General features: G+C 38.5%; 1 protein-coding gene across 1 annotated transcript; it reads right to left on the bottom strand.

Annotated features, from left to right (window-relative positions):
- Positions 1-22,000: 22,000 nt before the first annotated feature.
- LOC149842046 (protein S-acyltransferase 24-like) lies at positions 22,001-47,315 on the bottom strand. Its single transcript, XM_089998859.1, has 13 exons — positions 46,678-47,315; positions 46,411-46,551; positions 41,173-41,285; positions 39,821-39,900; positions 39,513-39,676; positions 36,162-36,300; positions 35,976-36,075; positions 34,700-34,760; positions 25,374-25,451; positions 25,183-25,281; positions 24,971-25,049; positions 24,714-24,862; positions 22,001-22,734 (listed from the first exon to the last, which is right to left on the bottom strand). Exons 1-13 carry the CDS (start codon positions 46,915-46,917, stop codon positions 22,303-22,305), a joined length of 1,875 nt encoding a protein of 624 aa, XP_089854985.1. The 5' UTR covers positions 46,918-47,315; the 3' UTR covers positions 22,001-22,302.
- Between the last annotated feature and the right edge of the window lie 10,979 nt (positions 47,316-58,294).

Below are 58,294 nucleotides of genomic sequence, written 5' to 3'. Positions count from 1 at the left end.
TGTGAGTAATGTGGTTTGATTGTAACCCACCAAAGTTTATTCGGGTTTTCAAATGACATGTATAACCCTTTCACTGTTTTTTTTTTAATCTCTGAATTTTTTGATATAAATTTGGGGTGTTACATTCTCGGCAGGCGGAGGCCGACGGGGCATAGTCCCGCTATCGGGAGTGACCAGTAGTGGACCTCAACCCTCTCCCTCTTTTTTGGCACCTGCCTTCATGGCGACTCCACCTCCACCCCACTCTCAGCCACACCTGTCACCACTCAGAGGACTAGCCTTCGCCTATCTGGCTCTTACTTGCCGGCAAACGAGAACTGGTGGGGACTAGTCGCCCCATATGATGGACTCGACGGTGGGCTGCAGCTCACCGATCAGCCCTCCATAGAGGCCATTGTCCGATGGGTTACTGTCGGATGGGGTAGGCTGGTGGGGGCGACCACCAATGGACGACCCTAGGCCACCGCCTCCATGCGTCACTCGTGTGCATACAGGAACACCTCACGTGGGTTCCTTGGTGTGATTAGGGCATCATAGAGGGGCAGTCAATCGGTTCACGAAAGGAACCAACTTTTTGACTGGTTCTAACACAGATCCCAGTTCTGGGTGTTTGGACCTCGGATCCTAGCCAGTTTCCACCGGTTCTGGGTCCTGTGGATCCCATCCAAGGGGCCCCACCTCTGAATTGGGTCCAATTTGTTGCTTTTGATCCAAATTATTCAAACAATCCATTAAGAAAGACCCATTTAAGCCCTATTACCTTATTAAATCCTCCTTGGTTCATTCAACCCAAACTACCTATAAAACTAACTCACATTCAAAGCCTAACCTTTCCATTTGACCCAAGACCCATCCAAAACTATTTTGATCCATGTCCCATATGAAGATTTGTTTGCTTCGCTGCTACACCAACCACTCGTTGATCAGATTATCATTTATCACTTGCTTGGTTATTCTTTGGATCTGATCTCATCGGTGTTTGTGCATCTGCATCCCTCAAAAGTTACAACAGTTTGTTGTTTCCTTCAGGTGGAGCAAAACTGCAAGAAACGAAAGTGGATTAAGGCTTGAGGGCAAGTCTTCTCCAACCTGGGAAGAATGATGCAGGAGTGTTGTCGAAGACTCAGATTCATAAATATCCATTTGGATCTAATTCATATTTTGGATTTTTATCAATTGGTTCATTTGTAATGAATACTAGATTATATATTGGATGAAATATGCAAGTTTCATCATATTAGAATAAGTTTTATCTTTTAGAGGGTTATAAGTTTAGGTAGTCTATTAGGATTAGAATTCTTTTCCTATAAATATAGGGAAGATCTATGATTAGAGAGAGTTAAATTGAGATTGAATTTAGTATTTTTAGTTATTTTGATTTATTTCCTATTTCAAGTTAATTCCTTGTATTTTTTCATTATTCCCAATAGTTTCCTTGAATTTCTAGATTTATTTTCCATTTTTTGAGATGATTTATAGCGTGGGTAGTTCTCGTAAATCAAGCTCTCTCGGTTTACATCAGAAGTTGAAGCCCTAGCATTGAATCACATTGGTGGATGGGGGTTGTCATTGCTTTATAACAATTGAGGCAGATAAGGCTGGGTGGTGGTGTCCTCAACCCAGAGTTTTACCTTACAGGGAGGCAAACCCATTAAGTGACCTGATTCTCGGTGAGGGTTCCTTCGTCATCAGAAAAAAATTATGGAGTCATGAAACCATAACCTTGTAGGGCTGCACATGTGGCCAGTCAATAGGCTGATGAGACGATTTTTCTTTGTGTTATGGGTTCAAAACGTGCATGCTTCCACGCTACTTGGATGCACACTTGGCTAGGTGGTTGGATCATAGTGTTGTAATCTCCCATATTGCAAGTTTGAAATGCAGTATGTGAAAGAAAGACTAAAGTGTTTGATAACTCTCATAACTCACTATTCACGGTGATGAGATGAGAGACTGAATAATACATAATGAACAATCAGTTACCAGACTCGTATAGTCGTCTCACATACAAACTAACCAAAAAATAGTTTTATAACTCAAATGAGATCACGATGACTCAAACAATACAACTCAAATGGGATCACGATAACCATTATCCACGCATGCATGATAACTACTATCCACACGTGATTGCACTATCCAAATGTTGATCATGTGCCTTTCCGTTTCATTTGGATGTGTTGAGGCAGTTAAAAACCACACATATTGAGGTTCCTTTTTTATTTCATTTGCCTTATCTGGTTGGGTTGGATATGATCCTCCTTTCTTTCTGGATATGGTTTGAGTTTCTTAACACTCCCCTGCAAGCTCAACGTGGGGGTCCCACACGTTGAACTTGGCATGGATAGCTGTGAATTTTGCAAGAGGAAGAAGCTTTGTGAGCCATCAACTACCTAATCTCCAAACGAAATAAAGTGAACAATATCACTGAGCAACAACTTAAGCTAATCGATGCTGGATCCAACCACTATTTTTCTGTTTATGGGATGATCATGAGACAAGATTTCGGCAAGGAACACCGCAAAGCCGCTTGTGGATTTTTGATCATCTAGACAGCCAGCCCAGTCTGCATCAGAATAATGACCAAGTTGCGTAAATGCAGACTCTTTAAACACGAGTACATGATGAAGGGTGTGCTTGAGATAATACAAGATGTGTTTGATAGCAAACCAGTGGGTCATGGTTGGCTGATGCATATATTGGCATACCTTACTGACTGCAAATGCAACATCATGACAAGTAAGAGTGAGGTATTATAGGCCGCCGACTATGCTTCGTTAAAGTGTAGCATTAGGAAAGAGAGGAGAGTCAGTTTTGTTGAGCTTCAATGTGAAACTCATGGGAGTGGTCATGGGCTTGGCTTTAGCCATGGCTGCCTTCCATAAAAGATTGAAAAATACATACATTGATAGAGATGAAGTACCTCAATGCCAAGAAAGTAATTAAGTCACCCTAGATCTTTGATGGAAAAGGCCTTGCCGAGTTGGGCAATAAGTTCCTGGATAGCTAAAGATGAGTTGCCGGTAATGGCGATGTCATCAACATAGACCAATAAATATAAAATAAGTCCATCATATTGAAAAATGAACAACGATGCATCAAACTAAGATGTTGAGAATCCATGAGTGACAAGGTAAGAGCTGAGCCGGTGATACTAGGCCCGAAGAGCTTGTTTGAGTCCATAGATTGTGCGATCCAATTAGCACACATAGTGAGGAAAGGTCACATCTTTAAAACTCGAAGGTTGGCTCATGTAAACATCTTCTGAAAGAAATTCATTTAGGAAGGAATTGTTAAAGTCCAATTGATGGATGAACCATTGAAAAGCGACAGTAAGAGTAAGAACCATGTGAATTATAGTGGGCTTGATGATAGGGTTGAATGTTTCAAAAAAATCAACACCCTCCTCTTGATCAAAGCCTTTTGAGACAAGCTGAGCCTTGTAGTGGGCAAGTGAGCCATCGACATGCCGTTTAATTCGGTAGACCCATTTAGATCCAACAACATTATAGTGAGACTATGGTAAAACGAGATACCAAATCTGATTTTGAATGAGAGCTTGATATTCAGCTGCCATTATCGAACGCCATTGGAAATGTTGGTTGGCCTATTTGAACGAGTTAGGTTCAAATTCAAGTAACATAGTGTTGAAGCAGGTGAGTGAAACGAAGGACCTGGGTTTGAGAGAGTCGGTTATGGATTGAATAACCATAGGATGCATATGGTCAGTCGGACATATGATAGGTGGGGCAAAAGTAGGGTCAGAGGATAAGGCAAGTGCGGTGAGAGTATTTGGGTTCATGTCGAATGGTTGGGACGCTTGATGTCCAATATGAATTTATGAAAAAAGAATTGGTTACCTTGGACTCTCACTACATTTCACACTAATTTGGAGGAAAATTACATGTCTAACGTCCACTTCAACTCATCTAAAACCATAGAATCACGTTGCACCGCATGAACCAAGTCAATGATGTGAGGATTTCCTTTAAACAAATTAGCGTCAGTAAAGATCTTTGTTGGCACACAGGCACTTAACTTTTTTACTGATGCTAAAAGTGTGCCAAGTGAAATTTCTTGTAATATATTAGTAATCACAACTTCAAACATATTTACAACCTTCACCTGTTGGAGAGTCATGATTTGAGCCTTGGCCCTTGGAAAAGAACATTTATATATTATCTAGCAAAGCAAAAGGGCCAACCCATGGATCACACCAAAAATCAATACACCCACCATCTCCTACACACTAGTTTACTACTTTTTGTAAAACCTGCATACTTTCTTTAATAACCGTAAACTGGCCTTAAAAAAAATCTTAGAATTTTTTTTAAAATAAATAAATTATTTTAAAATATTACAAAAAGATATCTCAAGGATCTAGTTACAAATTTCATATCCACAAACTAACATACATTTCAAACATAGAATTATTCAAACCATAAATTTAAATTTAATTTAATTTAATTTAATTTAATGATGCTCCAGTTAGAAGGATGGAGAAATGGGAAAATATATTAGTTAAAAGAGGTCGGGGTAGGCCTAGGAAGACATGGATGGAGATGATAGGAAAGGATATGAATGCTTTGAACCTCACCGAGGACATGGCATTGGATAGAAATGATTGGAGGAGAAGGATTCATGTGGAAGACCCAGAATGATTTTCTTTTTTGGTTCATATTGCCGACCCCAATTGTTTTGGGATGAAGGCATAGTTGTTGTTGTTTGTTGTAATCCTCATTTCATGTTCAACAAGTTCCCCAAAAATAATAACTCTTAGAATGGTCAGAATCCAGTATACCAAATCATAACCCCTCACTCCCTCCAGCAAGCCAGTTCTACCATCACTGAGCCTCAGTACCTAAAAAAAGTTTTAAAAAACAAGTAAGAACTAAAGTTCTCGTACAAGACCCTCTCAAAATCCAATAGTAAGGAAGATAGCATAAATAAAATCAGACATAAATTTAAGAGGGCTTCAACATTCAATTCATACTTAAAACAGACTTGCAATATAACCTGTCTAATTTAAGGCAACAAAAAACCAGATGCTTCATAATATTTAGGGATGCATGAATCAATGTAATTTTTATGAATGACTTTTCAATTTAATTATTCAGTATTGCTTTTGAATGCATGTCTCTACTTAATACAACATATTTAAGTTTTATCTCGTACAAAACCCGTGAATACTAAAAATGGGTCAAAATCTTGAAGTCCAAGGCAGTTTTCAATCGATATCTTATCATACAATTGTATTTTATTAAATGAATCACACTCATGTCCCTCGACTGACATAAAAAATCATCACCCTAAATCAGAACATTAAAAATCATCACCTAATGTCAAGACGATAAGGGCATCATCACCCTTCGACAACACTTTTCTTGGTATACCATTAACTGCAGCTGAGTCAAATAACAACACCCTCAGAAAAAGTTGTAACACCCTAATTTTTATAATAAAAAAATTTAGAGATTTTTTTTTCTTTTTTTTAAATCCCTTTAGACAATTTTTTTTAAAACACAACAAAAACTCTTTTTAAATTTGGTTCAAACCTTGGGCGTGTTACAGTTACCAACAAACACTTGAAAGACTAGAGTAATATATTCAACCCATCAATTAAATTATAATAAATCAAATATTAGTCTTTCAAATATCAGAGTTTACATGACTAAAGAAAGAAAAATAAAGTCAATAAAATAATTTAGTCCATCCAATAGCCACCCGAGCCTCTTATTATTGTCCTCTAGTTTATTTGTTACCTGAAATATTAAAATGTAAGGGCATTAGCCTAAGTCCCAGTAGAAAAATACCCTACACATAGACATGAAACAAATACAAGTACATAAAACATATATCTTTCCTAATGAAAATAGATCATAGCATATAAACTCAGTACAGTTAAAGATCATAAAAATAATATTTTAATCATACAAGATTGCATAATAATTTAATCTTATCATCAAGTAACGTACCTACATCATATCATTAATAATCAAAACAATAATAAAAAAATTTCATATATGCCAACATATATAGGAGCTAGAAATTATACATGACATGCATAAAAATTTATGTCAATATTCAATGAATCATTTAGCCACTGGTGAACCTAATCTAATGCATTATTTTTTTCTTTCCTAAAGGGTACACACTCAGGACATAATCTTGACTCAGCAATCAGATGGGAGTTTATTATGCTATGTATTTTAATTAATTCATCGATTCAAAGAGTCAGACCAAACATCCACTAAAGCAGTCTTTAACCGAAAGATAAACTTAGCAGTGGTGCAGGGAATCGATTCCTACTCTGCAGAGTCTGACCATCTACCTAGGATAAATTGGCATCCCCAGCCCCCTACACCGAAGACTGGAGGATTAAGAAGTGTCACTGCCCTCAATACGTGTCAGTCAATGAATGTACTTCATATCATCTCCAAAGTAAGTCACTAAAACAAATGAGTTATTAGGTATTATTTACAATACGTTCAACTACATATTAGGTGCACTCTGCACCAGGCTCAAACCATGGTTTCACAAGGCAAGAACCAATAGCCCCTACAATCACTAAGGTATACTAATATAGCTCATTTGAACCCAACTCAAGGTGCATGCTCTCTAATAAGGAGCCACCAACAGTCCAATTAAAGTGTGTATATGAGCATGTTTAACAAAGTCAAACCAGGTACTCACAAGTACCATATTAGTTCTACCAAACCTGACTCGCATCCGAGCCCCTTGTATGCATATCTCATATGACTTACAACATAACACGTGCCAGATACCATACTCTATGATGCATGAGACTCATTTCAATTTAGCCTGAACTATAAATTTTATAGAATAACACATGCATGATTATGTACACCACTTGGCCTAATTATCATGCTTAATTCTCATATTTAACACACAGTCTCATATGCCATCACACACAAATAATCCACATGCATACATACAATATATTCATGGCAAATCCCACATCAACACATACATGATTAACATCTCAAATCATAATTAAGCACATGATTTTAGAAAAATAAATTCACAAGTCAAGATATTATCTAAAATCAAGAACTGTATAATATCAGAATTTAAAGGTTGTTTACGGGTCTAACAGACCATTAAAACAAATAGATATAACTCTATAAAAATTCACAGTCATATAAGAGGACATGAACTTTCAATTCCAAGTAGTAGATCTCAGAAAAATGATTTCATTTGCCTGTGGAAATTCACGGACCCGAGACTGTTTTTCTGTTTTTGACATAATCTATCAGACTCTTGATTTCCAAAGAAGTCATCACTAGATCCAATACAAGAAGGATTTCATCCTCCCAAAATTTTGGTGAAAGGTATGTTTGTTAGCTTTCAGAATCATCTGAGTTTGTCAAAAAACTCCAGCATATGAAGTTTCTAGATTTTCTGGACTGAACCGTGTCTGAGACAATTCCAGATCCATTTTTTTTTGCAAAATCTTGAATTTTTTATTATTTGTGTGTCTACAAGATTTATAAAAAAATGAAACATATTTTACTTTTATTTTTTTCAGATCTATTTGTATGATGTGCATAACATATCAAAAAACTAATCATTAACTCAAAACCATTAATTTATTAGATTTTCTGCAAAACTAACTATCAAGTATTGCTCTACACGTAGGACTAAATTTCTGTCTTGGGTTGCAACAACCATAACCCTCACTTTTGTACTACCAATAAGGCCCAATATTTTTTTGAGACGCCTCTTAGATGTTTGAAAGGTCTTCATAGAAGGGTTTGACCATTGGTAATCTAATTTAAGAGGTATATTTATTTTACCATGATGGATCGATCAAGAAAAATAAAGACAACATGAAAAATATAATATAAATCATGAGAAAAACAAGAAAACTCAAGCATAAACATGAAATATCAATTTTTAATTATACATCAACACATGGACAATATCTAACCACCATCTACAGTTATAAAGAGATGTCATATGATTATGATAAATGCTTTAGAATCTAAACTATCAAAATAAATCATGATTTTTGCACAAAATAACTAGTTTAAGATGATAGCATACGAAAACACCACAAAACACATGAAATAAATTTACAGGAACATGATTCATACTGTAAACACATGCAAGAAAGAAAATATATATTCATTCATGCTGGAAACAAAGATTTAACCATCTAAAATTATGTAGGAATACAAAACTATGTGTTTCGGGTTACCCGATTTCCCGGTTTAGCCGTTCGAGCATAGATTTACCAAAAATGATTTTGTAAATCCATTTTAAAGCATGATATTGAATTAAAAATACTTTTAAAATCTTTTTAAAACCTACTTCAAATCCGATCCACCATGGATTAGCCCATAAAATCAGCAAGAGGCACGGTTTATGCGTTTGCATTTGATCTATGCTACGCGTACAATGAATCCTACCTGAAACGTATTTTTGAAACCACCAACACCTCTGTCTCCTGTCCTAGAACCTTGGAGCAACTTAAATGGCTATTGAAAAAATTATAAGGAAGAAGAAGATGAGAATAGGAAAGAAGAGATAAGAATGACTCCTCTTTTTTTTTCTTGTTATAATAGAAACTCCACCAATGGGAGGGGGAATTCCCTCCTTGGAGCCCAATCTTATCAAAACTAACCTAATCTTATCTCTAAAAGTCCTATTTCAGAATTTTACTAACTAACCATTTAATTAAATAATTAATTAACTTAATTAATCACTAATGTATCTTAATTACTAACTAATTAACCTAATTAGTTAAGATAGTCTACTACGAGGGGCGTCCCTCCCTCTCTAGATTCTTCTAGAGTTTTAAAAACCCTTCTAATGAGGTCTCTAAAGTCTGGAGTGGATCTCATTTGGGTCTGGATCCAAAATAGCCAAGATCCAAAAACTTGATTCAGGTCTAAAACCCGATCCATATCCAAAAGTTTGGTCCAGATCCAATCTCCATTTGGGTTGGATCTAGACACTAAAAAAAGAAATACAAATCCAAAAATCTATTTAAAGATCCAAAATAACACTAGATCCAAACTCAGGTTTGGATTTGAACCTAGTAGATCCAAGATCTATATAGCCCTGAGTCACCCCTAAACTCCTGTGGGCCACACTGACCGTGCCTGGCACATTCACTGGACTAGGCATGACCCCTCTGAGCCTCTGCTGAAACCTGGTTTGAGTCCAAAACACGGATTAGCCAACTTAGACTCTCACATTTCACATGAATTAAAAATCGATTTTAACTTGAATTTGAAAGTTAAAACTAAAACAAAATTGCAGGTATTACAAAAGTAGTGTAAGTTCCCTACAACTGTGGCTAGGAACATGAACCACTCATCAGGTTCTTAGAGAAAGTAATGCACACGACGTTCAATATCCTCACAGTCTCCCATGACCGCCATCAAAGAATCTTACCCTTTTCAGAGGCCACCAAGAAAGAACAATTATTATACTTCTTAATCTCTTATACAATTCTTAATTAATTAAAGGTTCTTAACACGAGAACAATTGTGCAAATCAATATACATTATCTAATTGGGTCATTGACATTTCAAGAACACAAGCATCTGACCTCCAAAGGTCCACTAATGGTTAATTCATAACTACTACACAATTCAATACAATTCAATGACATTACAAAATTTAAGTGACCATCAATCACACATAAATAAAAAAATATCAATTTATATTCATGGTACTTTCACCTAAGACATAACAGCGATACATATTCATGGCAAGCATTGCATGTACATCGTAACCAAAATCAAATTTATAATGCTAGCTGAAAATCCAATTAATAACTTGACTAACAACCAAACTTTTATAACTGACCAGAATCAGCTTTGTTCTTCGATTAAATTTAGATTTAACTAAGTAACCAAAACAAATCAAATTTAACAATTTCAAATGAAACTCAGATTTAGCCGAACTAAAGAAAATTCAGATTTTTAATCAAATAAAAAAAACTAATTTTGAACACCTAATTTGCAGCTTAGGTTATTAAATTTGAGCAAAAATATGTTACATATGAATACCAGCTTGCAAACTTGTTCACTAAAGCTCTTTCTTCACCTCGTTTCATCTTTCTTCTTAACAAACTTTCAATTTTTACACTATAAGTTTGAGGAGAGGTGTTAAAGTGTGTGTGTATATATATATATATATATATATTCTTCTATTATAATAAGTGATGCCCAACATTAGTATTTTGGTTATTTCACCTCTTGTAACTAGGTCGGTCTAATAGGGTCAGTTTACTTAGAATTATTTTTTTAGTTTCTTTAAAATGTAATTAGTTTAACATTGAGGGGCACTATGGAAAACAACCATAGAGTCCCAACGACTATAAATATAATGGTTGAGAGCCTCCAATGACTCTATGGGAGCTCCCAAGGCCCCTTGCCTCTTGGCTTAAAATAAAGATTTTATTTCTTCACTAATTCCAGATTTCAATGCACACTAACAGGTTCAGATTCATATGTTAAACTTCAAGTCAAATCATGTTTACATGAAACTTAAGTTCTTTTTTCTTCGTATTGCAGATTTAATTTGTTTTGACAAACTTAGATTTAGTTAAAATCCATGACTCAAGTTTTATAACTTAAGTTTCAACTCATAATAAAAATTCAAGTTTATTCAATTCTAACAAAATTCCAGATTTAGTGAGTGTTTAAATCTTCTCATATTAACAAATTCAAAGACCAATTTAAATACAATATAAACATGCTTTAAAACAAGGTGCTAACAAGGATCTAAAACTTGACAAATATGATGAAAGACCCATGTTCGGATGCTAATCCATCAACCCATGCATGCATAGGGGGAGTTGTGGTGGTGGTGGGAGGAGGGGGGGGGGGGGTGCAGAACTGGGTTGTAGCCCAGTCCTGCCTCCCTGCCTAGTTAAAAAAAATTAAAAGCCCAGTCCTAGCCCAGCCCTGATTCCATATGAATAGATTTTTATCCATTTTTGTAGCCCAGTCCTAGCCCGCTGCCCCCAAACCCCAGATTATCACACCATTTTTTTTGCTACACCCCCTATAAATCTATTTCAAACATAAATAATCTTGATTATAACCCAACATGAATCTGGGGTAGATTCTTTGGGTTTAAATCAAGAACCCAACAGAAAATCAAATTACACGATGTAAGAAGGAATCAAAACAAGGGTTTTCTATGTGGAAAATGTTGGATTAACCACCACTAAAGTAGTGGTGGTTATCCACGATGTGGATACACCATCCATTCGCGGTCATCCTTCCGATAAATCAGCACATGATCAAAAGGGAATGGTTACACAAACTGTTCCCACCCTGTGCTCTATATATATGGGTACCATGAGCGACCCAAATACATGAGAAATACAGGAAAATCGAGAGACAGGGTTTTCTTCTAAGTTCTTACCTCTCCATACAGTCGATTTCCATCAACAGAGAATAGATCTTGCTCATCGGTTGCATAAAGAGAGCCTGCGCTCATGGAAGTTGCAACCCGACTAAGGAGAAACCATTCCTTGCTTGATCAACCACTGCTCACCAGCTCTCCTCTGCACCAGTCGACCTACACCATCGGCAACAACCACAGTCCATCAATGGCTGCATCAGGTTCAAAGTCTCCCTTGTTTGTTTGTTTTTTAACACAGTTTTTGCTATGTATTTTCCCAATTTCTGCACAGGCTACCGGTAAGGAGGAGCATACCCCAACAGTGGGTTATGGGCCCACACCCCGCATTCGCTGCATAGGGTGTGTACTGGTCGTCTGGTTGTGCAAGTCACAGTGGGGCGACATTGGAGTTGGTCGCCAGTACCGACGACTGTCACCGTAGGATGACAGAACAAAAAAAAAGGGGGGGGGGGGGGGTTCAGGTTTTTATTTGTGGTCGTTGGGCTGCAGGAGCATCAACCATCATCGGTGGAAGCCGCGGACCGTCGTCGATCTAATGGCCGGCATCTGTCCGGCAATGCACAAGGGTTTAAAACATGTTTCCTCTATCGTCGGGCGAGGAGAGGTGCAGCGTCAATCAGGGCTCCGTGAGGGTCGTCGACAAGTGTGGCGACATTGGTCGCCGATAGGTGCGACAATTTGGGTCGCCGGCAGGCAACATGGGTTAACCCTAACCCCCTTTTGCAGAAAACAGAAAACCCTCAGGTTTTCTGTTTTAAGTTTCATTTTTAATTGGATGGAATCGGATCGGGTCTGATACTGGGTCAGACTCAGATCTGGTTCATGTTTGGTCCGACCCGGATCAAGTTAAAATCGGGCCAGACCTGGATCCGGTTCAAGCCGGGCCCGACCCAGATCTAGTTAAAGTCGGGTCTGACTCAGATCTAGTTAAAGTTGGGTCCAACACGGATCTAGTTAAAACTAGGTCTTACTCGAATCTAGTTTGAACTGGTTCTGACCCGGATCCAGTATGGTCCAAGCACTATTTGGCCTGAACCGGATCAATGACTGATTCAGCCCCTTTGGGGACCGGTTCAGAGTCATTTTTGACCGGTTCCTTTCAGTTTCTCACCGGTTCCGAGATGCTAAAACCCTGTTTTCATAAATATAAGAAAATATGGGGATTTTGGCATACAGTTATAGGGTTTTTTATGAATCTTTGTTCATACTTGACACTGATTCTTAAGGTTTAGAACTGGTTCGAACCCTTGGATAACCGGTTCGGGGTTGTTTTAGACTGGTTCAGAGTACTTTCAGACCAGTTTCTGCTTGAGGACTCAGGGTTTTAGCCATTTAAGCTTGTTTTTGTTATTTTTTATGCATTTATTTGAAATTATGCATGCGTAAATGATTGTTTAATATTGGCATTAAGGATAGTTAGATGACTTAGTGTATTCACGTCACCAAAGTGACTGAATACACGTATGTTGTCAAAGAATTTCAACACTATCATACAATTTAAGACGATATTAACATTGTACTTAGAATCGTGAAACGATAAATGACCCAAAGGTAGTTTTATCGTGTTTGAAATTTAAGTAAGGTAGAATAAGGTAAATGTGTTGAGATACATCACACATGTGTATCTAAAGGTACCTTGTGCCGATGGTCTAACTTCACAAGAACCTTAGTTTTACCGAATATGGTCACTAGGCGAAGTGGTTTTGCGTGTCGGAGCTCTTACCAAAGTAGGACTCTGATGACCCCCTTCACTCGCCTGGAAATAAGCATATTAAGGGTCTTTATTCTTTTGCTTTTCTATTAAAGTTTTAGTCTCGTACGAATGCTTCTTGATACATGTCATTTGTCGTGCAGTTTCTAGTCCTGTGATTTTAGATGACTCTAGATGTATACATTTTCTAGATGGATCAAATTTTAGTGATTGAAAAGAGACTATATTTTTTACATTAGGGTATATGGATCTGGATCTAGACCTAAGGATAGAAGAACCTGTTGCTCTAACTGATCAAAGCACTATTGATCAAAATACTGCTTTTGAGAAGTGGGAGCACTCGAATAAACTTAGCTTATTGTTTTTGCAATCTAAGGTGGCTAAGAATATTCGTAGTGTCATACCACAATGCAGGACAATTAGAGAGTTTTTAAGTGCTATTGAAGCATAATTTGTGAGTTCAAACAAGGTCAAAGCCAGTACCCTGATGTCTAAACTCTTATCTATGAAATATACTAGAGGGGAAAACATTCGCCAACATATTTTGGAAATGAGGAACATAGTGTCTCAGCTAAATGACATGAAGCTCACAATCTCTGATTCTTTCCTAGTGTATTTAGTTCTAGCGTCCTTACCCTTGGAGTACGGACCTTTCAAAATCTCTTACAACACACATAATAATGAATGAACGTTCAATGAACTTATGTCCAAGTGTGTTGAAGAAAAAAATAGGTTGAAAGAAGGGAAGGTGCAGAGTGCACATATGGCTTCTCATGCATCCAAGGTAGGACCAAGGAAGAATGCATTTAAGAGAAATGTTAGGAAGAAGCCAACAAGGGATAAGACATCTCAAAGCAAGCAATCTGACTCTGATCCCATAAAGTGCTTCTTTTGCAAGAAGAAGGGACACATGAAAATAGATTGCATAAAGTACAAAAAGTGGTTGAAAAAGAGAGATAATTTGTCATTTATTTCTCATGAATATAATTTATTATAAAATCCTGAAAATAGCTGGTGGATTTATTCTGGTGCTATTATTCATATTTCCAACTGTCTACAGTTGTTCCTGAGCAGAAGAGAACCAACAATGCATGAGAAGAGCATCTATTCGAGAAAAAAGATGCGTTCACATGTGGAGGGTGTTGGAACTTGCAGGATTACTCTAGATACAGGCGTAGCTTTGGATCTTCATGATGTCTTTTATATTCTATCATATAGTAGAAACTTAATTTCAATTTTGAAATTAGATAAATTTTGATATTGTTTTAAGTTTAAAAATTCCAAATTGTTCATTTATAGAAATTCAATTGAAATTGGTTCTGTATCAATTTATGATAGTTTGTATAGATTGAACATGAAGATCCAAACTCAGGAGTCCCTGACTTCTAAATACGCATTGGTTGAAAATAAACATAGCTTGATAAATGATAAATCTTACATGCTTTGATATCGAAGGTTGGGTCATATCTCTAAAAGAGAATAAAGAGACTTATAAATGAAGGGATCTTGAAATCTTTAGATTTTACCCACAATGACCCATGTGTTGATTGCATAAAGACTAAGCATATAAACACATATAAAGAGGGTGTCAAACACAATAGTGAGATATTAGAGATAGTTCACACAGATATATGTGGACCTTTTACCCCTTGTTACACAGGCGAAAAATATTTTGTCACCTTTATTGATGAATATTCTCGGTATATGTATCTTTACTTGATCTTTGAAAAATCTGATGTTTTTCAGATATTTAAAGAATTTAAGAAAGAAGTAGAGAAACAAACTGATGAAGTTATTAAAATAGTCAGGTCTGATAGAGGTGGTGAATATTATGGTAGGTTTACTGAGATGGGGTAAAGGGAAGAACCATTAGCGTGATTTCTCAAAGAGTAAGGCATTGTACCTCAATATACTATGTCTGGTAGTACCTATCAGAATGATGTAGCTGAAAGGAAAAATTGTACACTTAAAGAAATAGTCAGAGCTATATTGAATTATTCAACACTTCTCATTAAGTTGTGGGGTGAAGCCTTAAGGATAACTGTGCATATTTTAAATATGGTACCTACAAAATCTGTACCTAAAACTCCTTATGAGTTGTGGACAGGTAGAAAACCATCTTTGTCTTATATGTACATATGGGGATGTCCTGCAAAGACTAAGTTGTACAACCCCCACATTAAAGCCTTTAATACAAGAACAACCAGTAGATATTTGATTGGTTATCCAAAAAGATCAAAAGGGTACAAGTTTTATTACCCATCTCATTCACCACATATCGTTGAAACGGATAAGGCAAAATTCCTACAAGATGGTTCAGTAGGATTAAATGCACTTCAAAACCTTGGTTTTGAGGGAGTATAAGATCCAGTTTCGTCACCTGTTAAAGAAAACACTGAAAGATACCACATTATTATTCCTAATGATGATGTAGTTGATCATTCGGTTGTTGATGCACAAATCCAAAGTGAACCTATTGTGGGCAATGCAGAAGAGCATGAACAGGATGATCAGGTTCAATCTGAACCTGAAGAACGACCTGTTTAGAGATCCATAAGAATTAGGAGATCTGCCATACATCTTGATTATGTGGTGTACCTTCAGGAGCCTAATGATTTCATAGATATGGATGATGATGCGTTGACTTTTATGAAAACTGTGAAAAACAAACAATCTACACACTGGATAGAAGCCATGAAAGAAGAGTTAGACTCTATGGCTAAAAATCAAGTGTGAGATCTTGTCGAGTTACCTAAGGGAGTAAAACCCGTAGGGTGTAAATGGGTCTTTAAGACTAAAAAGGACTTCAAAGGTAACATTGAGAGACATAAAGCAAGATTGATTGCTAAAAGATTCACCCAGATGAAGGGCATTGACTACAATGAGACATTTTCTCCTGTCTCAACTAAAGAGTCAATGAGGATAATTTTGGCCCTTGGAGCTCATTATGACTTCTACACCAGATGGATGTGAAAACAATGTTTCTCAACGGGGATCTGAATGAAGAGGTATATATGAATCAACCTCTTGGTTTCTCTGAAAATGATCATCTGGTTTGTAAGCTCAACAAATCAATGTATAGACTTAAACAGGCCTCCCGATAGTGGTATATTAAATTTTTTAAAGTCACTGTGACTTTCGGGTTTACAAAAAACATTATTGATCAATGTATATACCTTAAGGAAAGTGAGAGTAAGTTCATTATATTGATGTTGTATGTGAATGACATTTTACTTGCAACCAACGATATAAAGTTGATTTCAGAGACAAAACAGTTTCTTGCATCACATTTTGATATGAAAGATATGAGTGAGGTTGCTTATGTTCTTGGCATTGAGATTCATCGAGATAAAGCAAAAAGTTTTTTAGGCCTCTCTTAGAGATCCTACATAGATAATGTGTTAAAGCTATATGGAATGGAAAATTGTTCTCCTAGTTCAACACCCATATCAAAAGGTGACAATCTGAGCCTAAAGGATTGTCCATAGGACGATATTGACAAAACACAGATGAGTGCTTATCCATATGCATCAGTTGTTGGCAGCTTGCAGTACGCGCAGATATGTTCTCGACCAAATATTTCTTTTGCAGTAGGGGTACTTGGCAGATTTCAGTCTAACCTAGGTTTACCCCATTGAAAGGCTGCCAAGAAAGTCTTGCGGTACTTGCAAGAGACAAAAGGCTATATGTTGACGTATCATAAAGTTGATCACCTCGAGGTCATTGGCTACTCAAATGCGAACTTAGGAGGATGCCTTGATAGTAGAAAGTTTACTACTGGGTACGTCTTCTTACTTGCTGGGGGCGCGATCTCTTGGAGGAGTGGGAAGCAGACAACCACTGCTGCCTACACTATGGAGGCATAATTCATAGCATTATACGAGACTACCTCGCAGGCTATATGGTTAAAGAACTTCATATCACAGTTAAAGGTGATTCATTCCATTGGGAAGTCACTGAAGGTCTATTATGATAATGAAGTTGCGGTGTCCTTTTTGAACAACAACAAAAGTACTATGTCATGTAAGCATATGAAATTGAAGTATTTTATTGTTAAAGAAAAAATAAAGAATCATTTAGTGCATATTGTTAATATTGATACCATAGAGATTCGTTGATCCTCTTATTAAAGGTCTAGCACCGGGATTATATTCCTAACATGTAATGAGGATGGGTTTGTTAAACTCTTTTTGACATATGCATATAAATAAATTGATCATTTTCAGTTCTTGATTCTCATTATTTTTTGTTGTTAATCTCATAAGGATTAGAAATTCAACTAAGGATCTATAAAATAGATCATAAAAGCCAATCTATTCATCAAGTCATTCCCATAAAGTTTTCTGGTTAAGGGTTTATCGTCGGATCAAGTAGGAGAATGTAGGATTAACCACCACTAAAGTAGTGGTGGTTATTCATGATATGGATACACCCTCCATCCAAGGTGATCCTTCCGATAAATCAGCACATGATCAAAAGGAAACGGTTACGCAAACCGTTCCCACCCCGTGCTCTATATATATGGGTACCATGAGCGACCCAAATACATGAGAAATATAGGGAAATCGAAAGAGAGGGTTTTCTTCTAAGTTCTTACCTCTCCATACAGTCGATTTCCATCAGTAGGGAATAGATCCTACTCACCGATTGCATAAAGAGAGTCTGCGCTCGTGGAGGCTGCAGCCCGACTGAGGAGAAATAATTCCTTGCTTGATCAACCACTGCTCACCGGCTCTCCTCTGCACCAGTCGACCTCCACATCGCAAAACAGCCACAGTCCATCAATGGCTGCATCAGGTTCAAAGTCTCCCCTGTTTGTTTTTTGTTTAACACAATTTTTGCTGTGTATTTTTGCTGTGTTCCTGCTCAGGCTACTGGTAAGGAGGAGCATACCCCAACAGAAAATGCTCAGCAAAACAAGGTCTGCACATGCTATTAAAATCAGAGAAAGTAACACACGTTTCTACCCTAAACCCATCGATTCCAAAGAAATCCAGAAAATACTCAAAACTATATTGGCTTCCATCATATTCTGCGATTTTTCCTTAAACCCATGCTACATTCCTTTCTACTGAGTTAAAAAAGAGACTTGTACCTTGCTATGGCTGATTTGCCAAGAAAAAGAAGAAGAAATTATTGATGGAGAAGATCTAGAAGAGATGCAGGCCACACGCTGCCCCCTCTTTCCCTTACGTTAATCTCTCTCTCCCTCTCTCTCAAGGTCGTGACTTAAGAGAGAGGGCTTTCCGTTTTTATAAAAGGGGAGTCAGTCTTCTCTAAGGAGGAGACGTCCTCTTGAAAACAAGAAGAATCCTATTTCCTTATAGAAATAGACATCCCTTCTTGTTAAATCTCTAAAATATATATATCTTATATATTTTGTTTTATTAGTATTATTGTTATTATTATCATTATCATTATCATTATCATTATCATTATCATTATCATTATCATTATCATTATTAAGGCTTATTTATCTTAAAACATGAACCATGGATCTCGGTCAATGTGTCCACTATCCAAATTGAGATCCAAAGTTGCATCAGCCCCTATTATATATATACTATATATTATTTTAACCCAAACAGCAAAAATTATAATTATTTAGGTAAAAATGACATTTATAAATATTTAAAAACCCAACATTTTTAGGAGATATTACACTTTCCATTTCTCCCATCCTCATGAAGCACCTCTAAGTAAACCACCATGCAAGTAAAACTACTCCAACTATATTTCACTGTCATCAGATGAACCAAAGGATTTGTCAATTTAGTAGCTACCATTCAAGCCCTAAATTCAACTCAGGAACCCGCCTAATACCCAAGCCACCATCTTCTTGTGGCTTACATACACCATGCCATGCCAAAAGATGAGGACGTTTCTGCATCTTTGTGCCACTCCTAAGGAAATTACAAAGCAGATGCTCACTTTTGGCCTCAATTTTTCCTGGGCAGCTTAAAAATCATCATTCAATAGATTGGGAATGACTCTCAAAACGGTCAATCTTTTTAAAATTAGTGAAAGTTACCTTTATCATGGATGAAAAAGCCAGTGTCATAGGCATACAATGAGTGATCCTGTTTAAAGGTTCTAATAGAAGCAATGATCACTTCACCCTCCCGTTTTGCTAATAACAATCTCCCCGTGAGTCTTTCCATAACCATAACAAATAAGTAAGGGATAACAGGTATCCCGAGCCCATCTTTCAGAATGGGGCATGTGCAGTGCAGAGTTCTACTAAGTAGAAAATACATCGAGCGTAGGAACATGTGGTATGCGTTCGCTTGATCAATGACATGTGGTGGTAGCACGGTACGCAATAAGTATCAATATCATCGTTAGTGCATCACTGTGTGGTGGTATAGACGTGAAGCGTTGTTCGGTTAAGCAATGTCAGTGGATCAAAGGATGTTACCTTTGAAGATTTGATTAAGAACCTCTCAACTTGCAAGAGATGTTTCCACGCGTAGCGGTTAGATGCATGGGAGTGCGTGTGAGTTAGGGCTAATTCTTTCAAGAATCACCTTAGGTGATTCTAACCGACTATGGTGACTCGGGGCTAGGCGAGTGAATGCCTATGTGCCGGTGAATGAGTCTAGATGGTGCTCTTCGCTATAGTGTTCAATCATTAACTGATTTTCGAATTGGAGGCTGCAAGCTCTTGTTTCTTCAGTGGCGAGGTTTTGCTATGTCGTGCATATGAAGCTGCAATACGCTTCATGACACGCAAGGTTAAGGCAAAGTTTGTGCCTCTTTCGAAAGTGATAGCTAGTATGAGACGACTATGCACTAAGCGACATGGACTACATGAAATGCACATTTGGAAATGCGCTTGATCAACTTCCGCTAGGCAACTGCGCATGGGGTGGTGTGCAGGGCCAATAAAAATAATTCAATACATGAAAATGTGTTGGTACGCGGCCTTTGGCCGTTAGGCTAGCCAGCTTGGGCAGCTTGACGCATCGTGGGTTTGCGAAGCATTCTATGCCCGTGACAAAGCAATAAAAAGGACCGTCGCACCATACTATTAGAAAAAGTAAGCCCTGCCCTTGACAAATACCTTTGTTACTGAAAAAGACATCACTTGGCTCACCATTAATCAACACTGCAAATGATGTAGTAGTTATACACTTCATTAATTATTATCCTGGCAATCCAATACGGGCTAAAACCAAAATAAATCAAAGAGCTATGCACGTATTCCCAACCGATACAATCATACGCCTTAACTAAAGCTGATTTAAAGAAAGGTTTTCTTTTTACTTGCCTTGGTGAACAATTAAAATGCTTTCTTTAATGGGCCGACTCCTCAAGAAGTCTCGCTGATTTTTCGAGATAATTTGCTGCAGATGCCTCTCATCTAATTAACCATGACCTATAAATAACATTGCATAAACTACTTGGTCGAAAATCCTTCAACCAGCGAGCACCCACCAGCTTCGGGATAAGGGATGTGTGTGTGGCATTAATCCTTCCTAAAATCAAACCTGTGTAAAAAAAAACTCCTCACTGCACGACAAACATCGTGATGCACAATGTACCAAAATTTTTGAAAAAAGAAGACAAGGAAACCATCTGGTCCAGGTGCACTCTCTCTTTTCATCTCAAATACTGCCTGTTTAATTTCATCATTTAAAACAGGAGAATCTAAATAAGCATTTTCAGGTGGAGATACCTGAGGATTAGCAACACCTCCAAAATCATCTATGTCAATATTAGTCTTAAAAAAGAGAGCTGAGAAAAAAGTGTGAGGCAACAGGGAAGGATTGAGGTAAATTCTTGATATATATATTCAACGATACCTGGCAGGGGTCTGCCTAACCCCAGCTTTATTATAAAAATAATAATAATAATAATAATAATAATAAATAAATAAATAAATAAATAATAGTAGAAGCAAGAGCGCACGTGTTTCCTTTTTTTTTTTTTAATCCAAGAGATGGAGAAAATCTCCCATCACCGACCGTACATTGGCTGCTAACCTTCCCCTTCTTTCATGCACATAACTTCTACACTCTAACACATGAAATGGCTTTTACCATCCATCCGTTCACTAGCTTTTGAACTCTTTATCCTGACCATGGGGGTTCGGCTCATTTTGTTTGGGTACCTGTAAACGCCAACAAGCACAAGCTTGAAACCCATGAGCGGCCACCTTTTGCCGCAAGGACCGAAGCTGAGTCTTCTCCTTGGAGGGCAAAGACAACCTGAGATTCACACCAAGCAACAGTTTTTCCCTGGTTATCCAAAAAATAAAGGTTTGAAGACTTTTCTTTACAACCCAACCAATTCGGCACTACTATGGTTCTGCCAACTTTAACTGAAGGTATTTTATAAGATTTAGAAAAAAACAGATGAAAGCGGCTTAGTAGAAAAAAACAACCCAAGCCTTGTGAATAGCAGTTGATATTCGCCCATCGCCTTATCTTCAATCCCAAAAGACAAAGCCAACCTTCATTATTCATGAAACGACACCCTACCTGTACTTTTGACTGAAAATGCAATAAGGATACCACCTCGTTTTGCAAAAGAACACAAACCACATTCACCAAATTACTAACAATGGGCTAAAAAATCCGCAGAAAACCAACTAGAAAGAACAAGGAATGAGCCCCAAGGGGGTCGGCTTAGTGGGGTGGGGCCTTGGCTGCTAGACGGATAGTCCAGGTTCGATTTTCATGAGTGGTAGCCCTAGCTTAGCATAGGCCCTGGAGGCAGGGGTCCTTACCTCAGAGTTTTACGCTGCCAGCACAACGACAGTAGGTATGGCAGGCTGAGCCAGCGCGACCAGGTCTTCATGCTGGGTGCAGTTTCTTCAAGTTATAAATTCAAAAAAAAGGAATGTGTGAATTTTTTGGGGAATGGAGAGAATGGTTAACTAAGACCACAAAAGCCATAAATCAAATCATTGGTATGAATTGCGTCCGGTATGCTGTGTACATAATTTGCCCATTTGGAAAGTCCAGTCTCAGTCATGGTAAAGCATGCCCCAAGGGATCTAGCAATAAGTCATCCAAAGAAGATGACTGCCCTGCACCTACAACCATACTTATCTGTTTTACCTCACAGGTATAAATTACAGCCGCAAAGGGTGCAGCGAAACAATACCATAACGGCAGAACCGCTCCATGCACACTTGGAGCTATCATGAGCCAAAATCAGACAAACCACATAACGACTCATGACACTACAACAGCACGGGAACTATGCTGAGCGACGCTGGTCCGTCCTAGACCAAGGCCCAAACCAAGAGGGACTGACTCCGTCTTCTCGCGGTTTTCTTTGCAATGTGATGCATGCACGTGCCCATGAAGCCTTGGCTTCCTGGATTCCACATCCACACAGATATGTCCATTGCCATTTCCATTATGGTGACAGTTCTCGGAACTCTTGGTTACAGGATTTCGAGCCATCTGAACCATGGAAATTCCCTCTGAGTGGTTTGCTCGTTCATGATGTTCTACATCTTCATTATATCCGTTTATTAGGAAATCCGAACAGTTCTTCCAGATACCGTGGTCATATGGGTTTCTGAATCTGCCTCCTGGTCCTTTCAGATAGCTATAGCGCATTCCATTTGCCATTTCATTGGTAGTGATGTTGCGGGAGATCTACAGCAAAAGTAGAAAACATTATAGATGGTCATCTCTCTCTCTCTCACATGCAGACACCTTTCTCCATTGTACAAATAATGGCAAAGAACATTATAATTATTGCAAAGTGCAGAATTTTGAACAAGAATTCAGAGCCATATTGATTAATAACCATTAAACAATATAACTACAAGCCAAAAATTGAAATATATGTAATCAATGTCACTAAAAAAGTTGATTATAAAATAAAGGATCAAAATGAGAAAAAATATGCAGACCAAGTTAGGGAAAATGTTGACTGTGTTGATCACAGATTTGACCATCTACTAATTGCAATGTGTCTAGTGTTGGCATCACTAGTGTAACGTGTCAACAACAGAATTTACTTCCAGGAATAGCTCACCATGTCCGAAAATAGATGAAAAAGATGGCAATAATGAAAATATTTATGTCAATTTTTTAAGGTGTCTCCATCATGCTCAGCTTAAAATCAAGTCGTAAATCACAAGGTATTAAAGGAAAGGACAAAACAGAGTGATTTTATTTCATTGGCTTTCAACAAACTCTTTTCATTCTACCAACTATCCTGCTTATTTTGGCCCTTATTTCCCTTGCCATTTCTTGACAATGCTGTGTACAGGTTTTCCTTGTATGGAGAAACAAATAATCTAATTGATTTGCAATTTAAATCTTATGGTAGATCTTAACAGTTTGGATAGTAGGACCGACATATCGTATCATGAAAGAAAATGACAAAAGCACGCAAGACAGTGGTCTATAGGCATCCCTTCAGTTAAAAGTAAACAAATTGTGGTTCCAAGTTCTTGAGACAAATGCATGCATAACATCATACAAAGGGTCAACCTACCATGCAGCACCAAGTACAAGAATTGACTCAAAATGGAAATTGGCTTGTTGACATCAATTTGAAATGGAGGATAATGGAGAAAGTGATCCGTGATGGTATGTCCTAGAAAAGGTAGTTCTAACGTCAAGCACTTCATAATGTCCCCTAAGAGAGAGAACTTAAAAGAGAAGAAAGAAATCTTTAGGTTATAGATATTGAAGAGAGAGAAAAATAGAAGAGATGCTAGAGACACAAAACAGCATCTTTAGAAAGGTTCAAACTTCAAAGTGCCTCTCAAAACATGTTTTAATCAGACAAGGTTTAGTTCCCTGTGAAATGAGAGACCTGGGAGACCCTTTGGCAATGGCAGTGGTGAGAAAGGTGGTTCGCTACCTGGCCTAGACTGAATTATAGCTTGCTACATTAAGTAGTTTCTGGAATCATGAAGCATAGACCCACCAATTACAAAAAATGTAAGGGGGTTCCATAGCAACAGTGAAATATAAGGAAATGAGCAAGCCCGTTCTTTCTGCTTGTCAAAGGATACAGAGGTTCCACAAATAAACAAATAAAAAAAATAGTGGTGTGTGAGTCTCTGTATGTGTGTGTTTATGTGTATATAATCAAAGCCGCGGGACCTAAAGTAGTGCTACAAAAACTTATTTGAGCAAATAAAAATGCCCTTTTTACAAAGGAAGAAAGATAACACATTGCAAGTTCATCAACTTTAGAAATAGAAATGCCCGTAAATTGAAAATAATCATTCTCGGGTTGATTCGGAGGAGTACTTCAATAAGGTGAATTTGCCTTTCCTAACTTTTCATAATAAAAAAATTGGCCTCTTTAGAGAAGATGGATTTGAAGAACAATCATTTCCAGTCCCCAATGCTGAATTTAAAATGAAAAGTTAGTACTATTGCTTCCCGAAAAGAAGATTGTCACTAGGTAAACCCACTCTTCTTGATACAGCCCACCATCAAGAGAAAAGTTTCTAATTTAGAAAGGAGAATCAGACAAGGTGACATGTAGCTTGTTCCAGAACACTATTTCCTTTCTATGTGACTTCATTATTAGCAGATGATTTATTCATGTAAGTGCTAATGAAGGTGAAAATGCAAATTTCAGGTAAGGCAGGCGATGAACATGATACCTGAGAAATCTGGACGATGGTTAAAGCTACAACACCGAAAAAGAGAAACACATCCATTATCAGAAATGATATTGCCCCAACATGATGACTTCCAGCATGGCTCATCCATGCTCCAAATGAAGATGGAGCCACTGGATCAGTAAATATTCCTGTTTAGCATGCAAATTTTAGCTTCTAACAAGTACAGCAAAATCAATGACAAAAAAATATCTGAAACCAGTAGAGAAGACTGAGAATGAAGGTGCAGATGTACATACGTATTGAAGTAACAACACCAGTTACCAGCATTGCAAGGGTTTCCAGAATAAGAAACATCAAGAAATCCCATTTGTTTCTCTGTGGTACATTATCAAGAACATGGGTATTCAGCAACAAGGGAGATGAGAAACCAAATATGTCATGCTTACACCAGTAAGAAAAGAATACCAAAAGAAAACAAAATTCATGTAACTTCTGCAGGTAAACTCACCTTGCCGATGCAATTTGATACCCAAGGGCAATGATGGTCAAATTGTTCAACACAGCGATTGCATGTAGAGCAATGCTTTGAACGCAGAGGCCTAACTATCTACTTACAAACAAGAAAGGTTCACATAAGAATCTCAGCTACAGTCTATAAATGTAACAGAAACCCATCACATGCCTAAAAGAGAAGGCTACCTTGCAAGTGGAGCAAAGCTGTGACCAATTTCCCGCAAGCAAAGCAGGATTGTTGAGCTCTGTTTTCAATAAGGGCTCCTGTTAAACATATTACAACCCAAAGAGTGAAGATGCTAGCATCTCTGTAAGCTTAAAGCATTTAAAAATAAGAATAAAGATTAAAACTGAATACTTGGAAAAAATAATTGAATGCAACGGTATGCCACCCTTTTATCCTCTAAAGAACCAGATCCATCCAAGCTGATAAACCATACAAAAGATAATTCAGAAAAATAGGAACATGCTTCAGAAAACAACTGTGCTGACAAATATGAGAAACTGACATAGGCATTTTTGAGTAATATAGCAGTAGCAGGTTATGTTTGAATGTCTACCAGTGAGCCACATATCAAACCTCACATACTGAGCACCAAATTAGGATCAACTCAGATTAGCCACAACCTTATCCAAATTTGTGTCCTAGCCCTCACAAAAATTCATCGGATAACTATCTTGAAAATCAAAAGGCCCGTCTTCCAACTTACAACTTACTATGCATGCATATATCTAAATAGAGAACGGCAGAGTACCGTTTTCCAGGTAGCTCATGTGAGGTAAGCTTAGGGGGGTGTTTGTGTGAAGCGGACGAGGCTCCGTAGCAATGCTTGCTGCAGAACCATAGTCCGCGGAAACAAACCATCTCAGTTGAAAGTTGAAACCCATGAATCTCAAGTCGGTATATGGCCCAACAACAAATGAGTATGAACAGGCATTCTGGGAGGAACTGAGCTCTATAGGTCATAGCTCTCCGATGGTGGTGCTTAGGGGGAGACTTTAATGCCATACTACGACTCGAAGAATCAAACAAAGCCCAATCATAAAATCATAGCATGCGATGGTTTGCGGATTTTATTGACAGTATGGAGCTGGTCGAAGTGCACCTTGCAGGGAAAAGTTTCACTTGGTCCAACAAACGTATTGGACCAGTTCCCAAGGTTGTTCGTATTGTGCCATATTGTACTATACATATCGTTACTTTTGTGGTTTACGATACAATACATACTCATATCGGGTGTATCATACGATACACCCCTGTATTGTGTTGTATCCTAAGACACATAGATTCGGCAAAGCAGGTGCCACACCCACATCGACGCGATACGACGCGAGTGCGGCACCCGGTGCGGTCAACACGACCCTAGGTGCATTGACTGCACCCAGGGTTATTTTTGTCCAATTTTCAAACGTAAAAAAAAAAAATTGTTTTTGCTTGTCCTAATCCTCTTTCGCAACTCTCCTCTCTCGCTTGCCTCCTCTCCTCCCGATGTCTCTCAGGGGAGCCCGACACCACCTCCTCCTCTCCCTCATCACAGACATTTGGCGATCGCCGGCGTCAACCCCACTCGCAACCCCAACGACGGGCTAGGTCACCGAGAAGGGGAGGGATGCGGGGGTCGTCGGGCGAGCTGTCGAAGAGGGAGGACGATAGGGGAGGGGAGCGAGCACAGAGAAAGGGAGAGATGGTAGCGGGGACAGGAGGTTGGGAGGTGCTCCGGCTAGGGTCGCCGACGGTAGTAGGTGGTCGGACGCGGGGTGAGGTCGTCGGTGGGGGGACTCCGACGGCTGCCGATTGGAGGTAGGACGGGAGAGGAGATAGGCCGAAGAGGGACGAGGGTGGCGGCGGCAAAGCGAAAGGGGAAAAGCAGTCAAAGGGGGTTAGGGTTTTCTCGCATGAGAAAACCCTAACCCTGACGGTCTTTAAATAGGTCCGCAGGGTGGGGCGTGCCCGGTTCGGATCTGAGTCCGAACCCGACCAAAAAGCAATTTTTTTTAGAAAACCTTGGGTTTTACACCACCGAACTAGTTCTTCTTGGCCTTTAGTACAATGGGGTCTTGTTTTACCTATACCTTTTATTTAATAAGTAATCCTTTTAGCTACTAAATTTTCTACTATTGAACTTTTTTTTTACTGGAAACAACCACAAGCATGGCCACTAGTATCGTTCTCTGAAATTTCTCAAGGGCTACTAAATATTTGATTGATATATTGCATGCATGATGAATTATTATGACAACGTTAACGGTTAAAACTTCAAATATATATATATATATAATATGTATATATATATAATTTTTTACATTTTTGCCCTACCGTACCCCCCGCACCCCAAGGTTTTTTAGAGTGCCGCACCCTCGCACCCGCACCCATGTGACATAGGGTGTATCGTACGGTACATCTTCGGTGAACTTTAAAAAAGCCAAAAAATAATTTTTTTCATTTTAGGTTTTAAATACCTTTTGAGGGCCAACTTCTCCATTTGTCTAGAGGCCATTACAAGCACATTTACACTGTTTTTTCACCCAAAAAAGTGAGTTAAGATAAAAAGAATGCATGTCCACCATTTTTTCACTCTAAGAAAATGAGTTAAGGTAAAAAAATATTTATTATGAGTAAAATTAAAAAGCTACTCTCCAAAAAAAAATTTGCCTCGCGAAAATTAAAGATTTATATCAAAGTAGAAATCAAGCTCCACACTCCAACAAAGATGGCATCAGATGATCCGATATAGCAATGGGGCACTCAAGTAATGAGTGAAAACCAATTGAAAATCAAGTGCAACTTTGTTATAATATTTTTTTTATGTAGTATGAAAGTATGAGTCATGTGGCATGTTCTTAATTGCAAGATATTTAATATTTTGCATTATTCTTGTGAGATATTTGTATTAAGTGTCGTATGCTGGTTTGAGAGTTTGGACCTGGATCCAGTTTGGGTCTGACCCAGACCCAAACTGGGAAATCCTACTGACGTGTTTACTGGGGCACGCATGTAATTTGTAACTTATTCAATTGTAACCTAATACCTAATGTTTAAATACATTAAGCCAGGCCACGATAAGAGATTGAAGAGAATATCGTCAGCCTGTGTGCAGCAAAAATCGACTCAGCGTCTATCTTCTTTCTCCATTTTTCTTCTCACCTTTCCCTCTTTTGCAGATCAGCCCAGGGGGAAACTGAAGTTCTAACATGGTATCAGAGCAGGGTTGGACCTAGGGCTCGGTGTTGATTCCAAAAAGGTATGACCTTAGAGATCATCTAATTTCAGCCAGGAAACATTCCTTCTTTCTAATCTGGGTTATCGTTTTCTCTCTCAAACCCTATCTTTCTCTCTTCTTCTTCCAGTTTTTTTTTTAAAGCACTATCGTGTTTTTCATTTGAAACCCCATCTTTCTTCCTTCATCTGAAAACACGATTTCTTCTTTCTTTCTTCTCTAAAATTTGTTTTCTCATTCCTTTATCGTGTTTTTCATTTGAAAGCACTGTCGTGTTCCTTTATTGTTGATTAATCTGCAAATACGATTAATCTGGGTTATTATTGTTAATACTTTCCTTCCTTTTTTGTCTGTTGGATCTGCTTTCCCATTCCTTTATCTGAATATTCATCGTTGATTAATCTGAAAACTCAGTTAATCAACGTGATCTGGCCCTTGTTCACGTGATCCGATATCTTGTATATGCATAACATTGATTAGTTGTGCTTTGGCTTGATTCATAAATATTGAGTTGATAATTTGAGTATTCTCGTGATCTAAAAAAAAAAGGATCCGAGTTCTGTTATAGTGAGTTCTCTTCTGGACTGATTTTGAACAGTTACATTATCTTGAGTTTTAAGTAATCATTTGATTACCTTTCTTAGAGTGCTTTCCATTTTATATTCTCGTGTCTCGTTACCATGGATTCTTTTCCATCTCAGTCTGGTTTGTCATGAAACTTCCTCAGTCAACTTGTTTCTGAAAAATTAAATAACTCCAATTTCCTGACTTGGAAGAGGCAAATAGTTCCTTTTATCAGGAGCCAAGATCTCTTTGGTCATCTAGATGGATCAATTCCAGTCCCACCAGAGTTCATTGCAAAGGAGGAAACAAACGCTCATGAGGCTGCACCTACTCACCGTGTTCGCAACCCGGATTATGTCTCTTGGATGAGAAAAGATCAGGCATTGATTGCCTACATCACCTCTACTTTGTCTCAGGAAGTACTAGTTGCTATCCCCGACGACTGCACAGCGATGGAATTGTGGAACAAGTTGACACAGACATACTCTCAGATATCTGAGGCAAGAGTTTTATTCCTCAAGCGAGAATTCCAGCTTCTCAAAAAAGGTGGTCTATCTATCATGGATTACTTGAATAAGATGAAAATCATTACAGATCAATTAGCCATTATTGGATGTGAAGTGCCGGACAAGGATAAAGTGCAACAGACATTGAATGGTTTAGGCCCAGATTATCATGTATTGGTGACATCATTATTGTGCTTGCCCGTGCTTCCCACATTTGAAGACCTCCGAGCAAAACTTCTACAATACGAAATGTCATTGAAAGGCATCGCTGAAGATTCTAGTGCTCAATCTGACTCTCAAGATGTCTTAGCCACTGGGTTCTCCTTTGGTCGTGGACGTGGAGGAAATGGCTTTAGAGGAGGAAGAGGTCGTGGCAGATTTGCAGGTCCAGGTTTGCTTCCCACACCCAATATGTCGTTCAACTCTAATGCGAAGAACCAAACTCAAAGAGTTGTCCCGACATGTTACCTGTGCAATAGAAAGGGACATATTAAGGCAAATTGCTGGTTTAATCCTCAAAATAAAGGCAAATTGCAAAACACTGAGAGCAAGAAAGAAGATAATGTTACCAAGTCTGATGGGGAGGTGAAACAACTGTTGCTGGCAGCACTGTCTGGGTTACACTTGAAACAGAATGATCAAGGATCATGGTATGTTGATTCAGGAGCAGCGACCCATGTTACAGGCGATGTTGGTAAGCTCTCGAACTCGGTTTCTTACTTTGGTAAAAATAGTATTGTTACTGGAGATGGATCTCACCATCACATTTCTCACATTGGTAATGCAATCATTCCTTTGTCAAAATCATCTCTCAATTTGTCAAATGTTGTTCATGCTCCTAACATAAAAAAGAACATCATCTCTGTGTCTAAACTTGTTGATGATACACATTCTTATGTTGAATTCACTCCCTCTTCTGTGTATGTCAAGGATCTTCAAACGAGGAAGACATTCGCTGAAGGGGAGCGAAAAGGGAATATGTACATCTTCAAGGAAGATCCACTTGCGCATACCAGTCCCGTCTTGAAGCCCTTATTGAAGTCTAAGTCTTTTCAGTCTGAGTTATCTAAGTCAGGTCCTTAGTCTGTTTTTAGTCTTTCCAAATGTAATAAGCCAAGTCTTTGGCATGATCGTCTTAGTCATTGCAGTTATTCTTTTCTTGAGAAACTTGTATCAAGCAAATTAATTCCTAAATCAAGCTTAGCCCTTGAGACCAGTAATAAAAAATGTCCCAGTTGTCAGATGCGTAAGAGTCATGTACTTCCTTTTGATTCTATAAATAAAAGAGCTTCAAGATCCTTTGAAATTGTTTATTCAGATGTTTGGGGTCCTGCGCCCGTATGCTCTTCTTCTGGCAGCAGATATTATCTCATCTTTATTGACAGTTACTCTCGTTATACTTGGATATTCTTTATGAAGCATAAGTCTGAAACCTTTTCCATATTTCGCAACTTTCATGCCTTTGTTCGAAACCATTTCTCTACCAATATTTTGCATTTTCATTGTGATGGAGGTGGTGAGTATACATCGAAGGATTTTACTGATTTTCTCCAAAGTAATGGAATAAAGCGTAGAGTGTCTTGTCCACATACGCCACAACAAAATGGGGTCGCTGAGAAAAAGCACAGGCATATTGTTGAAACTGCCATGAGCATGATGCACGACAGTAATCTTCCCATTAGTTTGTGGACAGAAGCATTCCATTCAGCTGTTTATATTATAAATCGTCTGCCTATGACAGTTTTGCAGAATAGTTCACCATTCTGTTCTCTTTTCAGCATTCAACCCGATTATAATGCTCTGCAGGTGTTTGGATGCATTTGTTATGTTCATATTGATGATTCTCTCAGGAACAAATTCCAACCAAAGGCTTCCAAGTGTAGATTTGTGGGATATGCTGATGATTATAAAGGCTATCGGTGCTATGACCCCATGACTAAGCGTATTAGGATTTCCAGAAATGTTGTGTTTGACGAGAATAATCTTGAAGATGTATCATTTAATACTAGTCAAGGGATTCCCAGAGAAGAAGTTTATCATCCGTGGATGAATGCAGAATTATTTGCAGATACTTATGGTGATTGCTCACCTCAGTGTACTCAAGAAACAAACTCGGCGGACCAAAATAATATTGACTCAGGCCAAGCATGTTTACCTCAATCTGGGGATCAAGTCGGTGGAGCTTCATACACTGAAGAAGGGGCAGACCCACAATCGCATCCTATTAAAAAATTTAAAGGGTATGTGTATGTGCGAAGAGAAAAGGGTACTCCCCCTACTCCTCACATTGGATCAGATACTTATATGTCTGTTGGAAACCTGAGGAGTTCGAATAGAATCAGACATCCTATTGACAGATGGGTCAGTTACAATAATTTTTCTATGGATCTTCAACTTTTTCTGTCTCAGGTTGATAAGCATGATGAACCTATAGGGTTTCATCATGCTGTGAAATCAAACAAATGGATTGAGGCCATGAATGAAGAAGTGGAAGCGCTTCATGAATGTCAGACATGGGAAATTGTTGCCAGACCTCCTAACAGAAATGTTGTTGATTCCAAGTGGGTTTATAAAATCAAATACAGACCCGATGGCACTATAGAACGATACAAAGCAAGACTTGTTGCAAAGGGGTTTACACAGAAATATGGTCAGGACTATGATGAGACTTTCAGCCCAGTGATCAAAATGGGGACAATAAGAATTATATTGTCTTTAGCCGTCAAACATGGATGGACATTGAGTCAGTTAGATGTCAAAAATGCATTTCTTCATGGAGACTTGAAAGAAGAGGTTTATATGGAACAACCTCCAGGATATGCTGAGGGAGACCCGAGCACATATGTATGCAGATTAAAAAGAGCCATATATGGTTTGAAGCAGGCCTCACGCTCGTGGTTTGAGAGTTTCTCCTTAGAAATACAGAGGCATGGGTTCTGTAAATCTCTCTTAGACCACTCCTTATTCATCTTCAAGGATAAAGGCATAACCACCTTGTTGTTGATATACGTTGATGATATTATAGTTACAGGGAACTCCATGAATCACATTGAAGAAATAAAAGGACTATTAAGTCAAAGGTTTAAGATGAAAGATTTGAGAGATTTGCGTTATTTCCTTGGAGTCGAGGTAGACAGGAAGGATGGTTACCTGACCTTGACACAACATAAATACACACTAGATTTATTAAAGAAATTCGGTATGCAAGACTGCAAGCCTTTGTCTACACCGAGTGTCTTACATCAAAAGCTCAGTTCACAGGATGGAGATTTGTACCCGGATCCTACAAGATATCGAAGTGTAGTTGGCATGCTTCAATATCTTACATTTACTCGCCCTGACATTGTTTATTCTGTCAATCAAGTGTCGCAGTTCATGCATGAGCCACGAACAGGGCATATGGATGCAGTCAAGAGGGTGTTGAGATACTTAAAAGGTACTATTGGAGATGGGTTGGTGTATCAGAAAAGTTTGAAAAAAGGAAGCATGCATGATGTCATGATCTACAGTGATGCAGACTGGGCAGGAGATCCTGATGAAAGGAGGTCGGTTTCCGGATATTGCATCTTTCTCGGGGAGAACCTAGTATCCTGGAGCAGTAGAAAACAAAAAGCAGTGGCTAGATCAAGTACTGAGGCTGAATATCGATCAATGGTTGCTGCAACTGCTGAAGCTACTTGGACAAGACATTTGTTGAATGAATTGGAAGAACAGATTTCCAAGTGTATTTTATTGTGTGACAATCAAAGTGCCATTAACATATCCTTTAATCCTATTTTCCACAGTAAGACAAAGCACATTGAGATAGATTAGCATTTCATTCGACAGAAGGTTGAAGACAAAGAGATTGAACCTCATTTCATTTCTACAGAAGACCAAGTGGCGGATTTGTTTACAAAGGGTTTGACGAAAAAAAAAATTTGGTTCCTGAAGAACAAGTTGTCCATGGTTCAAGACCATGCACAACTTGAGGGAGAGTATTAAGTGTCGTATGCTGGTTTGAGAGTTTGGGCCTGGATCCAGTTTGGGTCTGACCCAGACCCAAACTGGGAAATCCTATTGACGTGTTTACTGGGGCACGCATGTAATTTGTAACTTATTCAATTGTAACCTAATACCTAATGTTTAAATACATTAAGCCAGGCCACGATAAGAGATTTAAGAGAATATCGTCAGCCTGTGTGCAGCAAAAATCGACTCAGCGTCTATCTTCTTTCTCCATTTTTCTTCTCACCTTTCCCTCTTTTGCAGATCAGCCCAGGGGGAAACTGAAGTTCTAACAATTTGATGTTTGATGATGTCTTATGCAACTCACAGAGACATAAATGCTTCATATGTGATTTTATGATTGTATTTTATGCAATTCATTATTATTTGATGTGCTATGATTTTTTTTAGATTTTTTACTAATTTTTTATGGGTTTTCTTGATTTTTTGGATTTTTTAAAAAAAAAAAATTTATTAAAAATTTACGATACATTTACAATACAATACGATACGGTGTTACTATTGGCCCAACCGATACGGGTAACGATACGCTACTTACAACCTTGCCGGATCCTCATCTCTAAGGCCATGATAGAAGAACACCATGACATCCATGCTGAAATGAAACCAATTACCATTTCTGATCACACCGCCATCACTCTACAATGGGGGGACCATTGAAATCCAACAGGAAAGTCTTTCAACCTCGAGCTTTGGTGGTTTCATGATAACAACCTCGTGGAAGAAATTAAAAATTGGTGGTCCACAGCTCAAGAAGCCAACCCCGCGCCCCCACCCCACCAAACGGGAAAGCTTTCAGCAGGAAGGGGGTCTAACCATTGAAACAAGGGCCTCTCTCCTTGCGGAACCCCTCTGTTTGTGTGGCCACAGTGGAGCCTGCAGAAATGCATGGGGCCTCATGCTTTTCCTCGGAAACTCTGTTTTCTGTGACACACAAACGTGTCTTAAGTATTCAAGACTGTAGATCCCATAAACATCCATTAATTGCTAAATTTGCAATGACTAATCTGATACAAATTCACTTAAACATATCTCAAAGATTAAAAAATGTAAGATAATCAAGCGTTATTTCCATAAATAAGATAGACTCCAAAATAAATAAACAAATAGCTGAAAACACTGATAAAACAGAGAAAGACTAAGTCCAAGTCGAGTTTCATTCATAAATATTAAAAAAATATAAGCACCTGAACTGTACCTAAGTTGCAATACTCACATCAACATCTTTAGGGTCTCCTGGATCATGTGCATTCATCTTGCTGTAACCAGGATCCTTTCTACATGAAGAAACAAATACATTACTATCACCATATTCACAGGAAAAAGCTATTATATATCTATACAGAAACATGTAAACATAGGTGTGCATATTGTTTGCTTTAAAATTATGTATACAGACATGCATATTTCCAGATAGTTATAGACCCCTATCATGAAGGCACTTTAGGTTGGGAAGCAAGAAAAAAAGGGACACTTCAGATTAAGGCACCATGAAATATCTGTCAGAGTGCAGATTAGACTTTCATGGATGGGAATAACTTTCTTGGAGGCTGAAGATCAGGGCTAGTCATTCAACACCCCTTCAACTAATGAAAGAACAGCAGAAAGCACTCCGGAGCGAAAAACTGCAAAGGCCAGTGCAAACTCAGGTTCTAGTGGTGCAGTTGTGAATCAAAAATACTTACTGATCTGTAACACAGCAAAGGATCTTCATGAGCTGCAAGAGTTTAAATAAAGTTGCAGTTTTGCTCAGGATACCCCTTAGGCAAGTACTCTAAAGTATGACAGATAATCACGGCATTTTATTGAACAGATCAACTGGAGTGTGATGAAACATCAAGTGCAGTATTGAGCTTGGGAACCACTAGCATTGTATTTAGGGGCTTAGGAACATCCCATCAAACATGATTAGGGAGTCAAAGTTAAACATGAACTTTAACTAAGCAACTTCACTAGGAATTCCAGGCAATTAAAATGTGTGCCAATTTATAGTTGGACTGGTGACTTGGCACCTCCCAATTCCTTGGTCAAACAGCCTCAAATACCTCAAGCACAGATGGTATCTCCCAAGTCTCTGCAACTGCTCACTCAAGACATGGCCCAACTAAGGCCAAGTAATCTGAGGCCTAAATACAAAAGCATCAAAGCACAATTCAACTATATTGAAGTCTAAATGAAAAGCCTGCTCCATAAAGAAAACATATGCTTCTTCAAACATGTGTTGTAAAAGCTGATCAAAGAAAAATTGATTTACATTGCCAAATATCACATAGGAATACACCAGACAGCTAGAGATGAGCATATAATAATACCACATCACCTTAGGTAATACGAATATCAAAGATCTGAACTAGCAATCAGGGATGAGTAAAGGAGAGCAATCAACAAACAAGTAGGTTCATAACGAATTGATAAAATAAATTAAAAAATTCCACACAGTCAAGCTTCATTCTATGATTTCAGTAGATCATAGAGTATATTTTAAAGCATACCTGCTACACCTATAAAACATTATGAGTCCAGCAGTTGCAAGGAAAACACCTAGCCATGCAAAAAGCCCCAGCACAGCAGTCAACTTTAAAAGATTGGATGCTGGAAGAGGTTAGACAAAAAGGATGTAAGCACACTGCCAGAAAAGATGACAATTCACCTGACTTTACAAATGCATGAGAAAATACCTATGATGACAGAGTGGATGTATGTAGCAAGAAGAACTATTATCATACACCAAAGCACAGGTGCTAGACCTAATTTTTTAACTTTTCCAAGGCGACTGTTTCCATCACAACGGTTGTCAAACACCCTTTTAGCATTTGACTGCAAAAATAAAATCACTAGTCATAAAAATCTGAAGGTATCAGGGAGCAATCATCAGAAGTATACTGATTCCATACAAACTAACTATTTAGTACATGATGCAGACAAACATGGAGCATCAGGGAAACTACTGGCACAACGCATGAAAAGAAATAAGTCATAAATGAATTTATAGAAACCAATGCCACAGTAAAAGGAGTTTTCTCAAGAATTTACTATTTGATACATGGAAGCCCAAATTATGGTTAAACTCAGCAAAAAGAGTTTGGGCTCTCTTATTAAAGCAGCAAACTAAGCAATTACCAGGGATGTGAGCTGGGAAAACCCAATCCAAACAGAAGAACTGAACCAATTAGATCCGACCTCACCTGATTTTAATGGCTCATGTATCCTGTATAGTTCAAAACTTAGACTCATTCTCAGACTTGGTATGAAAAACTTAAGAACCGAACCCATTTTATCCCAACCCAACTATTTCTTTGTAACATGCACCTGAACTGGCCTGAAGCAGGACCAATCTATAATTGAGCCTTTACCTAAACTGAAAACACAATTCATACTCAAACAGATAAAAAACCAAATAATTTTATAGTTATACCCAAATATATTTAAATCCTACATAATATATGTACATAGTACTAAACCTACGAAGTTATCTAAAACACTCTTTAACCAATATTTATGAAATTTCAGAGTCAAGATCAATCCACTTAACCAGTTTGAGCCCAGCCCATTGACAACCTCCCTAGTTAGCATCCAAACTAAACGAAACCCGAACTGTTTATAAGCCTGCATCAATTTATAAAAGAAGCTACTCTTACCCAAAACATTAGAGGCCTGATCCTATTTGCATCCAAACAGATCCAATTTAACCTGTTAAAAGATTGAACCCATATATACCCAAACAGGATGACTCATTTGTGTCGACAATAAATAGTGTAGCCAAAACCAAACACAAATTTGATTCATATCAGCTCATTTGGGTCATAACTTCCAAAACCAATTCAAAATTGGGTCTGATGAAACCTGACCCAAACTGACCCACTTACACCTCTAGCGATAAATGAGCCAGGATTTTGACCTGCTCCACAGCAGAAACTAAAGTGACTTGATGACATTCATGTATTCCTTAGCCTAAGACAATTTTTCACGAAGGTCATACCTGTAAGAGACTTTATGATCCATGCTTCCTTTTAAGCCCATAGTATGTTCACTTGAATTGAATATGACCTATCACTCACATGTTACTCTCTGCCTTTCCATTTGGGGAAAAAAACCTATAGTGTTTCCAGGGAAAAAATAAACAAAAAATGTGTTCGACAATGTGAATGATGAAAAAGAATGGTAAAAGTTGCTGGAATCTTCTTTGTTCTTCCAACCTTTCGGCCAATTTTTTTCCAGATTGATAACAGTGATGGCATAATCAAGAGGCAAAAAAATTGCCATATTTTTTCTCATTGTAGTTTTCAAGCCAGGTAGTTGTCTTCCTTTTTGGGTGAAACATACTAAAAGCATAGTCGCAAATCTCGACGAGAATTTCAATTTCTCACAAAAAAAATGTGAAATTTAAACTTACCGTATCTTTGACATTTTAAACGCAACTTTTTCAAAATATTGTGATTTTTAAATTTTTTAAGAAAACGCAATAAAAACAACCGAGAAAAAACTTAAAGCCCATAATTCTTTTCAGGGCCTTTAGTGTGAAGTGAAGGAAGGTACTAGGGTTTTTTTATAGGCATGGAGGTAGGGATATCCTCCATGCCTGCTCGATGGAGCCACCGTCGAAGTATGACATGGCACGTATGTGGGTACTCCGCAATACAGGAGCTTGCACTATGGGCATTGGCTTTATGCCCGGCAAAACCCCCAATAACATCCGTCTTGTCTTCTTTCCTTGTTGTGTTTTTATATATCGCCAGCCTGCTAGTGTCAGGCCTTGAGGTTTTACAGCTTTTCAGTCTGAAGGGCATAGGAGCAGCATTAGCATGGCATGCGTTTTTTACATGGGTTTATTCATAAAGGATGAAAACCATGTGCTTTCGAAATCTTGAACACACCACATTAATATCAAGAACGGTTGCTTCTTTTCTTCGTTTTCCACAGTCTTTTACTCAAGCACAAGAATAAAAAAAACCTCCTCATTCCAGAAAATGCAACCCACAAAGGACTGCTCCTCTGCCACTCATCCCTTTGCAGGATTGTAACTCACCCATCATTGCCAGCTCTCTCTCTCTCTCTCTCAGTTTTTTTTCACTTCTTTCAGGGATTTTGATCTCTTAAGGTTTGTGATTCTTATGAACTTTGTGGTTTTTTATTTTATTTTTGTTTGTTGGGAGTCTGTTTGCAGTTGTCCTTGTTGTGCATTTGGGAAAACATGAGTAACAGGTTACCTTCATGCGAGGAGTTTATGCTTTCGGAAGTTTCTGGATTTGGGTTTATGTTGGTTTCCAAAATTTTGCAATTTCTGTGGGATTTATGGAGTAATTGGATCATATTGGATGTTTTTGCATTTAATTTCAAGAGATTTAATTAGTTTTCCAAAGAAATAGATTGTTGATATCACCAATTTGTTGGAGTTCAACAATCAAATGTCATGAGATTCCCCTTTTGTTGGAGCCATAATTGGTTGCTTCTCATCCTTTCGGTTTGTTTGTGAGTCTAGTGTTCTTTGTGGATGGAAAGAGGTAGCTGGATTATTAACTTTGAAAGTTCATTTGTTATTTAATATTTATTAGTTGTTATTAAAAAATTGTTAATTCTTAATTATGTATATTGTTTTAAATTAATTTTTAGTGTTTAGAAGTGGAAAATTATATATTTTTATTTTTTATTTTGATATTTTTTAAAAAATATTTTTCTAATTTGATGAGATCTTTCCAAGATTTTCCCGAGAAAAAACATCTTTTCTCAAAATCTCTCAACATTTTTTTCTTGTCGTGAAATTCCCAAGAGCGATATTTGTGACTATGACCAAAAGTGCCATCCATGTAAACCAGCGGCAGTGGGTCTTATTTGGGCCACAAGGATGTAAACAAAACATGTTTTAAGCAACTACATGGACGTAATCCTAGTACATGCCCAAACTAATAACAGGATAAACACATCGAGAGAGGGATTCTAGAGAGAGATAGAGGGATGGAATTGAATAATCAACATATAGGCATAGAATTAAAATTCACAAACCCTTTGTTCCTTGGTTATAAAATACCTACAAGGAAAAATGCAACTTGCAGATGACCCTTTTCCGATGCAAGTTGTGCAGGAGTGAAGCCGGTATTATCTGTCACTGTCAAGTCTTCCCTCCCACCTGCTTGCACTAAAACAGTGCATGCCTCCAAATTTCCCCTAATAGCAGTCCAATGAAGTGGGGTACATCCTAATGGCATACACAAAGACACAAGAATAAAGGACTATTAGCGCATTAAAAAGCTCTAAGCTCTAGATGCTTATCGGGCATAAATAATGTTTACCAACAAAAAGGACACAATATTATAAACTAACAGGAAGCAGACTAAACTACCTTCATTATCCTGTCTCCCCCGAAAAGCATCTAGAAATAAAAGTAGACGAATGCAATCAGCGAACCCTTTATAAGCAGCCCTACAAGAAATACATGAAGAATGAATACCATTTGCTTTAGCCAACATCCAAAACAGTACATTATGAAACATTAATAATATTAAATCAGAGTTGTTCAATCATTATAAAGACGGAGAAAAATGTAAACAGAGAATATGTAATTTGGCACACTCAATGAAGCAACTATGTAACTACTTTTATAGTCAGCAGTTAGATAATGTAAAAAAAAAAATAATAATGTAGCTTGTGACAGGTTTATTTCCTTGATCAGGTTGAATGAGATAACTAGATGGTTAAGTCACACTATCATAACTGAAGGATCTCAGGTTCAAATCCCATGGGGGTTATTCCACAGCTTGCCTGTCTGAAAAAAGGGGGTTTATTTAATCGTCTTTTTGTTAAACATCTTCAGCAAGGAAAGTAGATCCGGACAAGCTGTAGACTGCAAACCTATACTTCACACAGGCCTTTTACTTCGTGTGTGCGTCCACGCGAAAAAGCTCAATTCTCATAAGACCTTCCTGTCCCATTTCAACATGACACATCTCTAACATGGACAATAGCCATACCAGAACACTTAATGGATGCAATCAACACCATATCCGTTAACTCACCTTACATTCTCTATGATCTTAATTTTTTATCATGCATACATATATACATGTATACATATTGTTTATATGTTTTATTTTAATGTCTGCCTTTGATTATATAATTTAATTTTCAACCATGATTTATTATTTACTGTTTTATTCATTATAATGGCTTAAAAATGTTGCTCGATGATTTGTGGCTTTAAAAAATTATGAATTTTGAACAACAAAATATCACGTATGACACACCATCATGTTTAGTTTTAGACATTATTCAGTCATTGTATCACTGCTATTTTACTGTTTAGCACAAACTTCACAGTATTATGAGAAATATAAATGCTCATCTCCTTTTTCTTTAAAGTTAAATGTGTAGCTGTCACATTTGCTTCTTTGAAGACTTTCAGCAAGTCAATTCTTATGGAAGATACATGTATCTAGCCTCACACTTAAGGCAACAATGACTCTGCATATTTCCTTGAGTAGTACTTTTTGTGAGTGCAGAAAGCACACCAATCTTGATTATAATAAAATTTAGAAGCAATCAAAAGATGGCATTGTTTATTGACAAGCATGAAAATGACAACAAATACGATCTATAGATACACCACAAGAGAACAACATATACAAAATGCTTTTGGTCAATTTATTAATACAGGTGAACACCTAAGAAAATCCACCAAAAAAAAGCCAACAGTACCAATGCAGTGGACTCCTTCCATCATTATCAGGGGTATCACTATCAGCATTCCACTTGGTAACAATATGATATAGGAAAGCTGTCTGTCCATACTGTGCTGCAACATGTGCTGTCTGTGAAAAAGTTACAGAACATCAGTAAAATATGCAGTAGCGATTATGTAAAATTGAGTCCCTTGCTAGAGAGACTACATTCTAAACATTGTAAGAGACAAACTAGCTGAACACGACCATTCAGTTACATAGAAACTCAAAGAAGAAGAGATAAATAACTATCACCTACAAACATTCATCATCATTAACTTAAGTTGGCCAGTTTTATTAATATGGACTATGAACTTGAAATTTTATTTTTCCCTATTGAGGTGATATAGAGAATTGTTTTCCCATGAAAATATTAGCACAATAGTATGCAAGTAAAGCATAGTATCAAGATACTCAAAGATTATGTAAAGCCCACAGAAATCATAAATAGAAGAAGATAATAGTTCTCACAAACCATAGGAGACTTTTTTTTCCTGACGGGATTCAGAGCCAAGACCTAGCGGTTAAGTCAACCAAACCATCTGTGACATTCATTTGAAGCCAATACACAGAACCAGTGTTGTCAGTATCTGCCTGAATCGCCCGATACTATACGTATCAGCAGAAAATTGGGACACAAATTACCTGAACTGGCTAATTTAAAAAAAAAACTGAAAATAGTCAAAATAATTTTTTAATATTTTTAATATTATTTTAATACCTTTTTGACAAGTGTCTTTCACTGGTTAAAAGTTGGGGGATTCAGCTTCGAATCGGTATCGCCCGATTCACCTGAATCGTTTGGAAAACAATTAATGGCCCGAGACGATTCTTACAACATTGGGCAGAACAATGCCCTTCAGGCATACACCTATAATGCAAAAACATGACGTGCACACATTGTCTGTATATGCAAGTGTGTGTGTTAACTGGAAAATAAGTATGATACTAAGTGAACTATGGACTTCAAAATGCACGCTGCCTTAAACAGCAGTTTCATACCTATTATACAGTTCATGCCCTAAAAATGTTTCACTTTTTTAATTGAAATCAGCAGAAGCAACAAAGGGAAACTAGTACTTTAAAATAAGACACAAATGTCAGGTTCTTCAAAAATTTTCAAATCCTGCCACTAAGTTGAGCACCTTACAGCTATAATCATAAGAAAGTATCTCTGATTCTAGGGTAATAAATCTTTACCATGCAACGGCATGCCTTGGTTATGTCTCAGAAATAACAAACTGTGGGAAGAATCATTCCCCATATCTTTGCCAGACTGTAACATGATACCGCATCAAGGTGTACACTTGGTTCACACAGATTCAAGCCACTGGATCATGTTTGGATGTTCAATTTACTAATTTTGTGTGCTAAGGTTGACCCCGACATGAACTGAGCCGTTTCTTTCATGAAATATATGCCATTGATTTTTGGTAAAGATAGAACATGTTGTAGTAGTAAATACTCTGTCAAACACATCTATAAGGTTGGTAAAGATAGAACATGTTGTAGCAGTTGGCCCAGATGGTATACCTATCGAGGCTTGGAAGTGCTTGGGAGAGAAAGGTTTAGAATGGTTGACAAATCTTTTTAACAAGATTTGGCTGACAAATAGGATGCCTAATGAGTGGAGGAAGAGTACTTTGGTGCCTCTATATAAGAATAAGGGTGATATACAAGATTGCACAAACTATCGTGGTATAAAACTCATGAGTCATACTATGAAACTTTGGGAGAGGGTGATTGAGTCTATGTTGAGGAAGATTGTCATGATATCGGAGAATCAATTTGGTTTTATGCCTGGAAGATCAACTATGGAAGCTATACATCTTCTTAGACAACTTATTGAGAGAAATAGAGAGAAGAACAAAGATTTGCATATGGTTTTTATTGATTTGGAGAAGGCATACGATAGAGTACCTAGGGACGTTCTCTGGTGGACAATGATGAAGAAAGGTGTTTCTCTCAAGTACATTAGTATAATTAAAGATATGTATGAAGGAGTAGTAACCAATGTCCGCACTTGTGGAGGGGTGACAACCAATTTTCCTATAACGGTTGGGTTACATCAAGGATCTGCTTTAAGCCCTTTCCTATTTGCTATAGTGATGGATGAGCTTACGAGATCAATTCAAGAATATGTGTCATGGTGTATGTTGTTTGCTGATGATATTGTTTTGATTGATGAGTCTAGAGCTGGGGTTAATGCTAAGTTAGAATTATGGAGACATACATTGGAAACAAGAGGTTTTAAGTTGAGTAAGAGCAAGACAGAATATATGGAATGTCGGTTTAGTAAGCAACAAAGTAGTGATGGGAGTGTAGTGAAGCTTGGTGAGCAAGAAATACTGGTGCATGATTGTTTCAAATATTTGGGATCTATCATTCAAAAGTATGGAGAAATTGATGGAGATGTAAATCATAGGCTAAAGGTTAGGTGGATGAAATGGAAAAGTACAACTGGAGTGTTGTGCGATTGTAGAATGCCATTGCGGTTGAAGGGAAAGTTTTATAGGACGACTATTAGGCCTGCTCTACTATATGATACAGAATGTTGGGCTGCCAAGAGACATCATATTCAAAAAATGAGTGTAGCTGAGATGCGTATGCTGAGATGGATGTATGGAAATACAATAAAAGATAAGATTCGGAACGAGGAGATACGAAAGAAGGTAGGCGTTGCACCCATTGAAAATAAGATGAGAGAGAATCGTTTACGGTGGTTTGAACATATTCGACGAAGGCCTAATGATGCTCCAGTTAGAAGGATGGAGAAATGGGAAAATATATTAGTTAAAAGAGGTCGGGGTAGGTCTAGGAAGACATGGATGGAGGTGATAGGAAAGGATATGAATGCTTTGAACCTCACCGAGGACATGACATTGGATAGAAATGATTGGAGGAGAAGGATTCATGTGGGAGACCCAGAATGATTTTCTTTTTTGGTTCATATCGCCGACCCCAATTGTTTTGGGATGAAGGCGTAGTTGTTGTTGTTGTTGTTGTTGTTGTTGTTGTTGTTGTTGTTGTTGTTGTTGTTGTTGTTGATAAAAATATATTACCATTTAAGGTTTATTCTTCAGTCTAATTAAAATAAGTCAATTATGGTGTTGCTAACTTGCTATCTAAGAACCATAATTCCTTAATTATGTAAATGTGTTATTTTTTAGTGAAAAATTAATTGTCATGTTGAAAATCTGAGGTCCTTGAAAGTTTGCTTCCCATGATAAGGGAACCGAGTTTCAGAAAGGCTTAGCTTACAACTTCCAAAGTGGCTTCCCAAAAACAAGATTCCAAAGATAGGTAAAACTAAGTGTTTGATAACTATGTCCCGAACACACCCAAAAGATTGGATAGGATTTGGTGCAAACAAAAGATTTTACCACCATGTAGTGCCACTGTTCAAGCTAATGCTTGCCTATAGATGATGCATGTTTAATCACTCGCATGCATACATGCAAAAAGATTTTACCACCATATAGTGCCACTGTTCAAGCTAATGCTAGCCTATAGGCTATAGATGATGCATGCCGAATCGCTCACGAGAATACATGCACATGAGCACATGCCTGCACAAACACACACACGTTGGGCTTGTTATAGACAATGCATGTTGAATCTCTTCCATGATTCCATCAAGATATAAGAACAATATATTTTGGGTTCCTGAGAATTGTTAAAAAAAAAAGTCGCTTTGCAATTTTATCACTGAGTCTAGCCACCATGAAAATAATATCAGAAGTGGAGTAAAGAGATATCAAGCTCAAACAATGATATCAATGGGTGATCTCCCACAAAAAACTATAACAAATAATAATAAGAAAGAAACAGACTGTTGAGCATGAATCATTGTTAGAAAAACATACATTCAAATAAATAAACAATTTTGAGAACGGTGGCCTTGATGATGCTAAAAAGGCAAATAAGAATAACAAGTAGCCCACAAACCATGACAAACAGAGGCTCATTAATGATCTTCGATACTTGTACAAGTCAAGCGGACCATAAGACCTAAATAAGGCCATAATTTTAGCATGCAATGATGCAGTACACAAGAGAGGGCAAAAGCATAGAATCTTCACCTGTTCTATGAAACTAGTGCTTTTAAACATGATCATGTATCATAACAAAGACAATCAAGACAAGGAGCCAAACACATCCCCTGGCATCATGGTCACGCTTGTGGTACTGTAACTCTCTGAATCCAAGGGTCTAAGCTGATGCAAAAGGAGAGAAAAATGGCTGGATAAAACAGAGGAAAAAACACAGAACATGAACCCAATAAGTGGTCCTAAGACAAAGGTCGCAGATGGAACACAGTCAAAGCGATGAATACAAATAAAGGTTGACATTGTGCCAAACAGCTGAACCAAAATATATCTTATTGAATTCGAGTTTGTTGAAAACACATCCCTGATCTCTGACTAATACTTAACACGAGCCTGTCTGACTAAACAAGATTGGTTTTTCCATTCAAAACAATGCCAATAATCACCTCCGTACAGCACGAAACAATATCAAGCCGCATTAAATGGAACCATGGCACATGTTCAAGCACCAAAGAAGCATCGAACAAGTGCATGAAAATTGGCAATTAACTATCTATCTTTATAGATACTAGACAGTAAAAAGAAAAACGCATGACATTGTGTAGGAATTGATAATTCCTATAGAGCTTCAGCGGAAAATCCTTACGTAACGATGATGGAAAACGATAAGGAGTGACCACATTATCGACGAACGGCAAACTTCTGAACCAGACAACAGAATGCAAGAAACGGATACCATGGCTATCGAATAGTCGATTTAGGTAAACACAACAACGAAAATAAACGATACGGACTTGATCATTAGATTATATCAACTCAGACATGAAAAAACTTGAAATCTTAATCTAGGATGGATCGAGCTCATTAGTCACGTAGGCGGGGACCGTGAAGGCGAAGCATGACAGCAAAAAAACATGTTCATCCCATAAGCCGAATAAGGTCCAATCAAGTAATCTGAAAAAACCCAAATTCAGCGAACTCCGACGGCACTATTTCGCCCCTGCAGTTCCGCTGAACATACCAATACCGTATCATGCCAGATATGTGCAAAAACTACGCGAGAAAGTATCAAGCAACCAAGAACCAACAATATTCTACTTCATATCAGACACTCAAATGCCAAACACGGAAGGGCGAAAGAGAGCGCAAACAAGGAAATAGCCGACCTGATAACCGTTGAGGTCCGCGGCGTTGACGCGGGCGCCCTCCTGAAGCAAGATCTCGGCGACCTGGATTGCCCCGCGCACCGCGCTCCAGTGGAGCGCGGTTTGCCCCGTGTGGTCCGCCGCGTTCACGCCTCCGCCGTGCTGTTCAAATCCAGATCGCAATTCGCGAAATCAATAACCACAAGAAAGAAAAAAAAAACAGGAGAAGGAGAATTCGAAGATCGAAACCCTAGAGAGATTAAAGGAGAATAGCGAGAGGGGACGAACCTCAATGATGTAGCGGGCGGCGACGCTGCGGTTGTTGAGGGCGGCCCATTGCAAGGCGTAGTAGCCCAACCCGTCGGGCTCCGAGACGGAGCAACCGTCCACCTCGACCAGTTTCTGCAGCTTCTCCAGATCGCCGTAGGCCGCGGCGGTGTAGACGTCGTTCTTCAGGGGCTCCTCCCCGGCGGCGCTTGCCGCCGGCGGATCTCTGCCCTCCGTCACCACCTCGATCTCCGACGCCATCTCCCAGCCAAAGGGATTGGGAGGCGCGAGACGGTTGTCCTTCCCTTTGCGCCCCTCTCTCTCACGACCCCCACACCACCACGACCTAGCGACGATCCATTTCCTCAACTGTAAAAGCCTCTTGGAGTTGGAGGGAGAATTCCTCGAAGTCGATCGGGGTTTTACTCGGCCTCGCCTCCAGCCTCCAGGCGAGCGTCGCTTGGAGGAAGGAAGGAAAACGACTTGTTTGTTGAATCTCCTGTGATATTACCCGTGAAGTTGGGAGCATCCGTTTGGAGGAATCACTCGGTGACCCTACGTACGTTGATAGATTTCCCAATTCAATCTCAAGTTCAGTCGGTATTCTGCAGACAATTGTACCGAACGACGAAAATTTTTCCTCAGTTCCGCATGAGGCAACAGATTCCGTCCAGGCTTGCTTTTTAGAAACAAACGTGTGTTAGGGAATTATTTTTCTTATTTATTGATTACGGACTTACTGGACTTCGGGAAGTTGGGATCATTGAATGGTGTGGTGTGGAGTATGGTGGACCCGTTGACAATGACACGATGGGGTAAATTTTTTGGGATGCCTCATCCAAAGTAGCCCATGTGAACAGATCTGTTTTTTTTTTATCGGTAAGGCCTCTAACCCGAATCCAACTCATTATTGTAGGGTATGGATCTTAAAATAAGATCCGAATACATATTTGGATTGGTTCAGGCCGATCTTGATTGGTGGGTTTTTTGCATTATCTTGCTTTTTGTCAGATCTATATTCGTTCTATATCTAACCCGATCCTTTTGCGCTTTTTTTTATCAGGCACGGTATCATCACTTTAAATCCAGTTCTGGATTCTACTACATCCTATTTAGATCTGGTAAATTTTGGATTTAGATTTGTGGGTGCGTAATAAGGTCAAGACTTATGTATCTGACCAATTTACATTAGAGGTGGTTAATGGGACCCATTGACCGGACCAGCACGGCTCAAGAGCTACAGTAATGGTCCGGGCTCAATCCATGAATGGTGTAGTAGGCCGTGCCAGATTCACTTCCTGGCCCAAAAACCCGTTATGAAATGAACCTGTTTAACCCATGAACTGGATCGGACCAACCTGCAAACCCACCTCAACTCGTCCAATAATCCGTATTCATATGAAGAATAAGACAAATAGTATTAATTTTATTTTTAGTTGTAATATTTATAGTTTTAGATTTTTTCCTTTCTAATTTTAATTTGTAATTCGCTTATAATTTTTTTTTCATAGTGAAATTTCAGACTTGGTCCCATAAAAATTATCTTCGAGGTTTTTCACGTAAAATCATGGTGTCCATTTTTTTTTTTCAATTCAATCGGTTCAACCCGTGAACCAGCCCCGCTCAACCGTACTGGTTTGGCCTTCTCACAAGCGGTCTGGTTCAATAAACCGGCCCGTCTCAAGTAGTCCAGTTGAACCGGCCCATTAATGATCCTGTACGGGCAGGCCACGTGCCAGGCCGTGCCGGTTCAGGCCCGTCTGCCACCTCTAATTTACATACACTTATTACCAGACGGGCATTTTCCTCCTTTCCATTTTCACTAATGAAGCGTACCGCGTGGTGGGAATATAGAATCGTTCGTACAGCATGATCATGTATGCCAAGACTTTCATGCGAAACCCGCTGCTTGTGTAAAACATGTAGGCCCCACTGATAGAATCCCACGTGGGCATTCGTTTCACCCCTGTTTCTTAGGAAAGTGGATCTCTTTCCCACATTTCGGTGTGTTCGGTGGCTGAAGGATTCAGGGTCGATACTGATACTGACAACATTGGTCCCAACTCCCCACCCTTAAAAACTCCACTACATACCCAATCACTCATTGACCGAAGCAGGTTATATGTTCTCCCCCGAAGAGGGTAGTTAGCTACATCTTATGTTCGGGGGTCCCAATGAGCACCACGTATTTAAGCATGTGTGTCTTGTATTCACATGTTTGTCAGCATTAATTAGTGTTAGAGTTTGATGCGATTGCAAAGACTTAAGTACCCTCTCCTCCATTGGTGCCAAAAAAAATGACGATTCTAGAAAAGGAGTGGTTGTAAAGACTTAAGTGCCCCGAAGATGATTATTTAAGACTCAGTCTCTGCACTGCAGGATTATCCGAGAAAGAAATCTCCCCTGGAGGAGGCCATGAACATCAATCCTCTCACTCTCTCTCTCTTCCTTCTCTTTCTGCTTCTGTGCACATCTAGCAGAAGATCCTACATTGCTCCATCAAGCACTGACTGACCTGCACATTGGCTGTTGTGGAGCCTGATTCAGAGTTTTTACCCTTATAGGGGAGGGGTCTGGGGCTCCTTCCAGCATGGGTAGCATCATTCAACTTGAAAAGTTGTGGAGCCTAATTCAGAGTTTTTACCCTTACAAAAGGGGGGTCTGAGGACTCCTCCAAGTGTGAGTAGCATCATTCAACTTGATGAGTTGTGGAGCTTGATGCAGAGTTTTTGCCCTTACAGGAAGAGGGTTTGGGGGTTCCTCCCAACGTGGATAGCATCATTCAACTTGATGAGTTGTGGAGCCTGATTCAGAGTTTTTGCCCTTACAGGAGGAGGGTTTGGGGCTCCTCCCAGCGTGGGTAGCATCGTTCAACTTGATGAGTTGTGTAGCTTGATTCATAGTTTTTGCCCTTACAGGAGGGGGTTTGGGGCTCCTCCTAACGTGGGTAGCATCGTTCAACTTGATGAGTTGTGGAACCTGATTCATAGTTTTTGCCCTTACAGGAGGGGGTTTGGGGGCTCCTCCCAGCGTGGGTAGCATCATTCAACTTGATGAGTTGTGGAGCCTGATTTAGAGTTTTTGACTTTACAGAATGGGGGTCCGGGGGCTCCCCCCGGCGCGGGTCCAGGAAGGGCCGCCCTTGGCAGGAAGCTCGGGGGGCAGCACCCCCCGGATCAATTTTTTTGGGGGCCTTGTATAATTTTTTTATTTTCTTTCCCTCTTTTAACTATCGAAAAAGAGCAATAAAATGATTTTTTTAAATCGTGGGGCTCATGTTTCCTTTGATTGTTTCTTGCTCGAGGTTTTTGTAACACCCCTTCCCACGATTTTTCTATTTTTCTTTTTTTGTTTCTTTCCCATAATTTTTTCAATGACTCCGCTACAGCGATTTTTAGTGTTGTCGGGTCTCCAACGAGCCCCACAGTGATTTATAGTGTTGTTCAGTCTTTCAACAACGATTTGTAGTATTGTCGGGTCTTCCTACAACGATTTGTAGTATTTTTGGGTCTCCAACGAGCCCCACAATGATTTATAGTGTTATTCAGCCTTCCAACAACGATTTGTAGTATTGTCGAGCTTTCCTACAACAATTTATAGTATTTTCGGGTCTACAACGAGTGCCACAACGATTTATAGTGTTATCCGACCTTTCAACAACGATTTGTAGTGTCTTCTGCAAATCACTATAGCGATTTGTAGTATTTTGGGGTCTCCAACGAGCCCCATAAATCTCTATGGGGCTCGATGGAGACCCCAAAACACTACAAATCGCTATAGTGATTTGCGGAAGACACTACAAATCATTGTTTAAAGGTCGGATAACACTATAAATCATTGTGGGGCTCGTTGTAGACCCAAAAAATACTACAAATCATTGTAGGAAAGTCCGACAATACTACAAATCGTTGTTGGAAGGCCGGATAACACTATAAATCGTTGTGGGGTTCGTTGGAAACCCGAAAATACTACAAATCGTTGTAGGAAAACTTGACAATACTACAAATCGTTGTTGAAATACCGAACAACACTATAAATCGTTGTGGGGCTCGTTGGAGACCCGACAACACTAAAAATCGTTGTAGCAGAGTCATTGAAAAAATCGTGGGAAAGAAACAGAAAAAGAAAAATAGAAAAATCGTGGGAAGGGGTGTTACAAAAACCTCGAGCAAGAAACAACTGAAGGAAACATGAGCCTCACGATTAAACAAAACGCTTTATTGCTCTTTTCGATAGTTAAAAGAGGGAAAGAAAATAAAAAAATTGGTCCGGGGGCGACCCCCCCTGGACCCGCGTCAGGGGGGAGCCCCTGGACCCCCCTCCTGTAAGGGCAAAAACTCTAAATCAGACTCCACAACTCATCAAGTTGAATGATGCTACCCACGCTGGGAGGAGCCCCCAAACCCCCTCCTGTAAGGGCAAAAACTATGAATCAGGCTCCATAACCCATCAAGTTGAACGATGATACAGTCAGTGTGCAGGTCAATCGGTGTTTGATGGAGCAATATAGGATCGTCTGCTGGATGTGCGCAGAAGTAGAAAGAGAAAGGAGAGAGAGTGAGAGGGTTGATGTTCATGGCCTTCTCCAGGGGGAACTCTTTGTCTCCCTTGATTTCTTCTCTAGAGAGAGAGAGGGTTTTACAGTGTTTTACGGAGAAGGAAGAAGAAGAAGATGATGATAAAAAGTTCAAACATACATTTTTGATGGCTCAGGTTCGTTTCGTCGGATGACCATCGGATCGCCGGCTCACCATCGGATCGTCGACTCACCATCATTTCGCCGGATCACCATCGGATCGTAGGCTAAGGTTCATTTCGCTGTGTAGACAATGAAGAGTCAACATCATCCTCGACTTTCTGGATGAAGGACATGTGTGTCCTTTTTTTAAACCGTTTGTTTTCCTTTTTTGAATAAAAGATATTTTTGTTATTTTTTCAAATCGTCGTTTTATGGCAAGAATAGCAAGAAAGGGTACTTAAGTCTTTGCAACCGCACCAGACTTCAATGTTGAGTGATGTCAACATACACGAGAATACGAGCCCCATGTGCTTATATACGTGGTGCTTTTTGGAACCCCCGAATACAGACGTGAGATTCAGTGAATCATCGGGGGCGAACATACACCACCCTCTCCTCATTGACTGGCAGTAGCATGTCATGGAGGATTTAGACCCAAGGGGTTTGGCGTAGTGTGATAGGACCTAGACTGTTAGACGAACAGTTTAGGTTTGAATCTCATGGGCGTCACCGTCCTGCATAAGCCGAAGCTTGGCGACTCCCTCGGATTGAGGGGTAAGCCCTCAGAGTTTTACGCTGACATGGACAGAGACCGTAGCATGGCAGGCTAAGCCAACACAGCTGAAGTGGGTTCTACAAGTAAGCTCAAAAAAGAAAAAAATCATGCAGGCTTTTCTCGGGTAGAACCCACTTGCTATCAATGTCACGAGAATGCATCAAAAAAGACACCAGGTGCATCATTTTTTGTACAATTATATATTAAAAATACAATACAAAAAAGACTTAGCACCATAGCAGACTCGAGCATTGTTACCAAGGAACGATGCGTGAAGCAGAAAAGGCTGGGAAGTAATTGTACAAACACATGAAAAATGAAAAGAAAACACATACAAAGCAATATGAAGTGTGGGTAGAAGCAAATAAGAAATTATGTGAATGCAAATACAAAACTAACACGCAAGTTTATTATAATAAAATTAAAATTTTCTAATATAAAAAACATAGTTAAGTTTTTCATATTTCTAAATAGAGTTTCTCAAAGCTTTTCCTCCTTTCCAAAAAAAGCAAGAAGTTACTCCATATAGCAAGAAGCTTCAAGGAACTATGTATTTGAGCACTTTTGTAATGTGACTTCAGGAACTCATGAATTTGATTACTCGTGAGCTTTATTTAAAGTTGATTGATACTGGAGATTTTTGTGGCTTATCAGCTTGAATCAAGAGAACCTATCACATATTTTTCTTTAATATTCATGTAGTATCGTTTGCCATCGAGGGCAAGACGAGAAAATTGTCCACTTGAGAATCATTCTCCTTGAGAAAGGGAGTCACAAGATGAAAGTTGTGACCCCTTTCCCACATAAATGGGCCTTATATTTCTTTAGGATAGCTTTCTCAATGCAGAATTCCATTACTTTGGCAGTGCCCTAAGAAAACGACCCTCGTTAGAATCACTCTCTCAATTTTTTAGAATGATTCTCACATGAATCATAGCAAGTGTCCCTTAACCTTAAAGGCCCTTCGTCCCTTAACCTTAAGGCTCTCGTTTGTTTCATGCAACTTTAATGAAAAAATGCTATGTTGGCAAATCCTAATGTAATCCCACCATGAATAAAATAAACATGTGAAAAAGTATCATGTTGTCATCGGTGACTCCTACCTACTGCCTACACTTTTTATTTGCAAATCCTTTCATACCTCTTCCTTACAAAATCTTTCATATGGGAAGGCTAAATGATGCAAACCAGTTTTTTGATTCGCAAAGGCCTACATTATGATCTATGATTTACATTGTCAATTACGAAAAAGGGTAGGGAATGGAATTTATGTTGAACTCCTAAATTGATTTTGATGATTACAAAACTCTCCAAACGACTAATGGTTAAATCTCAAGTATATAGGGATTTTAAATTGCTTACAATGCTCTGTTAAAGATCATTTTTCAATTACAATAATCTCTCAAAAATTGGTAAAATATTACTTAATTGAATGAAGACTTTTGAAAGAATATATATGCTAATATTGCAGAAGAGTCAACCCTCAATAAGAAGAGTCAACTCCCGAAAAGAGTTGCATAATCATTCACCAAAATAGTATTAATCAACCCTTTTAAAGAATAGTCAGCCATCAAGAAACTAAAGCTCTAAACAATCAACCCTCTTAAAGAACAGTTGACCATCAAGGAACTAAAGCTCTAAACAATCGACTCTCTTAACTAACAGTCGACCCTCAGTAAAAAGAGTCGACTCCTAAAAAGAGCTGCACAATCATTCACCAAAATAGTATCCATCAACTCTCTTAAAGAACAATCGACCATCAAGAAACTAAAGCTCTAAACAATCAACTCTCTTAAAGAACAATCGACCATTAGGGAACTAAAGCTCTAAACATTCAATTATCATAAAGAACAGTCGACCCTCAAAGAACTAAAGCTCTAAACAGTCGACCCTCTTAAAGAACAATCGACTCTCAGGCAAGCAAATGTTTAAACATTGACTGAGTAACAAGGAGTTGACCCTCAGAATCTATAGTTGACTCTCAAAGTGAAAGTAGTTGACTCCTTTGGTTTGTTACAAATGTCAATTTGAATTTAAAGAAGAATATTCGACCCTCGTGTAGAAGAGTCAACCTTCAGAGATACAAAGTTGACTCCTACGTTCAACAAATGAATTCTAATTGTCACAAAGACGTTGGATGTTATACTTTTTTGTACCCATCACTTTCCCTACGAATCTAAATCTTATTCTTGTTTAAAATCAAGATAGAGGACCAGTGTAGTTACAATTGAAATCAAGCACATCTTCAATAATATCAAGATTCAAAGCTCTTAAGTGTTTAGAAGCTCTCCAACAACAAATTCATCATTTTCTATTTTTTGTGTTGAAATCTCTTAAGGCTTTTTAGTTTTGGGTTCAACTCACCCATATTATCATTGTGTTGAGATTGTAAATTTTGTAAAGAGAGATCTTTTCAACTACAATTATATTGGTAGCTCTTGGGTTGAGCTATGGTGAATCGAGAGAGCTCATGTTGGGTTTCACAACCGATGTGAAACTTGTGTATTGGTTACTGGCACCGTGAAGCTAGCGGTTTAGTGAAGCAAGGGCGCTACAAAAAGGATGTAGGCTGGAGTTGGGTTGAACCGCTATAAATCTTGTAGCTTACTTGTTTGTTCTCTTTAATTTTGCATTGCTTCATTTGATTTATAGATTTCTAATTATGTGAAAATAAATAAAAAATTTAAAACTCAATTCATTCTTCTGTTGGGTGTTTCGTCATACCGGGATTCAACAGTTTAGAAAAAAAATAGAGAAAAAGAGAAAAGACAAATCAAGTTCAGACTAATTAATCAATCAATTTAATTACAAAAGCCCTCAAAACAAAGTATTTATACTTGAAAAAGAAAACCCTAATGTATGATAGATCTTGAATAGATCCAAAAATCTAAACACAATCCAAAGTAAATATATCTAAATGGGATCCAAACATATCATAAACTAGTCTTCTGGGTTCTTCTTGCCTTTCTTCTTCCTTTTTTAATCGACTTTGATCCAGCTCTACCCCTCATCACTAAACTAGCTGATTTTTTTTAGAAATACATGTTCATTCCCATGGGAAGTATTTTTTTTACATCATAATGAAATAAACAGGCCCTAAGTTTATTGTTGCCTTTCGAAACTTAGCAACCTTCACCACCATGTTAGTGACTAAGGTGATGTTGCTCCTTTGCTAGGCACATGGGATTTAGCACAAATGAGGACCCAACGGCTTAACTAAGGGACTTGGCTCATATGTCATATGATCGTTGGACACTTGGCATTTTCCAAAAGCCCTTTACATTTGAAATGTTTAATTGACGACATTCATATATGGTCTAAACGAGTCTGGATTGGGTGCAACATGTTGGTACAAATATAAATATTTGTGCATTATGAGCCCCACAACTGACAGGCCCTGTCCCCAAGATGTAGGGTGATGAGGTGCTTAATGCACAAATATTTGTGCAATTCTTTTCACGGTCTAAACAATTCCGTGGACAAGATATAAACGGACCATGTTTAGTACAATGTTGCCATGTTATGTTTTTTATTCAAAATTTAAAAAGGTGCTTCTATTTAGGTATTGTACCACCAACTTATAGTGTTGCACACGATTTCCATATATCTAAGCTCCAAAGGTAAAATCTAACCTTTGGAACATATTTGATATATTATATTTATTATTTTCATATGTTAAAGTCAACTCAAATATAAAGTTTTATATAATTTTTAAACCAATATTATTTTTAAGACTTGTGAGCCATTGATTTTTATCATCTCGGAAATGAAATCTTATGATGTATTAAACATGATAAAACCTTTTAATATACTAAATAAATCATGTTAAACACATTTGTTGATAGCAGATTGCTTATTTGGCTTGTAATTATGTTTTTTTTTGTTTGGATCTGGATTATCTCTTTCAATAAGATTATGAATCTGTTGATCCATTTAACAGTGTTGTGGGAGTAAAAGTTAGAATGAGGGGTATGACGTCTTTGGATTTTAAGAGGTCTTCAAGGGCTAATTTAAACTGAGAAGGGTATTACAAACCTTCTCCAAGGCTCAATGTCTCTAGGAGCAAGGTGATCTTGAGCCAAGCTAAAATGCCCTATCAAGAGCATTTACATCTTTTGGTTGAAAAAAGAAATCTTCAACCAACACTCTTTTCTATTTAAACCGGTTCCGTATTTGTTAAGTAATGAATTTGAAGTTGATTGTTTTTTTCAATCTTGACTTTTTCCATTGGGGGTAGAATTAGCTCCTTGGGAACGTGAATTGATTCTTTGGGCGCTTGCGTAAAGGAATTCTCTCCCTCTCCTTATTCTCCTTTTCTCTCCCTTTCAATCCTAAACCTCTCTATCTCTCTTTCCCTTTGCACACCCCCCTCTCTCAGCCTTCTTATTCACGCCCCCTCTCATGTTTCCCTAAGCCTCTCTCTTATTCACTCCCCACACATTTCTCTCACCCTCTCTGCCTCTCACCACCTTTCTCTTACACACCCATCACTCCCTTGTTCTCTTCTGCATCGCCTTCTTGTAGTTGAGGACTGGAGCTTTGGCTATCATTTGTACGGTTAGATTTATTATTTGGTGGCTATATTTATGCATATAAGGGTACAAAATTGCCACATATTTTTCCTTTTAAAAGTACCAATGAAATTGGTATTTAAGGTTTTGCCTACGATTGGTCTTAATGTGCAAATCCATGAATGATAGAAACATAAGTTTGGCATAGGGAGGGTCCTTTATAGTGGCTTTTGTAAAAGAATATAAGCCCTTTGTATTATTTAAATGTTGTGTGAGAAAGATTGGTAAATGAACGTTGGTGTGTTCTTTAACATGGAACCCATTTAAAAGGAAGATGGTGTTTGAATGTGATTAGAAGAATTTGAAGTGCTAAGTGCTTTTATTTAGCAGAAAATGTTTTCTACTTTAGAGAAAAGATGAAACCATGTTATTAATAAGTTAATCAATTAAAGAAGAAAGTGCTAAGCCGATAAGGCAATGGCCTGCAATTGAGAGAACAGATCAGGCCACAAAGCAAAAACAGGGTGAAGCCATTGAAGGTCCCAATTAGCAATGTCCATGAAGAAGGCATCGGTCAGGATACGTCTGCGAATCAACCACAGCTCGGAGCACATATCCCTAAAGATCCTCGCATTGCACTTCGGCTACACCAAACACCAAGCAGTTAACAACCAACATCCACATACAAAATGCCATCCCTTATAATTCCTCAAGGGGGATCCAATAGAAGATCTCTAACAAGTGATGCTTCGTTAACTGAAAGTTGGGAATGGATCAGGAGGCTCTAAAAAGTTCCCAATCCGCAGGGAATCATTGTAGTTGGCCCTCCTTCTATGAGAAGCATAGTTATGAAAAAAAATGTGTGTTGTCATCGCCCGATTGTAGCCAAGTAATTCTAGATTGTTGCCACCATTTGAGCTCCTCCCTAACCCGCCACTATTTGATGCATGTCAGCAACTCAGAAATCTTGTTGAAAGAATCATCATCCAAGGCATGTATTGTTTTGAGGTCCCCCAACTCCTCCTCCCAGTCAACCAAACATGCAAACTTTAAGGCTCGATTATGAGCCAAGCCAATGCTTTATCTCAGCCTTGAGCCTTTGCTGCTTCAGATGTATCTGATAAACACTAGCAGTGGGAGCAACCCATAATGATGTGATTTTGATGCAGAGCATCCTAAAGATTTGTGCATTGAAGGCAAGTGGGATCCATATCCAACTCATCAGATCCGATTCGAGATGCGATCCGTGGTAGATCCAATCATACAGAACTATCTGGGTCTAATTGGATCTCTGCGTACCCAGATCCACTTTTTATAGCATGTTTCAATTTCTGTGATATTTTGTTTGTTTCTCAGAAATTGTATTTCTAAGTTTGATTTCATTTTGTATGTCTGGAATCATTTAGACTTTTATGTATTTTATTTCTGTTATTTTTTTTCTTTTTATTTTTTATAGGTGCCAGATTCTACGGATTCAGATAGCTCTATTGCCCTATAGGATTGATTTATGGCACTAGAGGGTGTACGGGGTTGTTAGGGTAGTTTTCTTTTTTTTCACGTATTTTCCTTTTTTACAGAATCCACATTATAACCAGTTTGGTCTTGCCCAAGATCTAAACTATTTGGGACCCAGTTGGCACCACTTCATTTGGATAGCCAAGGACCCCAATCAAACTCCAAGTTTGACTGGGAAAAAGGAGCATGTGGCTGTTGGGAGGCAATGATGACCATTTTCAAAATGAGCTTATGCATTGGGCAAGTGGGCGACAACTTGGATAAGCCCACCCCCCTTTTGTGAGTGATTGGTGCTGGGGTGGCATCATCATTCCACCT

Source organism: Nuphar pumila, chromosome 3 (genome assembly GCF_984573655.1).
Source record: "Nuphar pumila chromosome 3, dmNupPumi1.hap1.1, whole genome shotgun sequence".
In the NCBI taxonomy this organism is placed as follows: Eukaryota; Viridiplantae; Streptophyta; class Magnoliopsida; order Nymphaeales; family Nymphaeaceae; genus Nuphar; species Nuphar pumila.
Note: the sequence above shows the minus strand (reverse complement) of the source record. Positions and strands in the feature narration are given on the sequence as shown.

What these genes read in the sequence shown, in the direction of transcription:
- LOC149842046 (XM_089998859.1), bottom strand. Translation starts at nt 46,917, where the DNA reads ATGGCGTCGGAGATCGAGGTGGTGACGGAGGGCAGAGATCCGCCGGCG. An exon ending in CGGACCTCAACGGTTATCAG is followed by an intron (nt 41,286 to 46,410) that starts GTCGGCTATTTC and finishes ACTTTTTCACAG; the next exon opens with ACAGCACATGTTGCAGCACA. An exon ending in GGAAGGAGTCCACTGCATTG is followed by an intron (nt 39,901 to 41,172) that starts GTACTGTTGGCT and finishes TATTTCTTGTAG; the next exon opens with GGCTGCTTATAAAGGGTTCG.